At 34.4% G+C, this 64864-nt stretch overlaps 2 protein-coding genes and 1 long non-coding RNA gene across 8 annotated transcripts; all 3 read right to left on the bottom strand.

The window, feature by feature from the left end:
* Positions 1–563: 563 nt before the first annotated feature.
* Positions 564–19277, bottom strand: LOC147410938 (uncharacterized). 6 transcript variants are annotated; one of them, XR_015178276.1, is made up of 7 exons: positions 18915–19277; positions 18503–18607; positions 5520–5760; positions 5326–5434; positions 3365–3532; positions 2627–2820; positions 564–2533 (listed from the first exon to the last, which is right to left on the bottom strand). It is a non-coding gene; the product is annotated as an uncharacterized LOC147410938 (long non-coding RNA). The 6 variants fall into 6 exon arrangements; XR_015178277.1 differs by lacking the exon at positions 18915–19277 and adding an exon at positions 18773–18813; XR_015178272.1 differs by lacking the exon at positions 18915–19277 and having other exon boundaries at positions 18503–18760.
* A 2470-nt stretch (positions 19278–21747) lies between these two features.
* LOC147410939 (gamma aminobutyrate transaminase 1, mitochondrial) lies at positions 21748–32366 on the bottom strand. Its single transcript, XM_086441827.1, has 18 exons — positions 32215–32366; positions 31585–31669; positions 31245–31317; positions 29486–29583; positions 28683–28775; positions 25831–25904; positions 25713–25751; positions 25507–25595; positions 25255–25331; positions 25095–25169; positions 24638–24685; positions 24460–24543; positions 24284–24371; positions 24097–24175; positions 23930–24020; positions 23746–23824; positions 22710–22825; positions 21748–22068 (listed from the first exon to the last, which is right to left on the bottom strand). Exons 2-18 carry the CDS (start codon positions 31651–31653, stop codon positions 21988–21990), a joined length of 1353 nt encoding a protein of 450 aa, XP_086297953.1. The 5' UTR covers positions 31654–31669; positions 32215–32366; the 3' UTR covers positions 21748–21987.
* Positions 32367–37786: 5420 nt separating this feature from the next.
* Positions 37787–52628, bottom strand: LOC147410940 (gamma aminobutyrate transaminase 1, mitochondrial-like). The gene is made up of 19 exons (XM_086441836.1): positions 52463–52628; positions 49475–49620; positions 48846–48930; positions 48506–48578; positions 46723–46820; positions 45920–46012; positions 41921–41994; positions 41803–41841; positions 41587–41675; positions 41315–41391; positions 41143–41217; positions 40689–40736; positions 40511–40594; positions 40335–40422; positions 40148–40226; positions 39980–40070; positions 39796–39874; positions 38759–38874; positions 37787–38106 (listed from the first exon to the last, which is right to left on the bottom strand). Exons 1-19 carry the CDS (start codon positions 52502–52504, stop codon positions 38026–38028), a joined length of 1557 nt encoding a protein of 518 aa, XP_086297962.1. The 5' UTR covers positions 52505–52628; the 3' UTR covers positions 37787–38025.
* Between the last annotated feature and the right edge of the window lie 12236 nt (positions 52629–64864).

Consider the following 64864-nt stretch of genomic DNA (forward strand, 5'->3'; position numbering starts at 1 on the left):
GGGATGAAATGTGTGGTTTATTTATACGATTAGATCGGAAATAGTCAACTTTGAAGTTATTGAAGTATGATTACGCACTCAACGCAAGGGTATCTAATTGTATGCTGACAGATTGCACGTGAGAAGCACTTGTTAATATCTACTATCAGAAAAATCACTACGTGAAAAATGGCTAAAAACGACTGCTCAAGAGAGTTGTTTTAAAGAAAGACTGCTGAAAACGTCGCAGCAACAGTCATTTTAAACAGATTCGTCTTTAATAAACGACTGTCATGAGCAGTCAGCAACGACTGTTGTTAACAGTCATTAAAATTTACTTAGTTCCAAAATACGACTGTTTATGGCTGTCGTTTTTTCTGGATTTTATAATATAAAAAAAATTATTATTCTGGATTTATAATAAAAAAGTAGGCTGGTCCTCGTGTTCAAGCCTCACACATGATCATGTATTCCTCCGTGAAATCCCTTTAGGTCCCTGGTTTTTTGATTGCAAACCAACATCAAACAGTTGTTACTTGATTCAGACAGTTTTCATTGTCAAAGAAGAATTGCCAGATGAGAAATTCTTCTAAATATAATCCATAAATTCTGAGAAAGTACCAAATAAAAAAATGGTAAAAGATTATTACATGATCTGTCAGGTGTTTTTACAACCTACAATTGATAGAAAAACACAAAATTAGCATACATCATGTGTACATAAATATTGATGAAAATTTAACCATGAAAAGGGGCTGCATCCCAACAAGAAAATCTCTCATTTTCCACTTATCTAACCCATTGACACACTTGCTTGCTTTTTTTTTTATTGCTAAAGTCTGCAAATTCCATTTTCAACCAAAGTTAGAAGGAGAGACGACTGCGTCTGGTAAAGAAAATATAATAATGGATTGTTCTAATGCTTTCTTGAAGCTTTCAAACAGAGCATCTATATCATTAAGCGCCATGTGTTCCTGATAGATAAACAATAGCACTAGTATTAGGAGGCAATAAAGCTGAAGATTTTTATAATGTTAAATGAGTTTGTGTGATCACAAACTCCCCAGGCTTTTGGACAGCCTTAAATGAGTTTGTGTCATCTCAATACTGGAATAGAAATCCACTTAAAATAATGATAACCTTATCTTTGTTCCTATAAATTGGAAAACCAATATTAAAAGGGAATGGTTCAAAAGATGATCAATGAGAAATTCTTTGTAAGAAATAAATTGTAATCAAAACTTAAAATAATGCGGCCTGCATCGTCAGAAATTTGGGAAAAAATGCAGAGGAAGAGGTAGAAAAAACACATGGGAGGGCGTGTGGCACACTATGCAACGAGCTATGCCTTACATTCCTTTAACCATTGACTTTTTCTTGGAATGAGAACTGTAAGTCTTTGGATCACTTACCCAACTTCAATGTAGAAAAATCAATACTATTGATCAAATGTCTAAAGAATATCTCTGAACCCAACTCTACTTTTCCTCGTCGATTAAATTTATTCCCAAATTTATCCACCTTATTTAATTCACTCTGCTCCTAGAATTTTCAAATAGGTGAAAAAATTTAGCTAGGACATTACATACAAGAATGATTGATTGTCTACAAACACAAGAATGCAATGTGAGATGCACATGAAAATGTTGGACGCATCAATTAGTGAGCTACTTTTTTTTTAACCATCCAATGAAAGGCAACATAACTGATAGGTTCAATACTCTGATCCTAATCCCCAGCATTTGTGCCACATATGCTGATATCATGTTTAAAAATAGTCATGACACATCCATAATATTGATCAATGTTCTAATACTTTAACCAAAATAGAGACCCAGACGTGCTATCATGCTCCAATTAATCATTCAACAATACATCTAGAGTCAAATTCTAGATGACAAGTTCTGATATAGCATGGACTTCATGACAAATTCCATCTCGGACCAAAAATGCGGGAGAAGCATTAGGAAAAATCCTTTGCATGCGGATATAAGCAGCAAGTTCTTCACTCCCTACCTATTGCCATTACAGCAACTTATTTGTTTATTAAAAACTAGATGTGGTTTTGATGGTTGATTATACAACTAGATCTGGCTGAATTTTAATGTACAAATATTTGTGACCAAAAATAGTTATAGTTTCTTTTAAGTTCTTTTACATTCAAGGGACTTAATTGGTAGGACTATAAGCCAAATACACCACTCGTATTAAAAGATTCACAAATGATTTTAAAAAACATTAGGGCTGGAAAAGCTGACCTATTACAAAAGGTGAATGTGTTACCTTTCAAGAACATTTGGCTTAGCCAGATCTTGTTGAATCTTCTTGGTTCCTACCAAATGATAGGAAATAGATGGGCACTTGATAGCTGAGGATTGCTCCATTAGTAACCTTGCACTCCATTCTTACTTGATAAATAAGAATTAAGTATCTTATTGGGATAAATATATCAACAAAGAATAATAGAAAAGAAGAACTGCCTACTGATTCTGACAAATAATCATTTGGGGTATATCCAACTCTGAAATATATGACTGCGATAGCTTGGTCACCTCTGTATGTATAAAAAAAAAAAGCTTTAAAATTATAAAATTTAGAGCACAAAATCACACAAAACACAAAAGTACAAGGAAAAGAAGAAGCATACACAAGAAGTGTTCCATCTGGCAGTAATGGACTCATTCATCCATCGATTCTCCTCTAGTAGATGCCCGATCACGATGCAAGCACAAAGAAGTGCCACAAACAGGTTGAGTGAAACCATATCACCGTATTTTGAGGTTGAAACCACCCCCAATTTGGCCAAAACAGAACCAAACTCAAAAGCCATTACCAACACCTCTATCAATCGAAACAAACAAAATAGGATGATTCAATTTTCCTGTAATGCGAACTCTACATTTCTGACAGTCCATCCTAGATACTTCTATACAAAATCTACAACATTCCAGATCAAAATCAAAGTTTTTTCACTTAGTGGTACATGTTTGAGTGGGAATCATAGTATTATTTTTCTATTCCTAGTAATCAAACAAGACTTCTATGAAGTTTCAAGAATGTTAGCCCCAACTGGTTGCAATCATAAAGTATAGAAACTGTCCAATCACAATGCATGATACCAACTGAATAGCTAACCAACCAACCAATTGACGAATCAGTAATCAAAGACATGGGCAACATACATTGGTGAGTAAAAAATATATATAAAGCTCAATTGGTAACAAGAAACAAAGCTCAAACATCATCCAAATATGATCTACCCTTTTATTTTTGCAAGTGACACTTCCAAAACAACACTTAATGTCTATGAGTCAGCATCATGATTCAACCCTTAAATATGATGGGCTCTATTTTAGCTCTACTTCAACATGTTTAAAAAACAGACCTTTTAGATGGCTTTACAAGATTATAATAGTATAACGTCTTATACTTGATTTCAATTTTATAGCACATTGTCACTGGTGATTTGTCACTAGACCAACCATCTTCCAAATAGGATCCTCCAAGAGAAAGCAAATGCCTCAAAGTAGCCCTTAATATCCTTGCTTATCACCTACAGAAGAAGGTGATGATGTTAAGAAATTTCGACTTGTACATGAGATTAGCAAAGAAAACATGAAAACACACACACACACACACACATATATCTATGGGAAATGTTCAGCACCCTAAGCTTTACCCTACACTTTAAGAAACGTTTTTTGTCCTACATGGGTTAGAAGTTTTGGAATGAGCTGATTTTTGGTGAGGATGATCTCTATGATTAAAAGATCATCCACCCCAAAAATCAGCCCATTCCGAAATGTTTAGCCCCATGTTTACAAGTTGAAAAATTGTAGACCGTCCATTTTTTGTAAACCATTTTTGATGGGGTTAGAAGTTTTGGAATGAGCTGATTTTTGGTGAGAATGATCTCCTCACCATAGAGATCATCATCACCAAAAATCAGCCTATTCCAAAACTTTTAACCCATGTAGGACAAAACACGTTTGTTAAAGTGTAGGGTAAAACTTAGGGTGGGGAACGGGACCCTATATCTATATATATATATATGGGAAATGTTGAGCAACAAACATTTTGGCAAAACATTTTTCAAAACATGGCTTAGAGGTTTTGGAATGAGCTGATTTTTGGTGAGGATGATCTCTATGGTGAGGAGATCATTGTCACAAAAAATCAGCCCATTCCAAAACTTCTAACCCCATAAAAAATGATTTACAAAAAATGGACGGTCCACGATTTTTCAACTTGTAAACTGGGGCTAGAAGTTTTGGAATGGGCTGATTTTTGGTGAGGATGATCTCCTCACCATAGAGATCATCCTCACCAAAAATCAGCCCATTCCAAAACCTCTAACCTATGTTTTGAAAAATATTTTGTCAAAATGTTTGTTGCTGAACGGGACCCTATATATATATAGAGTAGCGTTCAATGGCCAACATTTTGGCAAACACATTTTTCAAAATATGGGTTAGAGGTCTTGGAATGGGCTGATTTTTGGTGAGGATGATCTCTATGGTGAGGAGATCATCATCACCAAAAATCAGCCCATTCCAAAACTTCTAACCTCATCAAAAATGGTTTACAAAAAATGGACGGTTCACGATTTTTCAACTTGTAAAATGGGGCTAGAAGTTTTGGAATGAGCTGATTTTTGGTGAGGATGATCTCCTCACCGTAGAGATCATCCTCACCAAAAATCAGCCCATTCCAAGACCTCTAACCCATGTTTTGAAAAAGTGTTTGCCAAAATGTTTGCCAAACTGTTGGCCACGGATAGGGACCCATATATATATATATGGGTTAGGATCCGTAGACACATAAAGCTACTCATAAAGCTACAACGTTTTTGTCTTATACGGGCAAAAAGATTTGGAATGGGCTGATTTTTCGTGAGGATAATCTCTATGGTGAGGGGGTCACCCTTGCAAAAAATCAGCCCATTCCAAAACTTCTAACCCCATCAAATGTGGTTTACAAAAAATGGACGGTTCAAAATCCTTCAACTTGCTAACATGGAGCTAGAAGTTTCAGAATTGGCCGATTTTTGGCAAGGATGATCTCACCATAGAGATCGTCCTCACAAAAAATCAGCTCATTCTGAACTTTTTTGCTCATATAAGACAGAACACGTTGTAGCTTTATGAGTAGCTTTATCTATATACGGATCCTGATCCTATATATATATATATATATATATATATATATATAAGAAGAGAAGAGCCATGATATAAAAATTTTCTTGAGTAAGCAATTCGTTCAGAATAATGTGTAGGATGAGCAGATTGCACATTGTCACATTGCTCAGAGTATCTAAGCTACTTCTTTAATAAATGGAAACAGTACCACATGGCGCACTCCAACAACCTGCAGCAAATATATTGAGATCAAATTCCTTGCTTCCATTCAAATTCTGCTTTATCAATGTCACAATGACAACAGCGTTGTTTCACAGCTGCAACAATAGATTGTTTCAATGGTGACATGTTGAACTTAAGAAAATACCTGACTAAGAATAAAAAGTAGACAACAAAAAGTACCTCATATGCATTTTGACGTTTCTTCAAGGCTTCTGCAGCCTTACTAGTAGATCATTAGGTCTGGCAGATGAAAGAGTGACAATACTCAATTAGTAGATTATTAGCTAGATGGAGTGTCATCTAGAAAAACAGATGCATCATCTCCCAATCCAAATTGAAAGAGAATAATCTGAAAGGCATGCTACATCCTAGATTACATCAAAGTGATGGGTAACAAAGTTGGGATATAAATTTCAGTAACCTGCAAGAAAAATTGCATGGTTCATTAGCCAATATTCTTAAATCAACAAAATTGGAATGACAAGCACTTGTTAAGAATAGTTAGATGATGAGATAAATCAAAGAGATTTTGAGCCAAAGTGATTACAGTTCTCCTAAGTCCCATCACCTACCTGATCAAGCCTATCTGCCGCATCATTCCCGTCAATGAACATGGCGATATGATCCACAAACTCTTTTATCAGATCCAAGCTTAAATACTTATATTCATAGTGTAAAAAAATAAAAATAAGTTCATGCAGAGGCCATGAGATTCAGATAATAAAAAAAAAGTTCTATAATCCACTTCCCTTAATCATTTCACCTTCAACTAAATCCCGTTGGCTCACAATTATTTGGTCATGTGCAAGGACTGATGACAGAAACAATCAAAATGAATGCAACAGTGAAAATGCGGTTAGCCCCATTAAGTCATAACCGAAGTTTTGGTCATGTGCACGGACAGATGATAGCATAGCATCAGTGGGAAGGAATGTGTACATTCAAGGTTCTAAAGAGTGAGTACAACCAAGAAAAATGTGGATTGTAGTCAAAGTAGATAAGACTTGAATTAGCAGAAAACATAACATTAGATGGAATTGAATGCAGGAACAGGTCTTACTCAGATGTGCCCAGATAATTTGAATAGGAATTTGACAACGATGACCAATTTCATCATATCATCATATATATTTTTTCACTTTTTTCATGGATTATCGTACTAACTACTGTTATGAAGCCTACTTTACATAAAACCCAAAAAACTAGAATATCAGGGGATATATAACCATGCTCCAAACATAAATATAAACACAATACCATCAATTGGTGCTTCTACATATTATCAACCTTCATCACAAACAATTTTTTTCTTAAAGCATGTTTGAATGATATAGATATCGTGTAACAACAAAATAAAGGGTTATAAAGCAGCGTATTTTTGAAATGATACTTCATAGGCATTTTAATCATTGATAGATGCAGGGGAAAAAGGTGCATCTCATTTTTCCTTATAGATTAAAGTTGCATAGCATAACACAGGGGCTCATCCTTGACATTTTTCCTTTATAGGTACAACAGAACTCAAAAAATAGAAATCTGGTTTGTCAATTGTCATAGTTTAATAAATACTCCCACACGTAGTCGGATTGCATACGTTGAAAGAAGTTAAAAATATCTAAATCAAACTTGATGCATACATCACCTCATAAATCATAAAGACAGTACAGATCTACCAGCACCAAAATGAGAAAGTCCCAATTCTTTGAGAAGAAATAGAAACGTACCTCTGAACCTGTTCCAATGAATCTTTTATTGTAACATCTCTTATAGATGCATCTAGTAAGACCTGGTCTTAAGCAAGCTTTCCCATACTCCACGAGTTACAACCAAGTTTTTTCCTACATTGATACTCAAAACCATAACTACTAGAGCTAGATCTATCAGATCTGAGAAAACAACATTTTCCACAGACAGAAAAAATTACAGAAAGGAAAAAAACTATGATTATAGAGAGGAATTAAAAAAAAAAAAAAACTAAGTGGCAGGCAGAACAATGTATAAAACTCTAGCAGATCTTTGAGAAAAACCCTAGATCTTGGATGTTGTGGAGAGAGAGTGCGTGCGAGAGACAGATACAAAGACAAAGAGATTGAGTGTGATCGAGAGAATTTGAGAGAGAGTGCGAAAGAGAGAGAGAGAGATCCAGATCGAGTTATGCGAGAGGGCAAGAGATAGAGATCCAGATCGAGTTGTGCGAGAGACAGAGATCTAGATCGAGCTGTGCGAGAGAGCAAGAGGCAGAGATTCAGATCGAGCTGTGTGATCGAGAGATTTGAGTGAGAGAGACAGACAAAGATGAGTGCGAGAGATTTGATGTAGTGTCGATATAACTAATAATTTGTATGTGAGAAGAAATGATGATTAAACGACTACTAAAAATTGTCGTAATTAACGACAGTCTTTCATAGTCGTTTTTAATGCAATTGGAGTCGCAAAAAATGCAATATAACATAGTGGGAAAAAGATCTCACTTTGAGTATTTTAAGAAATTGAAGAATTTTCTCAAACCTATTATTCAAGTATTTGTTGATGAGAGTTTGAGAAATTTCGACTATAACCAAAATCAAATTTAATCTATGTTTAGCTCGTGGAAACGAGTGTGCAATTCGTGGTTTCTGATTGTGTTAGAAATCAAGATTAAAATTATATGAGTGATTCAATGGAATCAGATCGTGAAGTTCTACAATAGGCATATTGAGTGAAGTAAGAGGTTTGGTAGATTGTGGATTCGAATTTGTCAGTCATCTTGTGCGAAAGTAATTTTTATAAACTCATGTAAAATTCTATGCTTTCTTCTATTAAAGGATTTTCGTTCTAGGTCGTCATAATAGATTTTCCCAGGAAATAAAGAGGAAAAAGATTTCACTTTGAATATTCTTAGAAATCGAAGAATTTTCTCAAACATGCTCTTCAATTGTCTATTGATGAGTATGTGTGTTTGAGAAATTTTAATTACAATCAAAACTATATGAGTGGTTCATGGAATCAGATTGTAGATTTCTACAAAGAATATGTTGAGTGAAGTAAAATTTGGTAGATCATGGATTCAAGTTTGTCAATTGTCTTGTGCAAGAGTAACTTTTGCAAATTCATAATTTTATAGTAGATCGTTCCGGATAAACTCGAGGTCCTGTGCTTTTTTTTTAGTAAAGGATTTTCCACATAAAAATATAATGTGTAATGGTTGCATGAATCTCTCATTTATTTATGTGTTATTTCTATATGTTAGATTATATTAATTTTACAAATTAATTTAATTAATTAGATTCTGTAATCATCAATTGAGGAAATTTCACCAAAGACTTTACCAATTAAGTTAGTTGGGGTAAATATACTAAATGATACCTATACATACATATATATATATATATGGGGGGGTGTGTTAAAACTAGCATAACAAACTTACCCTTACATTATTTATTTATTTTTTTTATTGTTATTATATATAAAGGGGGGGAGAGGGGGAGGGGGGGTTGGGTTAAAACTAGCATAATAAACTTACCCTTCCTTTGACATGGTTAACATTAGGCATTTGATGAAATGGTTGACATTAGGCATTTGATGAAATGCAAGATCATTATTTAAGGTTTTCTTCACATTTTCCATACTAACGACTTCTCATTGAAATCTAAAGTATTCATGCAAAATCATGTTTAAAAACTCTCACTTATGCAATGAGTGATGATAAAAAAAAAAAAATTGAATGAGTTTCTATACATATTTCCAACTTAAAATTTTTATTTCCTTAACAAATATAAGAAGACAAAAAAAATTAGAATTTTCAATTTTGTATGGGAGAGGGAAGCCTAAAATTATGAAATTAAAAGTTATATATATTTTTTCGTTAACTGAATAGGTAAGTTGAAATTCTAATCCACCCAATGACCTTTTTGTGTCAACTTAGATTAGTCTTAGAAAGAAATCTGAGAATGATATGTGTGACTAAAGAAATCTGTCATATATGACACATTGGAGCTTTTTTGTCATGATTTTTCTAAAAACAACATCTTGCACTATAAACCTAAATCATTATTTGAATCAACATATATACTCTTTCTTCTAACAACTCTTCAATCTTCTTCCTCTTTCCTACTAAAGACAAGCTCCATCTTATCTTATACGTTTCTTCATCTCATCACTAATTACTACTAACCACTAACCCGCTTTCTATCACAAAACAATTAAAATCTAAGTGTAAAATACATTTTTAAGAAAATAATGTCTTTTGAGGGCATAGGACCATGATTTTAAAACTTGTTTTGATGTCTCGTCTCGTCCATGAACTCTCCGAGTCGTCTTAGACAAGTTGTCCAATACATTTGAGTCGTCTCATTTGACTTGTCTATCCGTCTCGTTGGTGGATGATACCGAGACGTATCGGATGAGTCCTCTTGGTCTAGGATGAGGTATAAAACCATGTACAGGACTGCTTCTTTAAGGCCATTCCCTACAAGTGTAGGCCATTGCCAGGGCCTAAGTTAATTATTCTATTTGTAGAGAGAACCAAAGTTGTTTGTGTAGTGGTACAATGGACAAAGGGAGGAAACAAGTATAGAAGACTTGGCTTTGCAATATGAACGAAATTCCACTTTATTCCAAGCAAAGTCTTTTGTTATTGAAAGTAAATTCATATTTTGCATTCGCTATCCATGTTCTTTATGATCTTTTTATGATTTTCAAGATCTTCAACTTGAATATTTCTTTTAGTTGGGATTGTAATGGGCCTTCATTAAACATGCCCAAACCTTCTCATTATACTTTCTTTTAGTTTAACACATATTGACCTCATGGTTTTAAAACTAATTTTCACGTCATGTCTTGTCTCGTCCATGACTGATACTGAGTTGTCTCAGATGAGTCATCTCGTCTCGTTTGGCAATGAGACAATGGTTTTAAATCATTTAAAAATTCTGAAATATTCTATCTAAGGTTTCATCAAAACCTCATCTTTTAGCTTGATTTAGAGAAGGGAGGATGAAGATTTTTTAGGAAACCCCTTTGTTCTCCGGTTCACTTGGTTGAGAATAGGAGAAAGAATTGAGAAAAGATAAGGTTTGAAGGATGAAAACAGCACTATGTGAAAACTAGAAAATTTGACAGAAAATTTTGACGGGCCAAGGCCTACGAATTTTAGAAACTTAATTTTGACGATTTAGGATCGTCGAAATTCTTGATGTTCCTAGATTTGATGACTTAAAACTGTTGAATTTCTCACATCCTTCATTAATTTGACAGTTTTGGCCCATAAAAAAAAATTGACAATGAAAAATTCAACACCAATTCGACCTCTTGGTCCATCGAATTTTATGAAATTTGACGGCCCAAGGCCATCAAATTTGAGCCTTTTTCACATTGTGCAGAGGAGATTACGCTGTCTCGGAAATCTCAATATCTCGTCCGAGATGTCTCCTTCATCTCGTGAGATGCTGCCAAACCCAAAAAGTTTGTTCATTCCATCTCATTGTTAGGCAATACCGAGATGACTCGAACAATACATCTTGGTCTCTGGCAAGTTTTAAAACCATGATTGAGCTACTACATTTTGCCAAATTCGTTCATTTCTAATTTCATCTTTCCTCATCTCTACCACATTCAATTTATTAACATGATTGCAAGGAACCGTTCCATAAACTATGTCCTATAATTGCCCAAATGGACTTAGAATTGATGAAATATACGGATTGTTCGATATGAGCTAAACCATTAGAAATACAAAAACAAGGCAAAGGTGAATGCAATAACAACATTATAATGTAAAATAGGGAAATATCAGCCAACTTTATACGCAAGAAAGGTTCCTCCTGCTTCTTGAATGTTTTTCTAGTAGCCTTTAACACCTTAGCCCATCCTTGGAAAGTTTTAACAAATAAATTATAAATTGAACTTCATAAAAAGGCAAAAATGAAAATCATTAATGGATCGAAGAAGAAGGAAAAAACAGAAAGGACAATCCTGGAAAGTTAAATTTCTCGACCTCGGTTTTACTCAATTTTGTCCAAATTCAGGTATCTTAAATGGATATTTTCTCATTTTTCATCAAAAACCTTAACCAGTTCAAAAAATAGAACTAAAAGAATGTACCAGAACTAATTTATGATAAATCTGAAATTTCTTTATGGGTATTTCTAGGTTTCCATTGCTAGATCATCTGCAACATTTTTATTTTGAGCCGTGATAATCTGACTACCCCATGTGGATCGAATCTCCTGACATGACATGTTCGGGAACCGTGGCTCTGTAGGCCTTGCAATACACATTAATATGCGGAAGTGTAGTTTAGTATCTCAAGGTGTACAGATCCAGGGGTTCCCAAACTTGTTACGTTAGGAGAGTTGATCTTATGTGTCACGTGGGATTGTCAAATTATCACTGTTCTTTTATTTTTTTTTCAATCAATAAAGAAATTAAAACCCACAAATCTATGAATGTTATTGGCACTCCAACTTTTACTTATTGCACCCAATTTCTTAAATTATTTATCACACCCCAATAAGATTAAAACCCACCATTGGAACATTATAAAGGTTTGGCGCAAATTATTTTCTCAACATTACAAAAATTATGACACTAGTTCAAACAATTTCAGACTTTCAATAGTTACTTACCAGTATGATTGAGCTCTATTAAAATCCTAATCCAAAAATAAAACAAGAGAGATTCTACTGGCACCCCAACTTTTACTCATCAATCACATTCACTTATTTTCTTTATTCAATTTGGGTGTAACAAGTAAAATTTTGGGTGCTAATAGCATCTAAAAAAGGAAATTCTCAAACTCAAATTAATGAATTATTAGGCTCATATAAAATCTTAAACCCCAAAAAAAGAAAAAAAAAAATTCCCAAACTCCTCAAGTGGATATTCCTGAAGGGGTGTTCTTCCTTCACGTATTTGATTGAAAATTTAGAATGAATTTACCTTCTTAGAAGTAGAACCCTTAACAGGAGTTGCAGAAAAATCTAAAACCTTCTTGTTCTTCTTAGAACTGGGCATGGAAATCTTCTTCCTGATCTTCATTGTTACCTTCTTGAGCTTCTCCTGAGAAGGTTTTTTTCCAAATCCATCTTCTAGTTTTCTTCCAACTTTAATCGAAGAACCATGAATCAAACTGTTTTGAACGCGAGGGACTAGAGGAGACCAGATTCCGCTCTGGGAATAATCCTGATAAGGTTTTTTCTCAAACCCATCTGTTAATTTTCTTCGTATTTCGATTGAAGAAGGATAAATAAGTGTATTTTGGTTCCGAGGGATTAGAGGAGACCAAATTCCGCTCTGCGAGTAATCGAAATCGAAAGGAGATGATTTGTCTGGGAATTTGGAGAGGAGCTCTCGAGACATTGATGGCTCAAGATACTCAACTATTACAACTCCTTCGATGATCATCATCAAGTGTTCTAGATCGAGAAATCGAGAGTTTCAGAGAGAAAATTCTGCTGCAAGGAGAGAAAGAAGGGGGAAGAAGAAATAGTTAACGGTACAGTGTCCTCTTTGTTTCTTTGTATATTTTGGAAAGTAACGGTTGTGAAATTCAAATATTTTAAGAAAATAGAGAAAATAAGGAGAAAATACAAAAACTGTCATATATGAGAGCTTCTATTTCCACACCAACTTTTATTTAAGGCCATACTAAATAGCGTTGTCTGCGAATATAAACTCTCCTTTTACCAAACTGCACCAGCTAGATGGTCCCATTGTTATTTTACATTTTTTTTTACCATGATATTTTAAAAATCCGATTAAATCGGATTCTCTAATTAAATTGATTTGACTAATGAAGCGTTGATTTTATTGAGTATTATTGTCTTTTCGTGAATATAAATAGTGGTATTTTAGGAAAAAAAAATACACTTTTTAAGTTTTTTAATAAACATGCATTACAAAATGAGTTGTGCTGGAGTGACCTCAAGATTGGGCCTCATATCGAACATCTTGACATGCAAGTGGATAGGAATCATAGATGCTTTTTCACTTGTATCTCAAGGAAAGCATCTATGGTTCCCATACACTTTCACGTTAGGGTGTGCGATGCAAGGTCCAATCTTGAGGTCACTTCAATATTATTCATAAAAGAAATATTTGGTTGGATAATCAATTTGGCTTTTAGAACATTGATGATTTATGGTTGAAAATTAGATTAAAAGGTAAGTTCAACTCAGTCGCCACGTGGATGATTTTGAGTGGTTTGATGGTCCACCTTGCTGATAGGATGGTGGGCCACCGGTTGGTGTGACGATTCGCATCATATGCAAATGATGCGCCAGTGAATGAAGGACACACATCTAATATTGGTTGTTAGTACAAACTATGTCAAGCTCTATCAATATAATCACGAAAAGGTAATTGCGTCACAAAATTTCATGTTAGAATTTAATGAAGTGGAGATGTGTTTCGTTAGAGGTTCATTCAATGCAATGCACATGTGTCGACCTAAGGAGGATCTTGGCCAGACAATGGCTACATGCAAGCATCGCCAACAAGTGCCAAAGGTCAACAAAATTGTAGGGAAGTTGCATTAAGCATAGAAAGAGAGGGGCATTTTAATAGGTAAAATTATCATTTCGTGTGCTGGATATGGGAAAATTCCCAATCTAGTACATTGTTCATTTTAATTCTACAAAAATGCTTTTTAGTGAGATCGTCAATTTTATAAATCAACGAGATTGTCACTTTTCAAATAAATATTATTAGCAATCTTACTATATTTTATAAACGAGATTGTCATTTGAAAAAATCATGCAATATTACAATGCATGTTTCAAAATTAAAATGAAAAGTGCACTCAAACTAGAATTTTAACAAAAGTTGAATGTATTTTGGAATTTTCTCAATTTTAAACAAGGGGTTATAACTTTTAAATACTGAAAGAGAAAGGGGGATTTTTTTCGCGTCCATGTTGAGGCATCTTGGATTAACCCCTCATGCATGTACTAAAGATTGTTAGTCTAGGAGACCTTATCTACCTCTTACAATATCCATGGCACATAAAACATAGGGTATCACTTTGTAAATCATTCTCAAAATATTGTGGATTGTAACTCACACTAGGATTCATAGTTGAGAGAGAGAACACATTGGAAACAATGAGAAATTGAAGTCTATGATTAGAGGAGAATTGCATTTTATATTCTATCAAAGGATCTCCAAAAACTTCTAAGAAGCCTTAAAAGGGCATGGACTGGGCAAGATGGTATGTGGATTGAGCAAAGCCCAGATTCGAGCCCAGAATACCTAATTAGAGCATCTCCAACCAACCAGCATATTTGAGCTCTATCTTCAAATATGCGGAAGGAGTTCAAAAATGTGCTCCAACAGAACTGCATATTTGAAGGAATCCTTCCAAATACACTGTTCCCTTCTCCATATTTTGAGGATTTCAGATTTTTAAGGGAGCCCTCTAAAAATACTATTCACTTTATTAAATCCCACTTTTAACCTTCTCCATCTATTCAATTTTCAATGAATTCCCATTCTATTTGTAGACATAAATTTTTTGTTGAAAACTCAATCTTTACTTGGATGTGGAGTCGCCACCATTCTTTCTTAGAATAGGGTGTGAATGGGCACCTGAAAGATAGTTTTAGAAAAATCAATTTTATCATAGTAACTCTCGTACAAATAAGATTCTGATCTACCTAAGATTTAGGTAAAGGGAATCTATTTTAAGAAATAGGGAAGGTGTTAGATACTCTATTTCCTTCACCTTAAGAGATAACCTATGCATTGATCATTTTTCATTTTTGTTTTAAATTTAAAAGAGAAAATTGATGAAAATAAAACTTGTACCCTCAATCTTTGAGGATTTTATTTGGACCTATGTCATGAGAGTCATCTCATTAAGAGAAGGAGCTCATGATGACTAGACCACAAAGACTTACATTTTAAGGAATTTAAACCTCCAAAACTAAAAGAAAAAAAAAAAAAAAGGTGAAAGTGGTATATAGAAGATGGAAATGGAGAAGGGAAAAAAAGGGAATTATTTTCTTACCCCCACCTTAAAGGAGCATTGGACAATACTCCAAACGAATCTGTTTTAGAGACCCGAAGTCATAGTCCTTGTAAATATATCCCTCAATCAAGTAGGTTAATCCTGCAAGATTCGAGACCCAAAGGTTTCGTAGCGACCTTCCCTTTGAATTCAAAAAAATGTACTTCAGTCCATGGCATCTCTATATCCAACACTCTTCCAAACTTTCAAATGCTTCACCAATTTCATCTAATGATTTAATAAATTTGTTGTTGTGCAGAGAGAAAAATTGTGTGTGATGGAGAACATGATCAATATTCTTACGGAAACGATTCCCACCGTTGATCTCCAAAAAATGAGCAAAATGTAGGGTAGGGGTGAGTGAGGTGGTAGAGGAACGAGGGGAGACGGACTTGTAATAAATGTCTCTGTAAAGGAATTTTTTTCTTTTCAAAAGAAGCAACATTTTTAACAATTTCCTTGTTTCCTCCTCCTCCTTGTTCAGAATCAGAATCACAAGGAGATATGGTGAAATGGAATCTTGACAAGCGATGGAAAAAGGAGGAATCACCAGCTATCCAAAGGGATTTAAAGATTTTAGTACTACTACTTACTGATATGAAAGCTTGTGAAAGTTGTTTGTCATCAAGCGGTTGCTGCTGTTGATGGTGGCTAGATTCCTCGTCATTGTTGCATAACTGATCCCATATAAGAAGCTCTTTGGGCAGGTAGCAGATTTTTCCCCAATCGGCTTTGCATAGATAATTTGTGCCCAACAAATACAAATGTTTTAGAGAATTCGTCCCCTCAGAGCAGATTTCATGGGGGAAGCATTTGATTTTGGTAAGATCAAGCACCTCAACCCCTGTGACTCCTTCCAACTCTAACGTTTCTAGGCTCCGATAACCTCTTAACGAAAGTTGAAGTAATTGGGTAGTGGTTCTAGAAATGTCGAGAACTCGGAGGTTTGGTAGTTTAAACCGCCCAAAGGAAGAGATGTCTTGTAAGGCCTTACAACCTGATAAGTCGAGCGATTCAAATGCATGTAATTGACTTAAATGAGAAACCACGATCTCCAACTTAAAACATTCTCTTAGAAGAGAGCTTTGAGATTGATGCAGTGAGAGAGGGAAGATGGTAGGGATAGCAAGGAATGGACATTGGCGAGGTTGAGAACTCGAAGTTTCACCAATGATTGAAAAGAATCATCGGGTAAATGAAATAGTGATTCACAATTCTCTAGTAAGAGTTGCTCAAGATCACTCAAGTTGATAAAGAATGATGATGGGAATGAGGAGAGGCATGGGTTGTTGGAAAGAGTGAGAAGCCCAAGTTTACTCAGACCCTCAAAGGAAAATGAGAGATCATCTGGGGAAGGAAAAACAAGTGAAGTAGCTGAAAGATCAAGTATTTCAAGATTCTCTAGAACTTGTATGGAGTGGGGTGACCGCCTTAAGCAACGACAATTTCGTAAGTTTAGTACTCTGAGATTTTGAACCAAACGAGCGAGGGAGGTTGGCAAGGATGAGATTGATGTACCTGAGATTTGTAGGACTCGTAAGCCCTCCATTTCATTAAAAAAAATCATCTGGGATGTGTTCGAGTTTGTCACATTGGGAAATCAGCAACATGGAGGCTTTGGAGCATCTTGGAGAATGATGGATATGTTGCAATTCAGAGTTGTTCAAGGATATCCAGTTGGCGCTGCCTTCCAACTCTAGATCGGCCATTGCCAAACAGATTTTGCGAGCCTCCATATCATTAAAAACAATTTCATATACACTCTTGTGTGCCGTGTAAATATTTTCTTCTTCTTTTTTTTGGCGTTAGTAAGCTCCGTCGTGTAAACTCTATCAGCAGATTTTGCCCCATTTCCCACTCCGTAATGATACCCGGGTAATTGTTTCCTCTCCCAATTAATAATCTCTCTCCTAACCAACTATAAATCAACTCAATACTCAACCCTCCATGAGTGGAAAAGAAGTTAAGAATACATGTGAAACAATCTAGGATGGAGTCATGAGTAAGATGACCATGGAACCTTGGAGAATCAGCCATATCCAGGCACTCTTCTCCGATCAACTCAAGAAGATCTTGAGCTTGAGCTGTTTGAGATTTCCATTTCGGTATCCAAAGCCAGATCAACAAAGCTGGAACTCCGGTATTAAGGACATACTCCGATGCCGATTGGGCTGGAAATGTGGATGACCGCACGTCAACATCTGCATATATCAGTTTTCTAGGACCTAACCCCATTTCTTGGAGCTCAAAGAAACAAAAGCAGTTGCACGATCCACAACAGAGGCTGAATACCGGGCATTAGCAAATGCGGCTTCCGAGACAATGTAGTTGTCCACTCTTTTCAAAGAACTAGCAATTCCAATCAAAGAATCTCCCCAACTGTTATGTGACAATCTCGGAGCCACACATCTCAGTTTTAACCCAGTCAATCATTCGCGCATGAAACACATTCAAATTGATCTTCACTTTGTACGTGACTTAGTGCAAAAGGGAAGCATCCAAGTAAGACACGTACATACTTAAGACCAACTAGCTGATCTGTTAATGAAGTCATTGTCAAAACAGCGCACGGAATTTCTACGCAACAAGATTGGTCTTGTCGATAGAAGCTCAATCCTGTGGGGGTGTACAAAGGAAGCATGCGTGAATCCTACTCAAATCAAAACAGAGGACATCTTGCCTAAAATCGTGTCAAATATTCTGTCATTAATTCTATATTTGGAGCTGATTCAAAATTTGAATTCTATAGCTATACATTGTAATAGTAGCATAGATTTAGCTATACCATTTATATCTTTCCTAAATTAGCTTCTCAACCATTGTGTATATAACATAGAATTTCTATCAATAAAGTGTGTGGGAAATTATTCATTGAAATTACAGCAATATTTGTTCCTTTATATACCATGTTTTGGAGTTGAGGGTCATCCTTAACATTTTTCCTTTATAAGTACAACAGAACTCAAAAAATAAAAATCTGTTTTGTCAATTGTTATAGTTTAATAAATACTCCCACATGTAATCGGATTGCATACGTTGACAGAAGTTAAAAATATCTATATCAAACTTGATGCATACATCACCTCATAAATCATAAAGACAGTACAGAACTACCAGCACCAAAATGAGGAAAGCAATACAGAAAGTCCCAATTCTTTGAGAAAAAACAGAAACGCACCTCTGAACCAGTTCCAATGAATTTTTTACTGTAACATCTCTTATAAATGCATCTAGCTTCATCTATATGGCCCATTTCAACTTCCAGGCTTCCAACATTGAACCACTGCATAAGCTAACATCAGTGCAATTGAAGTAAAGCAACAAGAAGGCATTTATTGACAAGAGATGTTTTCTTCTTTGCCAGATTAATACAAATAAATTAAAGGAGAAAAAATGGAAAGCAAATATGCACAAATTTTTGCCATCAGCGGAAACTAAATAGTAGAACCTGGTCTTAAGTAAGCTTTCCCATACTCCACAAGCCACAACCAATTTTTTTCCGACATTGAAACTCAAAACCATAACTACTAGAGCTAGATCTATCAGAAAAAATATATAAAACTCTAGCAGATCTTTGAGGAGAAACGTACCGAGAGTGCCGATCTTTGAGGAAAACCTTAGATCTTGGATGTTGCGGAGAGAGAGTGCGTGAGAGAAACAGATACAAAGACAAAGAGATTGAGTGTGATCAAGAGAATTTGAGAGAGAGTGCGAGAGAACGAGAGTGAAAGAGAGAGAGAGAGATCCAGATCGAGTTATGCGAAAGGGCGAGAGATAGAGATCCAGATCGAGTTGTGCGAGAGACAGAGATCGAGCTGTGTGAGAGAGAAAGAGGCAGAGATCCAGATCGAGCTGTGTGATCGAGAGATTTGAGAGAGAGACAAATAAAGATGAGTGCGAGAGAGCCAGAGAGAGAGAGCGAGAGAGAGATCCAGATCGAGCTGTGCCACAGAGAGAGAGAGAGAGAGATTTGATATAGTGTTGTTGATAACTAATAATTTGTATGCGAAAAGAAACGACTATTAAAAACTGTCGTAATTAACGATAGTTTTTAGTATTCGTTTTTAAAGCAATTTTGGAATCACAAAAAATGTAATATGACGTAATGGGAAAAAGATCTCACTTTGAGTACTTCAAGAAGTTTGATAAATTTTGACAACAACCAAAATCAAATTTAATCTATGTTTAGCTTGTGGAATTGAGTGTGTAGTTCGTGGTTTCCGATTATGTTAGAAATCAAGGTCAAAGCTATATGAGCGATTCAATGGAATCGAATCGTGAAGTTCTACAATAGGCATGTTGAGTGAAGTAAGAGATTTGGTAGATCGTAGATTCAAGTTTGTCAGTCCTCTTGTGAGAAAGTAATTTTTGTAAACTCATATAAAATCCTATGGTTTCCTCCATAAAAGGATTTTCATTCTAAGTTGTTATAATAGATTTTCTCAAGAAATAAAGAGGAAAAAAGATTTCACTTTAAATATTCTTAGAAATCGAAGAATTTTTCCAAACATGTTTTTCAATTGTCTATTGATGAGTATGTGTGTTTGAGAAATTTCGATTACAATCAAACTCAAATTTAATTTTTATTTTGCTCATGGAATCTAGTGTGTGGTTCGTGGTTTTAGATTGTTTTAGAGATCAAAGCTATATGAGTGGTTCATGGAATCGAATTGTGGATTTCTACAAAGAATATGTTGAGTGAAGTAAAATTTGGTAGATCGTGGACTCAAGTTCGTCAATTGTCTTGTGCGAGAGTAACTTTTGCAAATTCATAATTTTATAATAGATCGTTCCGGATGAACTCGAGGTCCTATGATTTTTTTTTAAGTAAAGGATTTTTCACGTAAAAATATGGCGTGTCATGGTTGCATGAATCTCTCATTTATTTATGCGTTATTTTTATATGTTAGATTATATTAATTTTACAAATTAATTTGATTAATTGGATTTTGTAATCGTCAATTGAGGAAATTTCAAGAAAGATTTTACCAATTAAGGTAGTTGGGGTAAATATCTACAATTACTAGAGGTTTTACTAAATTATATATATATATATATAAACAATGGTTTTTCAAAATATGGGTTAGAGCTTTTGGATTGAGCTGATTTTTTGCGATGACCGTCACCATGATGAGAAGATCATCCTCAAAAAAATGCAACTCAATTTGAAACATCTAATTCCATTAAAAGGGATTTACAAATTATTGACAATAATTGACAAAAATTTGACGGTCCACATTCTAAATCACTTTTAATGGGGTTAGAAGTTTCAGATTGGACTGATTTTTTTTTTTTCCGATGATCTTCCCATCATAGAGATCATCCTCACAAACAATCAGCTCAATCCGAAACTTTTAACCCATATTTTGAAATTTTATTAATATTATATTGTTTTTGCATATGTTTTTTCATGATATATATATATATGGGAAATGTTCAGCAACAAACATTATGACAAACATTTTGGCAAAACATTTTTCAAAACATGGGTTAGAGGTTTTGGAATGGGCTGATTTTTGGTGAGGATGATCTCTACGGTGAGGAGATCATCATCACCAAAATCAGCCCATTCCAAAACTTCTAACCCCATCAAAAATGATTTACAAAATATGGACGGTCCACGATTTTTCAACTTGTAAACTAGGGTTAGAAGTTTTAGAATGGGCTGATTTTTGGTGAGGATGATCTCCTCACCGTAAAGATCATCCTCACCAAAAATCAGCCCATTCCAAAACCTCTAACCCATGTTTTGAAAAATGTTTTGCCAAAATGTTTGTTGCTGAACGGGACCCTATATATATATATATATATATATGGATTAGGATCCGTATACACATAAAGTTACTCCTACTGCTATAATGTGTTTGGTCTTATATGGAAAAAAATGTTTGGAATGGGCTGACTTTTGGTGAGGAGATCATCCTTGCCAAAAATCAGCCCATTATAAAACTTCTAACCCTATGTATACAAGTTGAAAAATTTTAGACCGTCTAATTTTAGTAAATCACTTTTGATAGGTTTAATTGGAATGGAATGATTTTTTGCAAGATGATCCTGTCACCACAGAGATCATCCTCACAAAAAATCAGCCCACTCTGAACCTTTTTAACCGAATAAGACAAAAACATTGTAGCTTTATGAGTAACTTTACGTGTCTATGGAACTCCACCCATATATATATATATGCAATTCTGTGAATAATGGACCATTCTTTAAGCCCATTTCAATCAACATAATGAGATTAAATCTAAAAATTTTCTTTTTTTGCATCAAGTTGAGGATTTAATTATTTATTATTTAGATAGTCCCTTTTGTAATAAACTTTTGTAATAAATAGTGTTTCATTACATTTGAGAATAAAATTTTCTGAAGAAAAGAAAAATAAGACTAATTAAAAGAAAGAGGTAAGTGGAGAAGAACAAATGAGGGAAGGAAGCAGATTAATTTATTAAAGCATTCTCAACTATTAACATATATTATTACCATGAGACCATATTACAACAATGTCATGAACAAGTGAAGAAAACCTAAATGTCAATATTAACAGAAACAGATATGTGCTTTATTAAATATGTAATTGTCACACAGATGATATTTAACTTGCATAAACCACCATTGTTCATCGTTATCGGCCACAACAAGGATGCAAAATGTTTTAAAAGTTTATTTCTGCTTATGTTGAGACTTGAGTTCCTTCACCCTCGCTTCCGTCGCTTTCAATGCTTCTCCATAGATGCTTATCAACTGAAATGGCAATTTCAACCATTAATGAGTTCAAAATGTATAGTGCGAGTCTTTTTTATTGTTCAATGAAATTATGAGCGAGCAAATCTTTTTTAAATTTAAAATATGCAATTGGGGTGCTATAATTTGCTAGCTTTTATTCTCATATACTACCGAAAAAAAAAAAAAAAAAAGCCTTATCCGAAAGTTATGGAGTCGATTTGTCACCCTCACCAGTACTCTACTGACTGGGCTTGTGGTCGATCGGGCACATGCGGGGTGGAATATCAGGGAGGGGGATGAAGTTAGTCCCACATCGACCAGGGAACGTTCGAGATTATAGGATATAGATAATCCAACTCCCTTACCTTGTAACAACACATTTTAAAGCCGTGAGGGAAAACCCAAAGCGGACAATATTATTACCTGGTCAAGGGTGGGGACGTTACACAATTAAACAAATCATGTTCCTCCATTCCCCTATCGAGAGAGTTCATATCTGCGTTCACTATCTCCAACAAAGGCAAGTTCTTGTTGTCATCTTGAAACCCATTATTTTGTTTATAATGGATTTGTCTTCTATTTCTAATTATACTAGAAAATAAACAATGAAAAAATCTAGTGAACAACTCCATTAAAATGGATGCAATGTAGTTCCATACCTCATCGACTTCTTTAGGGGAGATAATAAATGGAGGGGACATCATTATGTTATCGCCAGCAACACGTACCAACATCCCGCGCTTTTCGCACTCTGCTCCAAAATATGCACCTACTCCTGTAATGTCAAGAAGGTACAATTAGAAGAAACCAAATATGACGAGTCATACAAATACTGGACCACTTCCGCAATTAGTCATATGATATATAATGAAAAAAGAGATATTTAAGGTCCTCATTGGGTAGACCTAAAATAAGCTGTTAACCATTTTATAGCTCAATATGCCACAAACATACGTTATGGGTGGGAGCCATCATTTAACAAGACATGGGGCGGACATATGCTGAAAACTGACTCCATTGGATGATTGGAATCAACTAATCCATTGCAAAGAATATGATGATACTGAATAAGATGAGTGGAAAAACTCTGAAAGATAAAATTAGAAATTAACACACTTGTGAAGATGTAGAAGTTGTTCCCCATATGTGATAAAATAAAATAAAATAAAAGTTGATCGAGATGATATGTTCACATACAATGAAAATCGACAACCCCAGTTAAAGGTTCTAAAAGAAAAAAAAGGTTTAAGACAAAGGACATGGATTGAAATAGTGGAAGTAGATATTGACATATAAATAAATAGTAGGCATGACTTTAGAGAGAAATGAATGGAAGAAAAAATTCATTATCCAAACCCAAATTTTTTGAGTAAGTTTTGATGATGAAGACGTCAACAATTTACTTATTTATTTTAGAAGTAAAACCAATCCATTGCATTTTTTTGGAGAGGTTCAAATAATTATTTAAACTTGAAAATAAAAAATAGTCATCTGTCTAGTTGGTTTTTTACACAAGAGGTCTCCTAGGAGGATTGTTGACCATCATTAGGCCCATTATTGGGTACTAAAGATGCTCATTTTTTAAAGTACTTTTTTAAGTAAGCTTTTTGTGGCCTCTCTCTTCCAAATTTCTTTGCACAAGACCCACATTATCCTAGTTTAGTGTTAAAATAGCAAAGTATAAATGGAACCTACCCCACTCAGGAGGGAACAAATCGGTAGGAGACTTATTGTCAGTGAATTCGGTCCCAAGAATCAAACCAGTTCCTCGTATCTGCATAATCAAGCAGATTTTACAAAGTAAATGCCTAGAAACCAAAACAATAAATAAATAAATTGAGGACTAAGAAAAATTTTAAAACTAGAAAGCGTAAAGTACCTCCCCAATAATGGGACTGTCAGAAAAGGCTTTAACGCCATCCTGAAATCTTGGGGAAATGCTCTGGACTTGCTCAACAATATTTCTTTCCCTGAAAACCCATAAGACAAGCTTAAGCTTACCACCCAAAAAATGGTAAAATGTAAACATGCATAGACAATATCTACTTGTAAATCTTGACAGCTTCCAATGCAACAGCACATGCTACGGGATGCCCCGAATAAGTAAATCCATGTGAAAATGAACCTGGCAATAACAATAGAGGCATATATATCTCATTGATAATAGAAAAACATATTAAAATTATACCATCTCCAATTAACCAGAGAGACTACTATTGAGTTATAAACAAACCAAGTTGATTGCTCTGAGAGTGTATGACTTCCGAAATTTCAGGGCTCACAAGAACAGCACCAATGGGCAGATATGCAGATGAAAGCGCCTGGGAAACTCAAATTTGAGAACATAATGCATTAATTTTTCGAGATCTGTGCAATAAAATCCCTTATTCATATATTTTCTAACATTACCTTTGCTATAGAGACAAGGTCCTGTTTTATATTGTATTTGTCACACCCAAACATTGTTCCTAGTCTCCCAAAGGCACATATTACCTAAAATGAAATTGAGACAAAAAATAAGTAAATTCAAGATAAAGTTGGCCTCGGACATTCTGCAAATGTGGAAAGAAAGAGAAGATTAGAATACCTCATCTGCGATAAAGAGAATGTCGTATTTTTTCACGATAGCTTGAACCTGCACCAAATTAGACATAAATAAGACGACAGCCCACCTCTCTCCCACCACCAAATTAGACATAAAGCATGATGATCACACATAAATTTTATCCACACTTGGGGAATACTAGAAGCAAAGATCATATAACTTTCTAAAGAAGAAGACTAACACTAAGAGAAATATGTTAATCATGATACAGGTATTTGGGAAGAAAAATATAATTGCAATAATGGAATTTTATTGTTAGATAGGAAAGGTTTTGTATCTTGTCTATAGGATATCTTTTTTTGTTTTTAGGTTTGGGGGGTGGGTGGGGGGGTGTGGTTCTTTGTACTTCTTCGGATTGTCACCACGACCTCCCTTTTTTTCTCGTCTCATTTTAATAAAATTATCTTTATCTATCAAAAAAATAAATAAAATAACTTACCTTGTCGAAATAAGTTGCAGGGGGAGGGATCACACCTCCAGCACCCATGACAGGCTCAGCGATAAATGCTGCAATCTGACATAAGCACCCATACTAGGTCAGCAACAGAATCGCAATCACAGAAAGGCTTAAAGTGAGAGAATATTACAAGTATACCTACCGTATCTGGTCCCTCTTTGAGTATAAGATTTTCCAAATTATTGGCTAACCTAGTTGAAAACTCCTCCTCGGTTTCACCTGGCACCCACATTAGACTTGTTCTCAAATCTCAATACCAAATGTCAATATTTTTTTGAAGGGTAAGTTGGACTTGCTTTGCAATGTGTCAAACCAACGGAGCTATGGGTCTAGGCCCACTAAATGTCAAATGTTATACAAATGAGCTCAGACATTTAACAGGTAAGATAAGAACCTGGTAAGTGGAAACGCCAGTAGTGAGGGCAGTCGGTGTGCAATACAAATGGTACTGGCAAATCAAAATTTTGATGTAGAGCTGGAAGGCTGTAAATAATTACCTTGTTAATGAACTAGAATGTTTTTACCCCCACCGCACACAAAAAAAAATTATGAAGCAAATGTGAAATACTGAATACAACATCTCTTCAATGTAAACCCTACCCAGAAAGACTTGCTGATATTAAGGTCGACCCATGGTATCTGCCAAAGAGAAAAAAAAACATAGAAGTTACTAAGATTATTTCCAAATGTGCTTCCAGTAGATTAAATAAGTACATACGATTTTGCCCGTGCAATAAATTTCTTCTTATTAGGCCTTCCAAGTGCATTGTTGTAATACCAAACCAGCTTCACCTACAACCAAATAAGTCGAAGAAAAAAAAGGCAGAATAAGATTAAAAGTCACTGCCTAGTTCAGCTTGAGTGTCACAACATGCAGTATTCAATGTGCAAATATATATAGGGTCGGGTTCAAGGGATAACAAGATACTCAAAGTTTTTGGTAAAATATGGGCTAGAAGATTCGGAATGGGCTGATTTTTGGTGAGGGTGATCTATATGGTGAGGAGATCATTCTCACCAAAAATCAGCCCATTTTGAAACTTCTAGCCCCAGTTTACAAGTTGAAGAATCGTGGACCATCAATTTCTAGTGTTAATTTGTAAACCACTTTGATGATGGGGTTAGAAGTTTCGGAATGGGATGATTTTTAGCAAAGATGATCTCCTCACCATAGAGATCATCATCACAAGAAATCAGCCCAATCCGAAACTTCTAACCCCATCAAGAGTGGTTTACAAAAAACTTTGGCGATCTTGTTGTCCCTTGAACCCAACCTATATATATATTATACGCATGAAGAATGACTCGTGAGGGAACACATGATCCTAACCATGTAAACACAAAATCCAATGGTTGAGATTTATACATATATCGATAATACATATATCGGAATGGTCGCCCTTTTAAACTCTTCATCTTGTAAATTCCTTAAAATAGGGGCTATTATCAATCTTCATTGCACATGATCAAACCATATCCATTGAGGTTTTCCCCAAGTTTGTCAATTGTTAGGGCCACTCCTTCATTTTCACGAATGCATTCATTTATGCACCTTTCAGTCTTTCTACTCATCCATCTCAGCATTCAAATTTCTCCAATGGACAATCTATAAAGATTGCATTTCTTGATCGCCCAACATCCATCTCAATAAAGCATAGCTGGCTTTCTTCAATCTTACAAAATTTTCATTTTAGGCTAATTTGGAAGCCAAGGTCACATAATAACACTTTTCCTAAACACAAAATGACTCCCTTGTTTTACAAAGTTCTTATAGAAGTCTTTAATTGGTTAAGTTCCCACTTCTCTAGGAAAGGAATGGATAAGAAAAGTATCTCTTATATTATTGTCTGGTAATTTCAGAGACAATGCAAATCGTCCTTGTGAGCCAGATGTGTCTCTTTCCCCTCCGTTTTACGACAGCCATTTTAATTTGTTTGGAATTTTCAATGTGCTAAAATTTTTGTTCTACAAGTTCTTTTGCAATAAAAGTAATAATATTAGAATACTCTCTTCGAGATCTTCATGAGAATATGTATTACTAATGTTTTTATCTAAACATAAAGTTATTATACAAAATTTCATATAATGCCCTTAAAAACTAGAGTTTTTGCACCAACGTGATGCACAAATAGCTATTTTACCTCCCTCCTAACCCTTTTAATAAATTTGCAATTGCTTTTGCAAATTTTATTCAATTAGTTTAAATGGAAAACCACACAATTACATTACTTACTGAGCACATGCATTACCCTTAAGTATATAAAAAAGGATCAGGAATTGTTGACACATTTTGTGAGTTACCTACCAACCAGGCAGCTAGAAGTCGTCCATGACTTACCGAAGGGCAGGTCAGATATCGGATCTCACATCTTACTTATCACACTCTTTGGTTTTTGACACACTCGTGAGGCCCATAGTCAAAGGCTCATTTTTGTTGAGGATGATCACGCCAACCTGGAGATCATTCTCAGTAAAAATCATCCCATACTTGCATTTCTAGCTTAATAGAATTTGGATTACTAGTTGACTTGAGGACAGTCCATTTCATTCTTTAATTGAACTCCACATTTGATAGGGTTGGAAATTTCAAAAGGGGATTAGTTTTTATGAGGATGATCTCTATGGTGAGAATAATGTTCCAACACAAATCAGCCCTTGATTCATCTCCATGTGAGCCCCATGAGGATCTGACATTTAGTGAAATGTGTTAACCCAGCCCAAAAACAAGACACGTTTGCAATATGAACATTTTGTTGTTATCCCATCATCCTATCCTTCACCTTAGGGAGTATAACTCAACAGCAAATACAGTGAATAATCACCCCCTACATATAGCACCTTAACTTCACTAGGTGATGCAACAAAACTTCCTTGGTGTTGAAGTGTCCACACCACCAAATTAAAGCTCTTGTTCAAGGGAGAGAATTAATCAATTGAGTAGGGTGAAGGATATCTTATTTTAATGATCTGAGAGTGGAACAAAGGGTGTTCCCAATGATCAAGGGATGTAATTAAGAATCTCCATCTCCTTCAATTGATCAATGGTGCATAAAATGAACTTTCAAATGAACAGGATGCTTGAACACTTTGTTTTTCATGACGACAACTTTGAATAGTGTTAGCCTCAAACTAGTCCGTATATCTTCTATTCAGGATGCTAATGGTTCTGTACAAAGGAATTCAGACCATTTGGGGGATGTCAATTGTTAGTTTCTCTAAATTTAGGATAGTGCTCCACTCTTTAAAGTTCTAAACTAGTGCTTTGGTGCTCAAACTATTACTTTGTGTGTATGTGTGTCTGAGCACTTGTTCATCCACTGGACTCATGTCATCAGATAAAAAAAAAATACATGACACTGTGCAATCACTGCTCTCATTATCTATGCTTTATCCCAAATAGGGTCGGCAATTTGAGTCATACTACTCTATTCAACTCCATTTACAGTTTAGTCGAGGCATGTGTTGTTAGATCTTTTATTTCAAACTCAATCCATGCTTTCAACTTTATGATGTGATTTGATAATGTATCTTAATTGAAAACTTAAAATCTATCCAAATGCATGAACACACCTGAGAATCATTAGCTTCTGAACCACTATTTGTAAAGAAAACTTTTCCCATTTTTTTGGCTGTAAAAATCTCGAGAAGCTCCGTTGCCAGATCCTGTGGGACACACACACAAGAAAAAAAAATCATGTACATGCATTGGAGAGCATCTTTCAAGTGGAAATGTATGCAGCTAGTGTGGAATGTAGTAGTTCTCAACATATCGATTACACATTAGACTAGTACCCATAAAAAAATCTTTGTAGAAATTAAAATTTTATTAATAAAAGGGTCAAGATATCTGAAGAAGCCACACATAAGTTTCCTTTATACAAGATACCAAAAAGGGAAACATTAATAGCACACCTCCCCAAAAAGAAGATTCATATCTGTCCCAATTGACAAACAAGTCTTGCTAGATATTCCTAAAACGCCCTTCACAATTACCACTAAAGGAAAGAGGGATACTTCTCTCCCAAGGATCACCTAACTCCATAAAAAAACCTAACACTCTGCCCACACTTTCTACTTCCCAATCATTGAAATTTATCCTAAATTTGGAGTCCACGCCACACTATCTTCTATCCCCTATATCATCTTTGATTAGTGAGTCTTTATACCCCAAATGTCATGAAGCATAATTCAATATACAATAGAGTGATATGAAAATATGATAGCAACTTGAAAACTTTACTCGAAGACTTAAATATTCAACCATACAATAATTGGAAAAAGTAACAAACAGTGTTAATCGAATATAATAATAATAATAAATCAAATCCAACATTTATTAAACACACAAGAAATCCAAGACAATTCATGAATACCAATGAGGGTTTTGTGGTACGGTTCCAAAAGGAGTGATAAAATGGCAAGGTATTCAATTGTTTAGTTGCAGCAGCAACGAGTCGGGGTTCATTTCCACCTGAAAAAATTCACAAATTAATATTAAGTGCATGAAATTGGTCATTCTCATTATATTGTTTTTTGTTAGAGAAAAAATAATACATTTTTTTTATGGGTAAAGAGATACATATAGAGAGAGAAACAATGCAAGAGAGGTGGCAGAGATGACTAGCCAAAAATTAGACAATGATAACCAAACCAAAATCAAATATGCCAAGGAGTTGTTATACAACATATAGACTCCCATCTAAAGAGAAGAGCCTTGGTATCGATGATGCAGTTAGGAATCGAAATCTCCTCCCCGTAAAAAAAATTCCTATTTCTCTCCTGCAAAAGACTCCAACAAATGCGAATGGATCACTCTACAAAGAATACTTCCTCTTGAAACCGATGGTGACAATTGCCAAATCAGAAAAAGGCAAGCACACAAGGGTGAAAAGACCAATGTATTTGAAAGAGATTAAGGGAATGAAACAATTAGACATTTTCCTTTTTTATAGTTGCTGTGCAAAAAAAGATGATCAACCAATTACCCTACTCATTTTACACACGATGCAAATATTAACCATGTTTAAGAGGCCACCTTCAATAGAACTTATGAGCTCCAAAAGAGTAGGGAAGGAAAAAATCTCATTTATCTGAACATCAAGCCTGGAATAAAACAAACTGATAGAAAAAACACTATTCAATCAAAAACTCAACCCCTTCAAACATTCTTGAGGATTGGAGACCTCCAATTTGAAGAAAGAAAAGCACTATATGAGACTTCCTAGAGTTTCTCAAGAATCGAGCTCCAAAGGAGACCTTTTACTTGACCTTCTACATTTTCAGAGATCCTACATTTTCTTTCACTCCAATATGAAGAAAATGAAAGGGTTTATGTAAAATACATCCCCGACTACATGTTGATTTTCTGTCTAAAGTAGACAAGCTCAATCAAGTTCCTAAAAATAGCCAACTAATTCCAAAATCCGAGAAAAAATACCATCACAAATATGAAGTTTAAGTACAATTAAGAAGAACGTGGTTTCTTGGTTCCAAACTACTTTTGCTGGAAAACACATGATAATCACTGGTCCATTACGTGATCCATACTTAAAAATTGAGTGGCCGTCCATAGAAAGAATGCATGCCACCTTAGAAGGAACCGAATTACCCCAAATAAATTTCACTAGATAGGAAGAGTTTCTTGAACCTATTGATTCCAGAATGGTTTTAGCAAAAGAACTGATGTCAGACTTCCCTTTTGTCTCACTTCCACCAACGAATACCCTTAAATTTATTTTGGATCAAAACTGCTTACAGAATTTCCAAGTCCTAGTCATTCAGATGCCTTCTAAAAAGCGGCCCCAAATCACTTGTGCTAAAAGACTCGTCTCCCGACATTCAACTTCGCAAACACATCTAGCAGGAAAACAAAACATTCCTTTTCTTCTAAAAAATGTACATTTGAAACCCATTGCCGCTCTCAGAGACCTTCAATGTATCTCCACAAATTCCAGATGCAACTACATGCCATAAGTTTTTATTCGATTACAATAAAAAATGTAAATTGCAATAAATAACATGAAATGGCGTGACTTAGAAATAATGCTAACTTTCCACAAGTAAATATAGACAGAAAATCTTGTATATTATGAGAGAGAGAGAGTTTAAAATATGATGGCATATTGTGAGTACCTAATGCTGTGCACCATAGACCAGCAAGAGAATCAAGATATTTCTTCCCGTTGGTATCATAAACGTAAGAGCCCTACAAGAAATGATTGTATCATATTGTTAGCGTACAAAGAGCTTTCAAGTAGGAAACTAAAACCTCTCAAAGGGAAAATAAGAATTAGAACATCAATTCAGCATAGATGTAGTGCTAACAAAAAAAATAAAAAGAACAAAAACAAATAAAAAAAGGTATGTGCACACAAGTGCAAAAAAAGAACTTGAGTTGGCTTCCTTTAATCTTAGATTGGAGTGATTAGTTTAATTCGGAAAACAGATGGATAAAAAGAATAAAGGTTATTACCTCGGACTTTTCAATTACTAGGGGATGAAAATCGGTGGTCTGCCGCCCAGAAGTGAATGGTGCCAACATGTCATGCCCCTTAAACCTGAGGTTGAAGATATAATTTAACAAAGGAAACAACATTGTATAAATATCATCTGGATATAATTACATAAATAGACAAAAATAATAATTTTGTGGTGCCCAAATAGAGATAAGGACTGATTCTTGGCGAGAATCATCTCTTTACCATGGAGATCATACTAACAAAAAATTACCTCATTCCAACATTTCTAGCCTTATCTCATGAGTAAAATGAAAAAAGGTCCAATAGTCAGAAGTTGAAGAAACAACATTTTTTTTTTCCAGTTTTGTGAGGAGGATCTCCATTGTGAGTAGATCGTCTTCCCCGAGAATCAGCCCTTGACTCAATCTCCATGTGAGCCCTATGAGTGTGTCCTTTTAAAGTGTTGAATTTGACACATATAAACATGTGCATGTGTGTGTGCACGAGTAGATTCACATGGTGAATAAAGAAACACATTCAATAAATGCACACAATTATACATGAACATGGCACGGGAAGATCGAGAAAGAAAGAATCGAATGCTTGATGCAAATGTCATGTGATACAAAGGGAGCACTGCATACCCTTTCTCATCTTTTAACTCAATTGGTGTCAAGTCCTCCTTCTGCAGCGTCGACTCTGTACTATTCGATCGGGCAAATTTGGGAGCCCAAAGCAAATGCTCCTGAAATCTTCCAGAAGCTGCAACGTGCCTTACATATGCACCAGTCTGTAGGAGAAGAAACAGAACATTATTGAAGCAAAAAAGCCCGAAGCAAGCATATATGCAACATAGAAATTACACAACTATGAAAAACTATTATAAACAATATAAAACTACAATATGAAGAATGTAATACATTGAATTTTGCAATGAAGTGGCAAACTTGTACAGAAATATTTATAAAGTATAATGCAGAAAAATTGTAGTTGAACATAAGTAGAAAGACAACTAGTTGTTATATATGAAGAATGTAACATAGAAATTACACAACTACAAAAATCTGTTATAGACAATAAAAAACTACAATATGAAGAATGTAATATATTGCATCTGGCAATGAAGTACCATACTTATTAAGAAAATTTTCTCTGTATCAAGTTAAGGGAGTAATCACGATTGACCCTTCATGTTCAATCTTGCTTAACATTATTATATTTATATGTAAGCAAAATTTGTAATTTATTGCGATTTCTCAACTATAAATGCCCAAATTAGATACAATTTTTCTGCATTATAAATCATAAAATTTTAGAAATAATAATGAAATATACAAAATTTTACACAAAAAATTAGAAATCATTTTACTAAAATTAATCAAAACCCACACCACAAAAGCCTTAAAGAAACATAAATAATACAATTAGTTAATAAATCAATAGGGAAAAAGAAAATGAATGTGTGATCAGGGGTGGAGCTACATAGGAGCAAGTGGGGTATAGCCCCCACTGAAGTTTAAAAAAAAGATAATTTAATAATTCCCCCCACATTTTGGTCAATATTAAAATTACCACCCTGTGTTTTCAACTGGGGCGGAACCCCCACTGAAGTACTAAAAAGGGTAATTTAGAAAACCCCAACATTTTGGTCAATATTAGATATATCACTTGTGTTTTCAAAGTGATGACATGCCCATTGAACTAGATTTTTGCTTCTTTTTTTTAAAAGTAATTTAGAAAGTCTCTCCACATTTGGTCAAGATTTTTGCTTTTTTTTTTTTTTTAAAGTAATTTAGAAAGTCTCTCCACATTTTGGTCAATGTTAGAGCACCATGTGTTTCCAAAGTAATGGCATGCCCCTTGGACATAGGTTTTGCCTTAGAAACAAATAAACCAATGTGAAATGATTGAAATACCCTTGCCTTCAACCTCTTCCCAAAATTCCTTTTCCCAGAAAATCCATTTCAAAGATTTTAACCAAAAAACCTTGTCTTTTTTTTCCCGAAAGTCCATCATATTCAACCTTCAAACATGAAGAATAAGATATTGTCTTCAACCTCTAGCCAAAATTCCTTTTTTTTCAAGAAAATTTTTCATCTTCAAAGATGCTATGGAATCGGATCGTGGATTTCTACAAAGAATATGTTGAGTGAAGTAAAATTTGGTAGATCATGGACTCAAGTTTGTCAATTGTCTTGTGCAAGAGTAACTTTTGCAAATTCATAATTTTATAGTAGATCGTTTTGGATGAACTCGAGGTCCTATGATTTTTTTTAAGTAAAGGATTTTCCACGTAAAAATATGGTGTCATGGTTGCATGAATCTCTCATTTATTTATGTGTTATTTTTATATGTTAGACTATATTAATTTTACAAATTAATTTAATTAATTGGATTTTGTAATCATCAATTGAGAAAATTTCAAGAAAGGCTTTACCAATTAAGTTAGTTGGGATAAATATCTACAATTACTAGAGGTTTTACTAAATTATATATATATATATATATATATGGAAATGTTCAACACCCTACACTTTACCCTACGCTTTACCAAACGTGTTTTGTCCTACATGGGTTGAACGGGACCCTATATATATATATATATATATAAAACAATGGTTTTTCAAAATATGAGTTAGAGGTTTTGGATTGAGTTGATTTTTTGCGAGGACGGTCACTATGATGAGAAGATCATCCTAAAAAAAAATCAGCTCAATCTGAAACTTTTAATTCCATCAAAAGTTATTTACAAATTATTGATAAAAATTGACAAAAAATCGACGATCCACATTCTAAATCACTTTTAATGGGGTCAGAAGTTTCAGATTGGACTGATTTTTTTTTTCTGGATGACCTTCCCATCATAGAGATCATCCTCACAAAAAATCAGTTCAATATGAAACTTCTAACCCATATTTTGAAAATTTATTAATGTTACATTGTTTTTATATATGTTTTTTCATGTCCCTTGATCCTAACCCATACATATATATATGGGAAATGTTCAGCAACAAACATTTTGGCAAAACATTTTTCAAAACATAGGTTAGAGGTTTTGGAATGGGCTGATTGTTGGTGTGGATGATCTCTACGGTGAGGAGATCATCATCACCAAAAATCAGCCCATTCCAAAACTTCTAACCCCATCAAAAATGGATTACAAAAAATGGACGATCCACAATTTTTCAACTTGTAAACTGGAGCTAGAAGTTTTGGAATTGGCTGATTTTTGGTGAGGATGATCTCCTCACCTTAGAGATCATCTCCACCAAAAATCAGCCCATTCCAAAACCTCTAACCCATGTTTTGAAAAATGTTTTGCCAAAATGTTTGTTGCTGAACGGGACCCTATATATATATATATATATATAGGGTCAGGTTCAAGGGCCATATGAGAAAACATATGTAAAAACTTTCGTTTTTAATAAAATTTTAAAATATGGGTTAGAAATTTTGGATTGAGCTGATTTTTTGTGAGGATGATCTCTATGATGGGAAGATCATCCAAAAAAAAAAAATAGTCCAATCTGAAACTTCTAACCCCATTAAAAGTGATTTAGAATGTGGACCGTCGATTTTTTACCAATTTTTACACTAATTTGCAAATCACTTTTGATGGATTTAAAAGTTTCTGATTGAGCTGATTTTTTGTGAGGATGATCTTTTCATCATAGTAACCATCCTTGCAAAAAATCAGCTCAATCCAAAATCTCTAATTCTTATTTTGAAAAACGAAAGTTTTTTCATATGTTTTCTCATATGGCCCTTGAACCGCCCCCATATATATAGGGTCCCGTTCAGCAACAAACATTTTGGCAAAACATTTTTCAAAACATGGGTTAGAGATTTTGGAATGGGCTGATTTTTGGTGGAGATGATCTCTACGGTGAGGAGATCATCCTCACCAAAAATCAGTCAATTCCAAAAATTTAGCCCCAAGTTTACAAGTTGAAAAATCGTGGGCCGTCCATTTTTTGTAAACCATTTTTTATGGGGTTAGAAGTTTTGGAATGGGCTGATTTTTGGTGATGATGATCTCCTCACCGTAGAGATCATCCTCACCAAAAATCAGCTCATTCCAAAACCTCTAACCCATGTTTTGAAAAATGTTTTGCCAAAATGTTTGTTGCTGAACATTTCCCTATATATATATATATATATATATAGGGAAATGTTCAGCAACAAACATTTTGGCAAAACATTTTTCAAAACATGGGTTAGAGGTTTTGGAATGAGCTGATTTTTGGTAAGGATGATCTCTACGGTGAGGAGATCATCATCACCAAAAATCAGCCCATTCCAAAATTTCTAACCCCATCAAAAATGGTTTACAAAAAATGGACGGTCCACGATTTTTCAACTTGTAAATTGGGACTAGAAGTTTTGGAATGGGCTGATTTTTGGTGAGGATAATCTCCTTACCGTAGAGATCATCTCCACCAAAAATCAGCCCATTCCAAAATCTCTAACCCATGTTTTGAAAAATGTTTGTTGCTGAATGGACCCTACATATATATATATATATATATACATATAGGGACAGGTTCAAAGGACAACCATTTCAACTCACATATAGACAACGTGTTTTGTCTTATATGGGCAAAAATGTTTGGAATGGACTGATTTTTTGTGAGGATGATCTCTGTGATGAGGAGATCATCCTTGCCAAAAATCAGCTCATTATGAAACTTCTAGACCATCCAATTTTTGTAAATCAATTTTGATGGGGTTACAAGTTTTGGAATGAGATGATTTTTTGCCAGGATGATCCCCTCATCACAGAGATCATCTTCACAAAAAATCAGTCCATTCCAAACATTTTTGCCCATATAAGACAAAACACGTTGTCTATATGTGTGTTGAAATGGTTGTCCTTTGAACCTGACCCATATATATATATGTAGGGAAATGTTCAGCAACAAACATTTTGGCAAAACATTTTTCAAAACAAGGGTTAGAAGTTTTGGAATGGGCTAATTTTTGGTGAGGATGATCTCTACGGTGAGGAGATCATCATCACCAAAAATCAGCTCATTCCAAAACTTCTAACCCCATAAAAAATGGTTAACAAAAAATGGACAATTCACGATTTTTCAACTTGTAAATTGGGGGCTAGAAGTTTTGGAATGGCCTGATTTTTGGTGAGGTTTGGAATGGCCTGGTGAGGTTTGGAATGGCCTGATTTTTGGTGAGGATGATCTCCTCACCGTAGAGATCATCCTCACCTAAAATCAGCCCATTCCAAAACCTCTAACCCATGTTTTGAAAAATGTTTTGCCAAAATGTTTGTTGCTGAACGGGACCCATATAATATATATGGGAAATGTTCAGCAACAAACATTTTGGCAAAACATTTTTCAAACCATGGGTTAGAGGTTTTGGAATGGGCTGATTTTTGGTGAGGATGATCTCTACGGTGAGGAGATCATCATCACCAAAAATCAGCCCATTCCAAAACTTCTAACCCCATCAAAAATGGTTTACAAAAAATGGACGGTCCACGATTTTTCAACTTGTAAATTGGGGTTAAAAGTTTTGGAATTGACTGATTTTTGGTGATGATGATCTCCTCACCGTAAAGATCATCCTCACCAAAAATGAGCCCATTCAAAAACCTCTAACCCATGTTTTGAAAAATGTTTGTTGCTGAACGGATATATATATATATATATATATATATATAATATATATATATATATGGGTCCCGTTCAGCAACAAACATTTTGGCAAAACATTTTTCAAAACATGGGTTAGAGGTTTTGGAATGAGCTGATTTTTGGTGAGGATGATCTCTACGGTGAGGAGATCATCATCACTAAAAATCAGCCCATTCTAAAACTTCTAACCCCATCAAAGATGGTTTACAAAAAATGGATGGTCCACGATTTTTGATGAGGAGATCATCCTCACGAAAAATCAGCCCATTCCAAAACCTCTAACCCCTGTTTTGAAAAATGTTTGTTGCTGAACGGGACCCATATATATGCAATTCTGTGAACAATGGACCATTCTTAAGCCCATTTCAATCAACATAATGAGATTAAATCTAAAAATTTTCTTTTTTGCATCAATTTGAGGATTTAATTATTTAATTATTTATTTTTTAGATAGTCCCTTTTGTAATAAATAGTGTTTCATTACATTTGAGAACAAAATTTTCTGAAGAAAAGAAAAATAAGACTAATTAAAAGAAAAAGGTAAGTGGAGAAAAACAAATGAGGGAAGGAAGCAGATTAATTTATTAAAGCATTCTCAACTATTAACATATATTATTACCATGAGACCATATTACAACAATGTCATTAACAAGTGAAGAAAACCTAAATGTCAATATTAACAGAAACAGATATATGCTTATTAAATATGTAATTGTCACACAGATGATATTTAACTTGCATAAACCACCATTTTTCATCGTTATCAGCCACAACGAGGATGCAAAATGTTTTAAAAGTTTATTTCTGCTTATGCTGAGACTTGAGTTCCTTCACCCTCGCTTCCGTCGCTTTCAATGCTTCTCCATAGATGCTTATCAACTGAAATGGCAATTTCAACCATTAATGAGTTCAAAACGTATAGTGCGAGTCTTTTTTATTGTTCAATGACATTATGAGTGAGCAAATCTTTTTTAAATTTAAAATATGCAATTGGGGTGCTATAATTTGCTAGCTTTTATTCTCATATACTACCCAAAGCCTTATCCGAAAGTTATGGAGTCGATTTGTCACACCCTCACCAGTACTCTACTAACTGGACTTGTGGTCGATCGGGCACATGCGGGGTGGAATATCAGAGGGGGATGAAGTTAGTCCCACATCGACTAGGGAACGTTCGAGATTATAGGATATAGATAATCCAACTCCCTTACCTTGTAACAACACATTTTAAAGCCGTGAGGGAAAACCCAAAGCAGACAATATTGTTACCTGGTCAAGGGTGAGGACGTTACACAATTAAACAAATCATGTTCCTCCATTCCCCTCTGTCCAAACTCAAGTTCTCTAATATCGAGAGAGTTCATATCTGTGTTCACACTATCTCCAACAAAGGCAAGTTCTTGTTGTCATCTTGAAACCCATTATTTTGTTTATAATGGATTTGTCTTCAATTTCTAATTATACTAGAAAATAAACAATGAAAAAATCTAGGGAACAACTCCATTAAAATGGATACAATGTAGTTCCATACCTCATCGACTTCTTTAGGGGAGATAATAAATGGAGGGGACATCATTATGTTATCGCCAGCAACACGTACCAACATCCCGCGCTTTTCGCACTCTGCTCCAAAATATGCACCTACTCCTGTAATGTTGAGAAGGTACAATTAGAAGAAACCAAATATGACGAGTCATACAAATACTGGACCACTTCCGCAATTATTCATATGATATATAATGAAAAAAAAGATATTTAAGGTCCTCATTGGGTAGACCTTAAATAAGCTGTTAACCATTTTATAGCTCAATATGCCACAAACATACGTTATGGGTGGGAGCCATCATTTAACAAGACATGGGGCGGACATATGCTGAAAACTGACTCCATTGGATGATTGGAATCAACTAATCCATTGCAAAGAATATGATGATACTGAGTAAGATGAGTGGAAAAACTCTGAAAGATAAAATTAGAAATTAACACACTTGTGAAGATGTAGAAGTAGCTCCCATATGTGATAAAATAAAATAAAAGTTAATCGAGATGATTTGTTCACATAGAATGAAAATCGACAACCCCAGTTAAAGGTTTCTAAAAGAGAAAAAGGTTTAAGACAAAGGACATGGATTGAAATAGTGGAAGTAGATATTGACATATAAATAAATAGTAGGCATGACTTTAGAGAGAAATGAATGGAAGAAAAAATTCATTATCCAAACCCAAATTTTTTGGGTAAGTTTTGATGATGAAGACGTAAACAATTTACTTATTTATTTTAGAAGTAAAACCAATCCATTGCATTATTTTTCGGAGAGGTTCAAATAATTATTTAAACTTGAAAAAAAAAAAAAATAGTCATCTGTCTAGTTGGTTTTTTGCACAAGAGGTCTCCTAGGAGGATTGTTGACCATCATTAGGCCCATTGTTGGGTACTAAAGATACTCATTTTTTGAGGTACTTATTTAAGTAAGCTTTTTGTGGCCTCTCTCTTCCAAATTTCTTTGCACAAGACCCACATTATCCTAGTTTAGAGTGTTAAAATAGCAAAGTATAAATGGAACCTACCCCACTCAGGAGGGAACAAATCAGTAGGAGACTTATTGTCAGTGAATTCGGTCCCAAGAATCAAACCAGTTCCTCGTATCTGCATAATCAAGCAGATTTTACAAAGTAAATGCCTAGAAACCAAAACAATAAATAAATAAATTGAGGACTAAGAAAAATTTTAAAACTAGAAAGCGTAAAGTACCTCCCCAATAATGGGACTGTCAGAAAAGGCTTTAACGCCATCCTGAAATCTTGGGGCAATGCTCTGGACTTGCTCAACAATATTTCTTTCCCTGAAAACCCATAAGACAAGCTTAAGCTTACCACCCAAAAAAATGGTAAAATGTAAACATGCATAGACAATATCTACTTGTAAATCTTGACAGCTTCCAATGCAACAGCACATGCTACGGGATGCCCCGAATAAGTAAATCCATGTGAAAATGAACCTGGCAATAACAATAGAGGGATATATATCTCATTGATCATAGAAAAACATATTAAAATTATACCATCTCCAATTAACCAGAGAGACTACTATTGAGTTATAAACAAACCAAGTTGATTGCTTTGAGAGTGTATGACTTCCGAAATTTCAGGGCTCACAAGAACAGCACCAATGGGCAGATATGCGGATGAAAGCGCCTGGGAAACTCAAATTTGAGAACGTAATGCATTAATTTTTCGAGATCTGTGCAATAAAATCCCTTATTCATATCTTTTCTAACATTACCTTTGCTATAGAGACAAGGTCCGGTTTAATATTGTATTTGTCACACCCAAACATTGTTCCTAGTCTCCCAAAGGCACATATTACCTAAAATGAAATTGAGACGGAAAATAAGTAAATTCAAGATAAAGTTGGCCTCGGACATTCTGCAAATGTGGAAAGAAAGAGAAGATTAGAATACCTCATCTGCGATAAAGAGAATGTCGTACTTTTTCACGATAGCTTGAACCTGCACCAAATTAGACATAAATAAGAAGACAGCCCACCTCTCTCCCACCACCAAATTAGACATAAAGCATGATGATCACAGATAAATTTTATCCACACTTGGGGAATACTAGAAGCAAAGATCATATAACTTTCTAAAGAAGAAGACTACTAAGAGAAATATGTTAATCATGATACAGGTATTTGGGAAGAAAAATATAATTGCAATAATGGAATTTTATTGTTAGATAGGAAAGGTTTTGTATCTTGTCTATAGGATAGCTTTTTTTGTTTTTAGGTTTGGGGGGTGGGCGGGGGGGTGTGGTTCTTTGTACTTCTTCGGATTGTCACCACGACCTCCCCTTTTTTCTCCTCTCATTTTAATAAAATTATCTTTATCTATCAAAAAAATAAATAAAATAACTTACCTTGTCGAAATAAGTTGCAGGGGGAGGGATCACACCTCCAGCACCCATGACAGGCTCAGCGATAAATGCTGCAATCTGACATAAGCACCCATACTAGGTCAGCAACAGAATCGCAATCACAGATGTAACTACACAAAGGCTTAAAGTGAGAGTATATTACAAGCACACCTACCGTATCTGGTCCCTCTTTGAGTATAAGATTTTCCAAATTATTGGCTAACCTAGTTGAAAACTCCTCCTCCGTTTCACCTGGCACCCACATTAGACTTGTTCTCAAATCTCAATACCAAACGTCAATATTTTTTTGAAGGGTAAGTTGGACTTGAACCCACAACCTTAAAGTTGCTTTGCAATGTGTCAAACCAACGGAGCTATGGGTCTAGGCCCACTAAATGTCAAATGTTATACAAATGAGCTCAGACATTTAACAGGTAAGATAAGAACCTGGTAAGTGGAAACGCCAGTAGTGAGGGCAGTCGGTGTGCAATACAAATGGTACTGGCAAATCAAAATTTTGATGTAGAGCTGGAAGGCTGTAAATAATTACCTTGTTAATGAACTAGAATGTTTTTACCCCCCCCCCCCCCCCCACCACACAAAAAAAAATTATGAAGCAAATGTGAAATACTGAATACAACATCTCTTCAATGTAAACCCTACCCAGAAAGACTTGCTGATATTAAGGTCGACCCATGGTATCTGCCAAAGAGAAAAAAAAACATAGAAGTTACTAAGATTATTTCCAAATGTGCTTCCAGTAGATTAAATAAGTACATACGATTTTGCCCGTGCAATAAATTTCTTCTTATTAGGCCTTCCAAGTGCATTGTTGTAATACCAAACCAGCTTCACCTACAACCAAATAAGTCGAAGAAAAAAAAGGCAGAATAAGATTGAAAGTCACTCCCTAGTTCAGGTTGAGTGTCACAACATGCAGTATTCAATGTGCAAATATATATAGGGTCGGGTTCAAGGGACAACAAGATACCCAAAGTTTTTGGTAAAATATGGGCTAGAAGATTCGGAATGGGCTGATTTTTGGTGAGGGTGATCTATACGGTGAGGAGATCATTCTCACCAAAAATCAGCCCATTCTGAAACTTCTAGCCCCAGTTTACAAGTTGAAGAATCGTGGACCATCAATTTCTAGTGTTAATTTGTAAACCACTTTTGATGGGGGTTAGAAGTTTCGGAATGGGCTGATTTTTAGCGAAGATGATCTCCTCACCATAGAGATCATCATCACAAGAAATCAGCCCATTCCGAAACTTCTAACCCCATCAAGAATGGTTTACAAAAAACTTTGGCAATCTTGTTGTCCCTTGAACCCAACCTATATATATAATATACGCATGAAGAATGACTCATGAGGGAACACATGATCCTAACCATGTAAACACAAAATCCAATGGTTGAGATTTATACATATATCAATAATACACATCTTGAAGATACTTATCTCAAGGATAAATCTCAACCATTGGTTTTGCTATCATTTTTCATCAACTTGTTCAGTTTGACTGAATCATCTTACTAAGGTCACCAAGAGATTTTTAAGTCAATGAAAATCTGGTATAACAATTCGTTTGATATCCAATTGTGGACTATCAGACAGAACAAGAATCAGGATATAAGTTATTTCAGATAAACATTTTTCAAATGAAGGCAAATATGCTTTCTGAATAAGGATGGGATTTACATTCTTTCAGATATCATAACAATAAAGATTGACTACTTCAAGCTTGCTTCAGTTGTCATTTATCCTTTGGTTAATTTCTTCAATTGAGAACTTAAGTCCAAATAGGTAGAATGGCTGTTCCGAATAAAATGTAGGAAGCTTTTCTTCAGTCCTTTGGTATGAGATGGTGCATCCAAAAGGGTTATTTTCTAAGTAGAAGACTGGTATTCCAACGCATTCGCAACCTTCGGCAATCATTTACTCGGGAAGTTGTCCACTTTTGTAATTGTCTGGTGCTTACGAAAAGAGTGCAACTATCACATTTTTAAAGACAGATTCCAATGTTAAAGCTACTATCATGAAGGTAAAGGCCATGATGTCGTATTTGCTAACCAGCCAACTACTCCTAAAGACCGATCTGTTGGAGAGGGGAAGAACTATGAAAACAAGATGGCAAGGGGCTTAATTGGGTATGACGCACCCGATAGAGGAGTACGGTTAGTTGTTTTCCAGCTAACTGGGTGACGTCAATCATGCTGATGATTTCCTTACTATGCCTGCTTTGAGCGAGTCTAGGTGACTCAGTGGAATAATTCTTCTATTTTTTATTTTTTTATAAGTAAAATTTTATTTTATTTTATTTTTATTGGTAAGCATGTTTTTAATGAGTTCAGTAACTCAGTGCTGGCGGGAAAAGTCATCACCATCAAAACCTCATCTCAAAAATTTGGGAATGGTTGAACAAATCATGTTTATCCATATAATTTTGTTTAAAGACATTCCAAATGTGTTCATATCATATCCACAATCGTTACCTCAATCCACATCTCTTTGGGTCTTTTGGTCGCCCTTTTAAACTCTTCATCTTGTAAATTCCTTAAAATAGGGGCTATTATCAATCTTCATTGCACATGATCAAACCATATCCATTGAGGTTTTCCCTAAGTTTGTCACTTGTTAGGGCCACTCCTTCATTTTCACGAATGCATTCATTTATGCACCTTTCAGTCTTTCTACTCATCCATCTCAGCATTCAAATTTCTCCAATGCACAATCTATAAAGATTGCATTTCTTGATCGCCCAACATCCATCTCAATAAAGCATAGCTGGCTTTCTTCTATCTTACAAAATTTTCATTTTAGGCTAATTTGGAAGCCAAGGTCACATAATAACACTTTTCCTACACACAAAATGACTCCCCTGTTTTACAAAGTTCTTATAGAAGTCTTTAATTGGCTAAGTTCCCACTTCTCTAGGAAAGGAATGGATAAGAAAAGTATCTCTTATATTATTGTCTGGTAATTTCAGAGACAATGCAAATCGTCCTTGTGAGCCAGATGTGTCTCTTTCCCCTCCGTTTTACAAAAGCCATTTTAATTTGTTTGGAATTTTCAATGTGCTAAAAATTTTGTTCTACAAGTTCTTTTGCAATAAAAGTAATAATATTAGAATACTCTCTTCGAGATCTTCATGAGAATATGTATTACTAATGTTTTTATCTAAACATAAAGTTATTATACAAAATTTCATATAATGCCCTTAAAAACTAGAGTTTTTGCACCAACGTGATGCACAAATAGCTATTTTACCTCCCTACTAACCCTTTTAATAAATTTGCAATTGCTTTTGCAAATTTTATTCAATTAGTTTAAATGGAAAACCACACAATTACATTACTTACTGAGCACATGCATTACCCTTAAGTATATAAAAAAGGATCAGGAATTGTTGACACATTTTGTGAGTTACCTACCAGGCAGCTAGAAGTCGTCCATGACTTACCAAAGGGCAGGTCAGATATCGGATCTCACATCTTACTTATCACACTCTTTGGTTTTTGACACACTCGTGAGGCCCACAGTCAAAGGCTCATTTTTGTTGAGGATGATCACGCCAACCTGGAGATCTTTCTCAGTAAAAATCATCCCATACTTGCATTTCTAGCTTAATAGAATTTGGATTACTAGTTGACTTGAGGACAGTCCATTTCATTCTTTAATTGAACTCCACATTTGATAGGGTTGGAAATTTCAAAAGGGGATTAGTTTTTATGAGGATGATCTCTATGGTGAGAATAATGTTCCAACACAAATCAGCCCTTGATTCATCTCCATGTGAGCCCCATGAGGATGTGACATTTAGTGAAATGTGTCAACCCAGCCCAAAAACAAGACACGTTTGCAATATGAACATTTTGTTGTTATCCCATCATCCTATCCTTCACCTTAGGGAGTATAACTCAACAGCAAATACAGTGAATAATCACCCCCTACATATAGCCACCTTAACTTCACTAGGTGATGCAACAAAACTTCCTTGGTGTTGAAGTGTCCACACCACCAAATTAAAGCCCTTGTTCAAGGGTGAGAATTAATCAATTGAATAGGGTGAAGGATATCTTATTTTAATGATCTGAGAGTGGAACAAAGGGTGTTCCCAATGATCAAGGGATGTAATTAAGAATCTCCATCTCCTTCAATTGATCAATGGTGCATAAAATGAACTTTCAAATGAACAGGATGCTTGAAAACTTTGTTTTTCATGACGACAACTTTGAATAGTGTTAGCCTCAAACTGAGTGATAGAGGAATATTATGGGACAAGTTATCTGAGAACGATTTCTTTTTCCAAGAAAAACTAGTTGTGGGATAAGTGGACATGTCAGTATATCTTCTATTCAGGATGCTAATGGTTCTGTACAAAGGAATTCAGACCATTTGGGGGATGTCAATTGTTAGTTTCTCTAAATTTAGGATAGTGCTCCACTCTTTAAAGTTCTAAACTAGTGCTTTGGTGCTCAAACTATTACTTTGTGTGTATGTGTGTCCATGCACTTGTTCATCCACTGGACTCATGTCATCAGATAAAAAAATAATACATGACACTGTGCAATCACTGCTCTCATTATCTATGCTTTATCCCAAATAGGGTCGGCAATTTGAGTCATACTACTCTATTCAACTCCATTTACAGTTTTGTCGAGGAATGTGTTGTTAGATCTTTTATTTCAAACTCAATCCATGCTTTCAACCTCATGATGTGATTTGATAATGTATCTTAATTGAAAACTTAAAATCTGCCCAAATGCATGAACACACCTGAGAATCATTAGCTTCTGAACCACTATTTGTAAAGAAAACTTTTCCCATTTTTTTGGCTGTAAAAATCTCGAGAAGCTCCGTTGCCAGATCCTGTGGGACACACACAAGAAAAAAAAAATCATGTACATGCATTGGAGAGCATCTTTCAAGTGGAAAATGTATGCAGCTAGTGTGGAATGTAGTAGTTCTCAACATATCAATTACACATTAGACTAGTACCCATAAAAAAATCTTTGTAGAAATTAAAATTTTATTAATAAAAGGGTCAAGAAATCTGAAGAAGCCACACATAAGTTTCCTTTATACAAGATACCAAATAGGGAAACATTGATAGCACACCTCCCCAAATAAAAGATTCATATCTGTCCCAATTGACAAACAAGTCTTGCTAGATATTCCTAAAACGCCCTTCAGAATTACCACTAAAGGAAAGAGGGATACTTCTCTCCCAAGGATCACCTAACTCCATAAAAAAACCTAACACTCTGCCCACACTTTCTACTTCCCAATCATTGAAATTTATCCTAAATTTGGAGTCCACGCCACACTATCATCTATCCCCTATATCATCTTTGACTAGTGAGTCTTTATACCCCATATGTCATGAAGCATAATTCAATATACAATAGAGTGATATGAAAATATGATAGCAACTTGAAAACTTTACTTGAAGACTTAAATATTCAACCATACAATAATTGGAAAAAGTAACAAACAGTGTTAATCGAATATAATAATAATAAAAAATCAAATGCAACATTTATTAAACACACAAGAAGTCCAAGACAATTCATGAATACCAATGAGGGTTTTGTGGTACGGTTCCAAAAGGAGTGATAAAATGGCAAGGTATTCAATTGTTTAGTTGCAGCAGCAACGAGTCGGGGTTCATTTCCACCTGAAAAAATTCACAAATTAATATTAAGTGCATGAAATTGGTCATTCTCATTATATTGTTTTTTGTTAGAGAAAAAATAAAACACTTTTTTATGGGTAAAGAGATACATATAGAGAGAGAGAAACAATGCAAGAGAGGTAGCAGAGATGACTAGCCAAAAATTAGACAATGATAACCAAACCAAAATCAAATATGCCTAGGAGTTGTTATACAACATAGACTCCCATCTAAAGAGAAGAGCCTTGGTATCGATGATGCAGTTAGGAATCGAAATCTCCTCCCCGTAAAAAAAAATTCCTATTTCTCTCCTGCGAAAGACTCCAACAAATGCGAATGGATCACTCTACAAAGAATACTTCCTCTTGAAACTGATGGTGACAATTGCCAAATCAGAAAAAGGCAAGCACACAAGGGTGAAAAGACCAATGTATTTGAAAGAGATTAAGGGAATGAAACAATTAGACATTTTCCTTTTTTATAGATGCTGTGCAAAAAAAGATGATTAACCAATTACCCTACTCATTTTACACACAATGCAAATATTAACCATGTTTAAGAGGCCACCTTCAATAGAACTTATGAGCTCCAAAAGAGTAGGGAAGGAAAAAATCTCATTTATCTGAACATCAAGCCTGGAATAAAACAAACTGATAGAAAAAACACTATTCAATCAAAAACTCAACCCCTTCAAACATTCTTGAGGATTGGAGACCTCCAATTTGAAGAAAGAAAAGCACTATATGAGACTTCCTAGAGTTTCTCAAGAATCGAGCTCCAAAGTAGACCTTTTACTTGACCTTCTACATTTTCAGAGATCCTACATTTTCTTTCACTCCAATATGAAGAAAATGAAAGGGTTTATGTAAAATACATCCCTGACTACATGTTGATTTTCTGTCTAAAGTAGACAAGCTCAATCAAGTTCCTAAAAATAGCCAACTAATTCCAAAATCCGAGAAAAAATACTGTCACAAATATGAAGTTTAAGTACATTTAAGAAGAACGTGGTTTCTTGGTTCCAAACTACTTTTGCTGGAAAACACATGATAATCACTGGTCCATTACGTGATCCATACTTAAAAATTGAGTGGCTGTCCATAGAAAGAATGCATGCCACCTTAGAAGGAACCGAATTACCCCAAATAAATTTCACTAGATAGGAAGAGTTTCTTGAACCTATTGATTCCAGAATGGTTTTAGCAAAAGAACTGATGTCAGACTTCCCTTTTGTCTCACTTCCACCAACGACTACCCTTAAATTTATTTTGGATCAAAACTGCTTACAGAATTTCCAAGTCCTAGTCATTCAGATGCCTTCTAAAAAGCGGCTCCAAATCCCTTGTGCTAAAAGACTCGTCTCCCGACATTCAACTTCGCAAAAACATCTAGCAGGAAAACAAAACGTTCCTTTTCTTCTAAAAAATGTACATTTGAAACCCATTGCCGCTCTCAGAGACCTTCGATGTATCTCCACAAATTCCAGATGCAACTACACGTCATAAGTTTTTATTCGATTACAATAAAAAATGTAAATTGCAATAAATAACATGAAATGGCGTGACTTAGAAATAATGCTAACTTTCCACTAGTAAATATAGACAGAAAATCTTGTAAATTATGAGAGAGAGAGAGAGAGAGAGAGAGAGAGAGAGAGAGTTTAAAATATGATGGCATATTGTGAGTACCTAATGCTGTGCACCATAGACCAGCAAGAGAATCAAGATATTTCTTCCCGTTGGTGTCATAAACGTAAGAGCCCTACAAGAAATGATTGTATCATATTGTTAGCGTACAAAGAGCTTTCAAGTAGGAAGCTAAAACCTCTCAAAGGGAAAATAAGAATTAGAACATCAATTCAGCATAGATGTAGTGCTAACAAAAAAAATAAAAAGAACAAAAACAAATAAAAAAAGGTATGTGCACACAAGTGCAAAAAAAGAACTTGAGTTGGCTTCCTTTAATCTTAGATTGGAGTGATTAGTTTAATTCGGAAAACAGATGGATAAAAAAAATAAAGGTTATTACCTCGGACTTTTCAATTACTAGGGGATGAAAATCGGTGGTCTGCCGCCCAGAAGTGAATGGTGCCAACATGTCATGCCCCTTAAACCTGAGGTTGAAGATATAATTTAACGAAGGAAACAACATTGTATAAATATCATCTGGATATAATTACAAGAATAGACAAAAATAATAATTTTGTGGTGCCCATATAGAGATAAGGACTGATTCTTGGCAAGAATCATCTCTTTACCATGGAGATCATACTAACAAAAAATTACCTCATTCCAACATTTCTAGCCTTATCTCATGAGTAAAATGATAAAAGGTCCGCTAGTCAGAAGTTGAAGAAACAACATTTTTTTTTCCAGTTTTGTGAGGAGGATCTCCATTGTGAGTAGATCGTCTTCCCCGAGAATCAGCCCTTGACTCAATCTCCATGTGAGCCCTATGAGTGTGTCCTTTTAAAGTGTTGAATTTGACACATATAAACATGTGCATGTGTGTGTGCACGAGTAGCTTCACATGGTGAATAAAGAAACACATTCAATAAATGCACACAATTATACATGAACATGGCACGGGAAGATCGAGAAAGAAAGAATCAAATGCTTGATGCAAATATCATGTGATACAAAGGGAGAACTGCATACCCTTTCTCATCTTTTAACTCAATTGGTGTCAAGTCCTCCTTCTGCAGAGTCGACTCTGTACTATTCGATCGGGCAAATTTGGGAGCCCAAAGCAAATGCTCCTGAAATCTTCCAGAAGCTGCAACATGCCTTACATATGCACCAGTCTGTAGGAGAAGAAACAGAACATTATTGAAGCAAAAAAGCCCGAAGCAAGCATATATGCAACATAGAAATTACACAACTATGAAAAACTATTATAAACAATATAAAACTACAATATGAAGAATGTAATACATTGAATTTTGCAATGAAGTGGCAAACTTGTACAGAAATATTTATGAAGTATAATGCAGAAAAATTGTAGTTGAACATAAGTAGAAAGACAACTAGTTGTTATATATGAAGAATGTACCATAGAAATTACACAACTACAAAAATCTGTTATAGACAATAAAAACTACAATATGAAGAATGTATATATTGCATCTGGCAATGGAGTACCATACTTATTAAGAAAATCTTCTCTGTATCAAGTTAAGGGAGTAATCACGATTGACCTTTCATGTTCAATTTTGTTTAACATTATTATATTTATATGTAAGCAAAATTTGTAATTTATTGCGATTTCTCAACTATAAATGCCCAAATTAGATACAATTTTTCTGCATTATAAATCGTAAAATTTTAGAAATAATAATGAAATATACAAAATTTTACAGAAAAATTAGAAATCATTTTACTAAAATTAATCAAAACCCACACCACAAAAACCTTAAAGAAACATATATAATACAATTAGTTAATAAATCAATAGGGAAAAAGAAAATGAATGTGTGATCAGGGGCGGAGCTACGTAGGAGCGAGTGGGGTATAGCCCCCACTGAAGTTAAAAAAAAAGATAATTTAATAATTCCCCTCACATTTTGGTCAATATTAAAATTACCACCCTGTGTTTTCAACTGGGGCGGAACCCCCACTGAAGTACTAAAAAAGGGTAATTTAGAAAACCCCAACATTTTGGTCAATATTAGATATATCACTTGTGTTTTCAAAGTGATGACATGCCCATTGAACTAGATTTTTGCTTTTTTTTTTTTTTTTATAAAGGTAATTTAGAAAATCTCTCCACATTTTGGTCAATGTTAGAGATACCACCATGTGTTTCCAAAGTAATGACATGCCCCTTGGACATAGGTTTTGCCTAAGAAACACATAAACCAATGTGAAATGATTGAAATACCCTTGCCTTCAACCTCTAACCAAAATTCCCTTTCCCAGAAAATCCATTTCAAAGATTTTAACCAAAAAACCTTGTCTTTTTTTTCCCGAAAGTCCATCATATTCAACCTTCAAACACGAAGAATAAGATATTGTCTTCAACCTCTAGCCAAAATTCCTTTTTTTTTCAAGAAAATTTTTCATCTTCAAAGATGCTAACTAAAATCATTGGTTTTTCTCCCAAAAACTTTTCACCTTCAACATTCAAACCTAAAGAGTAAGACATGGTACTCAACCTTTAACTAAAACCTTTTTTTCCTAGAAAATTTGTCAACTTCAAAACTTCTAACAAAAATCTGTTGGTTTTTCTCCCAAGAACCCATCACCTTCAACCTTCAAATTTTTTAGTAAAATAGGGTATATATTTTTACCCTAATTTTGAACCTTAAAGATTCTGCTCGTTCAATTTCCTTGTTTCTTTGGCCAATTTTTTTAGTCGACTTATAGAATTGACTCAAAATAATTTACGCCAATTGTTTTAAGTACTTTCCAACATTAGAACTGTTATTGTTTAATTCGGCTAAATCAGATAGGGTTCTTTATACCAGAAAAAATATCTTATTTTGCATCGATATATATCCACAGTTCCCGATTGCTAAGATGCTCCCAAAACCCACCGATGCAAATATGATAAATTGATCATGTGGCTGAAGTTGGTGCAAAAAAATCTATGGTTCAGAACTCAATATTGGCCTTTTGAAACATATTGAATTTGATTTTTAGTTGACCTACAGAGCATTAAAAAAAAAAGTTGAGGAATAGCTTCTTTTGAGAATCCTATTTTATAGATGATGAATGCCAATTGATGTATAGACATATACAAATTATCCCCTTTTTTTTTGCATTGTTTATGTATGGAGGGTCTTTAATTCCCCAAACAAGAAACAAATTTTATCTTCTATCATAATGTTTGGGGTGCTGAGCCCAAGAATATTGCTCGACCATCTTTAGCACTCTTAGCCCCCACAGACAGAAAATCCTGGCTCCGGCCCTGTGTGTGATGTTCTCATGAGCCCTAAAAAACTGTGCTTTTTAAACCATTTACTGAAAACTCTGCTCAACAACTATTGATCCAAGCTGAACAATATGAAGTATAAGGCAATGCTAGGCTGTGTGGTTGACGTGTTCGGAGTACCTATTGATGGAAGAGGGGCTCTAAGCGATCACCAACAAAGATGAGTCAACGTGAAAGCCGACAAATCGGGACTGAGGGATAAAGGAGAAAAAAAAAAAAAAAGACTTAGCAGAGTTTCTTCACCACTAACCCAAAGATCAAATGTTGAAAGTTGGACCAAGAATTGAGCAGCCTGGATATAAAACTAGACAATATTCATAATTAATCAATGAAACACTTGAACACTCAAGAAAAAAATATTCAAAATGACACTGAATAATGATCTTGGTTTTCTAAGATTAGTGTAAAACTCATAAAATGAACCAACTCGTGAAGTGGGAAAAATAAAACACAATATCCCTGAAAAATATAAGATTGATTCATCAGATTAACACTATATCATCCATTCCAAATATATAAGAAATGTGATTGAAGTGAAAAAAAAAAGATGAAAAGATTAGTGGGTATTAATCGAAAATTTTATTTATTAACTATGAACAACCAATCTGTGGAGCACAGAGTATATATTTTATTTGAAAAAAAAAAAAAAAAAAAGAGGACTGATCTACAAGGGAATAAAACTTGTAAAATTGTAAAAATGGAAAATTCAAAACCTGGGTAGTGAGATTGGATCGAAGGAGTTGCTTGATACTCATCTTTCTCCACTAATCACCTAAGCATCCAAGCTCTTGCAGAGAGAGAGAGAGAGAGAGAGTCCAAGAGAGGATGAGTTTGAGACGACTGTTTTAAGTTTTAATACCTTATTTATTTTATTTATTTCTTTTGATAAAAATATAACAATAATAATGTAAAATCGGTCAGCATGGTTGAACGAGGATCCCTTGGAGTCATACATGAATCCCACAAAAATCGCGCCGCTCATAAATTTCTTGAAAGGACTTAGTAGTTGCACACCACCCCTTGCCCATTGCACTGCATCACTTAAAAATGACAAATGCACTCCATTTGAATTATAACACTCCAAAAAATAATTTAAAAAATGTTGCACTCTTTTTTCTTTTCTTTTTTTTATAATTTCCTTTCTTCCTCAACCATGCCTCCGTTTATGGTATGAGATTGACGAATGCGTTCGACTTAATTGTGTTAATGGGTCGGTTCTGACCAACAAAGACCATGGAATCTAAGAAATGAGATCCAAACACAAGTTCATATTAATATCTAAAGAAAATCTAAATAGAGATTAGATGATCAATATCTTATATTAGAGCCAAAGAGAATATGGGAAAAATCAATCACAAGAAAATACAGAATAAATAGAGATTAGGAGTAGAAAATACATAAGAAGATGAATAAGCTTTAAATCTTAAAATTTATGTATTAAAGTGTAATAAATAGGTTAAACAGTGATTTTAAAAATAAAAATAAAAAAGGATTTTTTATATTGGTGTGTAGTCAACCCTTAGTGATGTGCAACTAGTTGGTCCCCTTCTTGAGCCGTTCAGCTTGGCTGTGACTCAGAGTCTACGTGGAGTCCCATTTTAATATAATTTGAAAACATAGGGAAGCGTGAAAGTGCCACGTGTTATATGACTTACAAAACAAAATTGGTTAAGATGATGATGATGATGATGATAAGACGTTTTTTGGATAACTTATAAAACTAAATTTTTATATTTTGAAAGTTGAAAGGGAAACAAATTTGTTTTGGAAAAAATTAAATCTTCTTTTTGAAAAAGAAAAAAAAAAGTGAGAGAGTACTTTCTTTTTTTTGTTAATAAATTATTTTCACTTAGAATTATTTACATTACTCACTTACTTTCTATCCAAATATGATGAAGATGTGATCTTCCAAAATTTAGGTAAATAATTAAGATACCTTTTAAAGAAAAAAAAAATTGATGACATGATCATCTTGACCTCGATCTTTTCTTATAAACTAAAGAAAAGTTACGTCAACAAAATCATTATTGTTGTTGTTAATGTCATTATCATCATCATTATCTTCATAATATCATGTCATCAATTAGAAAATATAACAAGATATCTCAAATATCGAGAAAAATAAAGAGAGACATATCATCGATGTGGTTTGCGATAAAAATAAAGCATTTTAAGATTATTTTCCTTCAATTTTGCAATAGAAGACCCAGGTCAAGAAGTATGTCACTAATTTCAAATATAAGTATCCCAAATATTCATAAAAATATAGGGTTAAAACAAATTAAATTCTACTTTTTTTTCTAACAAGTGAGGTCTAGAGAAATGTGGGACTAACGTTCATCGAATCTCTTTCCAAGTTTCAAGAATTTTTTTATTAGATATCCTTTTTGGTGTGGGAGTTACATAAGGAAACACTTTCAGCAATTTTTTATTAGATATCCTTTATAAGGAAAAAACTTTGAAGCAGCTAGTCCGTTTCAAAGTTTTGAAGATACCCTCTCAATTGGATTCCACGTGGTATTTTAAAAGGAGGTATTTAAAATTTTGACAGAAATTTGAGGCTGAAAACAAAAAAACATGCCATGTGTCGAGTAATGAAGAGGGTTTCTTCGAAATTTGAAGCGGGGCGAGCCGCGTCAAAGTCGGACTCGTTATAGATAGCGAGTGCTCTGTGCATAAGATATGTCCTTTGACCTTATCAGGCCGTCATTGACATATATGCAAGATGTTAAAAAGAACATCACCTGTGTGTCTTATGAGCGTGGTCACGAATTTTCTGAAATATTTTCAATACTTCTAAAATTCTCCTAATAAGGGATTAACTTATTAAATTCACGGATCAACAAATTATTTGATAATTTATTGATTAAATGTTGAATAGGTTCAGATTTTTTACTTTTCACCCTCAATAAATATATTTGAGTCGTGATAATCTAACTACCTCACGTGGCACACTTAATTGACTCTCTTGATGTGATAAGTTCGGGAATTGTAGATATATATATATATATACCTCGATACACATTTGTATGAGGAAGTGCATTTTTTATTCCGAGATGTACAAATCTACAATTTCGAAGTTATCACATTAAGAAAGTCGATTGAGCGCGCCACGTGGGATAGTCAAAGTATCTTGATTCAATATATATGGGGTTGGGATCCGTTGACTCCTAAAAATGATTAATGAAAAAAATACATGATCCCAACCCTTTAAGCACAAAATCCAATTATTGAGATTTATGAGTATCTTAGTAACACAAATCTAAGTGGTACTTATCTCAAGGATACATCTCAATTATTGGATTTTACATTTAAAGGATTGGGATCATGTGTTTTTTCATAAGTCATTCTTAGGAGTCAAGGGATCCTGACCCATATATATAGATAGATAGAGGGTGGCATTTGCCTCATAACAGGTTTTGTTCTATGTGATTTAAAAGTTTCAGATTAGACTAATATTGTGTGAGGATGATCTCTATGGTGAGGAGATCAACCGCATCAAAAATCAGTTGATCTGAAACTTCTAAATCCATCAAAAGTGATTTACAAATTTTCGATAAACAATCGACGGTTCACAATTCTAAATCACTTTTGATGGACTTAAAATTTTCATATTCGACCGAGTTTTTCTGAGGATGATCTCCTCATCATAGAGATCATCATCACAAAAAATCAGCCCTATCTGAAACTTTTAAGCCACATAAGAAAAATGTTTTATGAGACTTTTGTGAGAATAAGATTATGAGCCAAACGCCCCCCATATATGGATAGGGAATGGTTCATAGGACAAAATCTATGACAACGAGTTTTTGTAAACCACTTTTGATGGGGTTAGAAATTTCGAAATGAACTGATTTTTTGTAAGTATATGGTGAGGAGATCATCCTCATCAAAACTCAGCCTATTCCAAAACTTCTAACCACAATTTACAAATTGAAGAATCGTAGACTGTTTATTATTTTGTAAATCACTTTTAATGGGGTTAGAAGTTCGAAATGAGTTGATTTTTTATGAGGAGATTATCCTCACAAAAAATCAGCCCATTTCGAAACTTTTAAGCCATAAAAGACAAAACATTGTTATAAAATTGTTGTCCCATGAACTGGATATATATATATGGGAGCGGTTCAACACCCATAAAGTTTGCCAAACATTTTTCAAAACATGGGTTAGAAGCTTTGAAATGAGTTGATTTTTTGTGAGGATGATCTCTACGGTGAAGATATCATCCTCTCTATAAATCAGCTCATTTTGAAATTTCTAACCCTAGTTTACAAATTGAAGAATCGTGGACCGTCCAATTTTTGTAAATCACTTTTGATAGGGTTAGAAGTTTTGGAATAGGCTAATTTTTTGTGAGGATGATCTCCTCATTGATAGGGTTAGAAGTTTTGGAATAGGCTAATTTTTGGTGAGGATGATATCCTCATCATAAAGATCATCCTCACAAAAAATCAACTAATTCCAAAACTTATAACCCATGTTTTGAAAAATGTTTGGCAAACTTTAGGGCTGCTGAACCACTCCCCATATATATATATATATATATGGGGTCAAGATCAAGGGCCATATGAAAAAATATATGTAAAAATAATGAAACATTAATAAAATTTTAAAATATTAGTTAGAAGTTTCGGATTGAGCTGATTTTTTGTGAGGATGATCTCTATAATGGGAAGATCATCCGAAAAAAAAATCAGTCCAATCTAAAACTTCTAACCCATTAAAAGTGATTTAGAATGTGGACCGTCAATTTTTTATTAATTTTTGTCAATAATTTGTAAATCACTTTTAATGGATAGATTGAGTTGATTTTTTGTGAGGATGATCTTCTCATCATAGTGATCATCCTCGCAAAAAATCAGCTCAATCTAAAACCTCTAACCCATATTTTGAAAAACCATTGTTTTTACATATGTCCCTTGAACCGCCCCCATATATATATAGATCTAGATCCGCATACACACATATATATATATATGGGAAATGTTCAGCACCCTAAGTTTTACCACACACTTTAACAAACGTTTTTTGTCCTACATGGGTTAGAAGTTTTGGAATGAGCTGATTTTTGGTGAGGATGATCTCTATGATTAGAAGATCATCCTCCCCAAAAATCAGCCCATTCCGAAATGTTTAGCCACATGTTTACACGTTGAAAAATCGTGGACCGTCCATTTTTTGTAAATCAATTTTGACGGGGTTAGAAGTTTTGGAATGAGCTGATTTTTGGTGAGGATGATCTCCTCACCATAGAGATCATCCTCACCAAAAATCAGCTCATTCCGAAACTTCTAACCCATGTAAGACAAAACGCGTTTGTTAAAGTGTGTGGTAAAACTAAGGGTGGCGAACGGGACCCTATATATATATATATATATATATATATATATATATATATATACTCATATATCTACAATGTGTTTTGTCCTATGTGGGTTAAAATTTTCGGATTGAGCTGATTTTTTGTGAGGATGATCTCCTCATCATAAAGACCATCATCACCAAAAATCAGTTCAATCCGAAACTTTCAGCCCACATAAGACAAAACACGTTGTAGATCTTGACCATATATATATATATATATGACCCCGTTCTGGTGCCAACATTTTGGCCACCATGTTTTGCCTTATATGGGTTAGAAGTTTCATAATAAGCTAATTTTTGGTGAGAACAATCTCTATGACGAGGAGATCATTCTCACAAAACATCAATCAATTTTGAAACTAATAACCCCATGTTTATGAGTGGAAGAATCATGGATCATCCATTTTTTGTAAACCTCTTTTGATGAGGTTAGTAGTTTCGAAATTCATTGTTTTTTTTTTAGGATGATCTCATCATCATAGAGATCATCCTCATAAAAAATTAGCCCATTTTGAAACTTCTAACCCATGTCGGACAAAGACGTTGGCCAAATAGTTGGCACCTGAATTATATACATATATCTACTCATATCTCCACAAATCAACATAGTCGTCGGATAAAACGGAGATCCAATGGTCACGACATAAACTAGAGATCTGTTACAAGACCTCGTGTTCATTGTTTCACTTATAATTTTACACTATTTGTAAGTTCCTCCTCACGTCATAAACAACCCTCTTCTTCACTCTTTTTATGCTCTAACCCTCTCTATCTTGAACTCATCTTCTCCCTCACTCTCCTAACGCTCACCATAGCAGTCACTTGTAAGAAGAACATAGTTCAGACGATCATCACGGTTCAAGCGGATCTTTACATATAAGCATTACAACCCTCTCTCTATCGTAGTCACTCATAAGAAGAGCTTTTCTTCTACACTCTCCTAACCCTAACCCTCTCCATCACAACCACTCCCAAGAAGAACTCATTTTCATCTCAGGCGTTGCTCGACCTCCTACAATATTGGAATACACATAAAGAAGATTGAGATCTAGAATTTCATTATTTACAAGTTACAAAGATGTATGAAACATACATTCATCTTCTTTGAGCAAAGTACAAGAAATCAATTTGTCCATGGCTGTGATGCAAGTACAACTAAGGCGTTCATAGTATATGCAAGATCTGGACCAATGACACCAATAAAATCATCTTTCCAAGATAAAAGCTCAACTCTGTTTGAGAATTAGTAACCGACTTATTTGACGATCTATAGAAATTCTTGCATTTTGAAAATATCACTTCCCAAACTCTTGAGTTGTTTTCCTTCATTTCCTATTCACAAAACACTGGAATAATGATTCAGGAAAAAATTAGAAGTTGCAAGTGTTTGATCCGTTTTCTAACACCCTTATATGTGAGTAATAAATCTTTTGCAAATAGATTTATTACTCAACAAAGTTACTTAATTGCAATTTTGAAATTATTTTTGCCTGAGATGAAGACTAAGAAAAATGTAGAATGAGTTATGTTTCAGTATCGATTTCTTAATTGGGCATGAGGAGGTGTTTGTAATTACGGGGAGGTAGTTACAAATAGTGTAAAATTATAAGTGAAACAATAAGCACGTGGTCTTTTAACAGATCTCTAGTTTATATCGTGACTGTTGGATCTTCGTTTAATGTAATGGCTATATTAATTTGTGGAGATATGAGTAGATATATGTGTACACAAAACGCGATCTTATATATATAACATGAAGGGTCAAGTTCCCTTGACTCCTAAGAATGACTCATGATAAAAAAAAAAACACATGATCCCAACCCTTTAAATGCAAAATCCAATGGTTGAGATTTATCATCAGAATAAGTATCTCCAAGATTTGTGTATCAAGATACTCAAAAATCTCAACCATTGTATTTTGTATTTGAAGGGTTAGGATCATGTTTTTTTTCATGAGTCATTCTTAAGAGTCAATGGATCTCAACCCTAACATGAATATAAGAGTTTTAAGAAAGTTAAATATGATGGATTTTGGTAAGAAGCACAAAATCGTCATTTGTAAATTCATCAGATTTTTCCATTTTTTGTTCAAATCCAATTTTATCTAAATTAACCTTTGCCAAATAATTACTTGGTTACTATGCCTGAGTTGAACTTAAAAATACTTGAATTGTCCCTGACATTTATAAAATAATTATGTTACCATACAAGTAAGGTTATCAATTTTGCTTGTTGGCCTGCTAACTCAACTAGTCTTATCCCTCCCCCCCCCCCCCCCCCCCCAAAAAAAAAAAAAAAAAAAAAAAAAGGCTTATGGCCTTTATTTTGAGCTCGCAAAGATGAGCCTAGGTTAAAATTTGTCTAGTAAAATAGGATCGGACTAAGGCTTAAGAATGCCCAATCCATGCTGTTTTTTTCTTTCTTTCCTTTGTGCTGGACAAACAAGATTAATTAGAGGTGGCAATCAACATGACCTGCGAATATGCCTCGAAAATGACACAAAGTTAGTAGGTTGAGGTCAAGCCTAATTGAATTTGGGTCATAATAGTGTCAACCCCGTCTAACACAATTATTAAATGGGTTGGGTTTGGGTTTTGGGCATCAACCCATTTAGACAAGTTTAGTTACTCTGTCATTAAAATGTAATTTTAAATATATCAACAATAATTTTAGAATTTTTTAAATTACTCTTTTATTTTTCTATAATTTCCTATAAATTACTCTTTCATACTACATTTTTTTAATATATCAAATTCTATAAAAATATAAATGGTGTTTTAACGTATTTTTAAATTAATAAATTGTTAAGTTATTTTTGGGAAGAAAAAAATATTTTTCTTTATATCTCTTTACTTTAATTTTTTCAATAAAATCTAGAGGTATGTAGTGTTTGATTCCTAATATTGGAAAAATAACTCTAGCTAAGATTTAAGATCTTATCAAGTAAGGCTATTATGTATCATGTAATAATGAAATACACTTTACTTAGTAATAATAATAATAATAATAATATTGAAAAACACTTTCCTTACTAAGTTAGTAAGGAAAGTTTTTTGACCACATCACCTTATGGTATCTAAAAACATGATCTGATGTCACATGGTTGTAAAAGACAAATTTCTATAAATTTTACAACAAAATTTAAAAGAAATTTATTTTTCACCATTGAACTTAATTTATAGTTGGTTGACTTTATTTTTAGTAATGATATTTTATTTTCTGTGGTGGACATGGAACTTATTTTTTCCACTAAAGATTAGAATTTTATTAAATAGGTTATATATGGGTTGGGTCATGTACACTTATTTATAAATGGGTTGGGTTTGGTAAATTTTCATAAACAACATGACTCGACCCATTGCCACACCTAAGATTAATGATTTGTAATTAGTAGATTTTAACTAACTTAGCATGTTGGACCTTCAACCTGATTTGTTATATATATAGGGGAATGCTAACGTTCAAAACCTCATGGGGACATTAACATTCCCCTATATATATATATATATATATATATAAAGATTTTGTGAGCATCTATCAAATCCCATTATAGTATAAAATAATAATATTTAAGTATAAATACATATTAATAAATAAATTTAGATTTGAATTAAATAGTTTGACATGGAAGACGAAATGACTCAGACGAGTCGAACATGATATCAACTGGGGGCTAAATGAAATGAGATACTCATGTGTAAAACCATCCATCGAAGAAAAAAATGAGAAAAGAAGAAAGGACTCATAATGCAATTTGATAATAACTTCCATTTCTTATTTGTTCATTTTTACTATCATAAATCATAATGAATCCCTTTAGTTCTCAAAGAAATTCTTTCACCTGATTAGAAACCTAAATCGAAGAGGTTTTTTAGAGTAGAATAGGAAAAAAATTAAAAAGGGTATTGATTTAAAAAAAATAAAAATAGAAAACTTAATCTACCACCCATACATCATATTTAACCATTATTGAGCGCATACAAAAAAGAACAACACTGAAGTGACCTCAAGGTTGGACCTCACATCGCACACCCTGACGTGAAAAGTGTATGAGAATCATAGATGCTTTCCTTGATATACGAGTGAAAAAACATCTATGGTTCCTATCTACTTTCACATCAAGATGTCCGATATGAGGTCCAATCTTGAGATCACTCTAGAACGACTCTACAAAAAAATAGATAAATAAATAAATAAGAGGAAGAAAGAGAAAAATGTTGAAGTATGACTCGAAATCAATTAGGCCCTATCCAAATGTGTGTATTTTTTGATCGATCCAAGGTCTTTTATAGAGAGGAAAGTAGAGTAAAAGAAAAAAACCGAAGAGAAGAGATGATGAGAGGTTTGGGAAAATTGAGATCTAAAAGAAAATGAAGCTAAGTGATAGAGGTGTTTCCTTATATTGATTTACCTCATTTTATTCATAGTGAAATTGAACTGTAATGCTCATACCTCCGTGGATATAACCTTTGGGAGATCCACGTAAAATCTTGTGTTGTGGGTATTATATTTTTATTCCTTCTTTGTGTGGGTGTTTATCTTCTTTGCATTTGCTACTATTAGTTGGGTTTATCTTTCATTGCAATTATCAAACAAGATCTTAGAAAATATTACATATAAGATGTTTGGTGAAATACCCAATAAGTGTTTGATCAAATTACTAAGTGAACTTCACAAAAGTGTTTAAGAAATATTTGGGTTTATTTTATGACTGAGAAATATGAAGTTTTTGCAAAGTTTGTGCAATGGAAAGTCGAAGTAAAAAAATTAAACATAGAAAAAAATCAAATACTTGAGAAATGATAATGAAGATGAATACAAAAATGACAAGTTTTTGAAATTTTACAAAGAAGAAACCATTACAAGAAATTTCACCGTGAAGAAAAATCTTCAATAAAATGGTGAGGTCAAGAGGATAAATAGAACTCTCATAGAGAAAAACAGTTGCATAAGGCTGCATGCGGGGTTGCCTGAACTATTTTAGACAGAATTGATTAACCATGGTTGTTATTTGGTTAACACCATCTAAGCTACTTGAATTTAAGTGTGCCGAAGAGGTAGGGACAAAAAAGAAGTTGACTACTCTACATTGAGGTATTCAGATGTAAGATATATATTTTCATACCTGGTGATGAGAAAGAAAAATTACAATCAAAGACTCTCTAGTGCATTTTTCTTGAATTCGAAAAGGGAGTGAAGGGATTCAAGTTTTGGAATCCAATAAACAATAAGAAAATCCTTAGTAAAAAAGTGATATTTGATGAAGGTTCCATGACAAAGTGAGAATTCAAGAAATATGGTGGTGAGAAGTTGGTTGTTGGTAAAAAGATAGTTGTTACCAAAATTCTTATTAACTTGGAGAAGACTACAAGGGAAATACCTCAAATTCAATTTGAGGAAGGTAGCACATCTGATAGGGAACAACAACAACAACAAAGGGTTTATGATAAGCTTTTTAACATAACACAAAAAATGTCAAAGAGAACCATCATACCACTTTAAAGGTATTGAGGGAAGGATAAGGTGCATTTTGCATTAGTGGCAAACAAGGGAGATCTCACTAAGTCAATTACCAAGGACAAGTTCAAGCATTGTTTGAACTTGTTTAATCTCATTGCTTGTTGAGATTAGAAGGCACCTCTCCACTTGAGGTGCATAGAGATAAGTGGTTTCTCATCAATGTGGAGATGTTATAAATACATCAAAGTCCCAACATTTTCAATAATTGAAGACTTTTTTCGCTAAGGTGGAGATTGTTGAAGTATGACTCAAATCAATTAGGTCCGATCCAAATGTGTGTGTTTTTGGGTCGGTCCAAGGTAATATGGGTTGGACTTGTAACTTAAGTAATTAGTACACTTATGTAGTACTTTTAAAATGAGTTTTTTTTTAATAAGTCTAACTCCAAGTCTAAGTCTTTTTTAGATAATAGAGAACAGAAAGATAGAAAGTGTAATAAAAGAAATGTTAAAAGGTTTGGGAAGATTAAAATCTAGAAGAAGGTGAAATTAAGTGATAGAGGTGTTTCCTTGTATCAATTTGCCCCATTTTCTTCATAGTGAAATCGAGGTCCAACATTCATACATCCGTGAATGTAGCCTTTGGGTGAACCATATAAAATCTTGTGTTGTAGGTATGGTGTTCTTATTCTTTTTTGTATGTGTGGACATGAGAATTTCATCATTTTGAAATATCCTTCCACTTTGGGGTATTTTGGAATCGCCACCATTTATATTTTGAAAATGATATGAATCATGTCATTTTGACATTTGATGATTCTCGTATAGATAAAGTACATTTGGTCCAACCTTTGATTTAAAGTAAGGGGGTCCATTTTATGGAGTAGGGAAGGTGTTAGGCACCCTACTCCATCCACCGTTGGTAGTAACCTCGGATTCGATCACTTTTTGAAAGTAAAATAAAATAAAAAAAAGAATCGAAAAATCCGATATGTGCCATCAAGTATGAAGGGCTTTAATGTTGGTTCAAACCATTAAGGGCACTCGTATTGAAAAATGGGTCCTTTGATGATTCAAACCATTGTGGTGTGTGCAAGAGTATAGAGAAAGGGATGAGTAGAAGAAGGGAGTTGGAGGGAGTGTTCTTTTGTCCAAACCCACCTTGATCTAATCTTAATCCTCCTTGATCTTCAAAGATGTGCTCGTTTTTCTTTTTTTTATTTGTTTGAGAGAAGATTGAGAGTTGAGAGTAGAGAAAGTTATAATTTGAGAGGATAGTAGTTTTGGTTAGTATTTTTCTTAATTTTTCATTAGGGATTTAGAGTTGAGAATGAGGGGGGTTTTATAGAGTTTGAGAGTTATTTTGAGGGGTAAAATTGGGTGAAATGAAGAAAAATGATATAATGGTTATAATTTGAGAGAGAAGTGGGTGTAATTTAGAGGAGATTGTAAGGTATTTAGGGAATGGAGGTTAAATGGATTGTTTACAACCCAAATGGGTTGGATTTTTCAACCCATTTGGGTTGAGTGTTAGATGAAATGGCATTAATGAGAGTGGTTAAGAGGATGAGATTGTGTAAAAGGATAATTAATTGGTGAGGTGAAAGGGGAGTTGTGTTTAATTTAAGAGAATAAAGGATTTAAGAGAGTAGTTGATGATATTTTGGGAATGTGAGAGAGATGATGCCATGTGTCAAAGTGGATGAAGATGAAAGGTTTAGATGAGTTGATGAAAGATAATGAGTGTTTGATTTGAGAAGATGGGTGTAGGTTTAGGTTGTAGAGATGGGTTTGTATGTAATGATAATGGTAGATTAGGGGGAGGTGTAGGTTGTAAGTGTTTGATTTAAAAGAATGGATAGGATAGGTTAGGAGGGAGGAGTGGGTAGATGATATTTAAAGAAAAGTAATGGGATAATTAATTTTTTTATAGAAAGGTGATGGGAGTTAGTGGTTTGATGAGGGAAGTGAGATGGGGTGATAACATGTGTCATACCTTGATGATATTGGGTGATTGGTTGTGATGTTGGGTTTGGGTAGAGAATTGGACTTGGGTAATATGTTGGGTTGAATAGGAATAGATTTGGGTTGAATTGAATGGGCTTAGGTAATGAGTAGTATAAAAATGGGTTTGAGGGTTGAGTTGAGTAGGCTTGGGTTTGGTTTAAGATAGATTGAGGAATATAAATGAGTGGGGGTGGGTTCTTGGTCCGTGGGCCACGTGAGAAGCCTTGGGTCATTTATTGAAAGAAATAGATATTTTGTTTTTTAAAGGTTTGGACTTTGGGG

Source organism: Akebia trifoliata, chromosome 1, assembly GCF_017979445.1.
Source record: "Akebia trifoliata isolate Shusen 1 chromosome 1, ASM1797944v1, whole genome shotgun sequence".
NCBI lineage: Eukaryota > Viridiplantae > Streptophyta > Magnoliopsida > Ranunculales > Lardizabalaceae > Akebia > Akebia trifoliata.

What these genes read in the sequence shown, in the direction of transcription:
- LOC147410939 (XM_086441827.1), bottom strand. Translation starts at nt 31,653, where the DNA reads ATGTTGGCACCATTCACTTCTGGGCGGCAGACCACCGATTTTCATCCC. An exon ending in CTCTCAGAGCAATCAACTTG is followed by an intron (nt 24,176 to 24,283) that starts GTTTGTTTATAA and finishes TGTTATTGCCAG; the next exon opens with GTTCATTTTCACATGGATTT. An exon ending in ACAGTCCCATTATTGGGGAG is followed by an intron (nt 23,825 to 23,929) that starts GTACTTTACGCT and finishes TTGATTATGCAG; the next exon opens with ATACGAGGAACTGGTTTGAT.
- LOC147410940 (XM_086441836.1), bottom strand. Translation starts at nt 52,504, where the DNA reads ATGAGTATCAAGCAACTCCTTCGATCCAATCTCACTACCCAG. An exon ending in ACCTTGTCTCTATAGCAAAG is followed by an intron (nt 40,423 to 40,510) that starts GTAATGTTAGAA and finishes TGAGTTTCCCAG; the next exon opens with GCGCTTTCATCCGCATATCT. An exon ending in CCCCTAAAGAAGTCGATGAG is followed by an intron (nt 38,107 to 38,758) that starts GTATGGAACTAC and finishes TTGCCATTTCAG; the next exon opens with TTGATAAGCATCTATGGAGA.